The sequence below is a fragment of the Eulemur rufifrons genome, chromosome 9 (genome assembly GCF_041146395.1).
Source record: "Eulemur rufifrons isolate Redbay chromosome 9, OSU_ERuf_1, whole genome shotgun sequence".
NCBI lineage: Eukaryota > Metazoa > Chordata > Mammalia > Primates > Lemuridae > Eulemur > Eulemur rufifrons.
In genome coordinates, this window is record NC_090991.1 from 28,310,554 (window position 1) to 28,382,642 (window position 72,089).

Consider the following 72,089-nt stretch of genomic DNA (forward strand, 5'->3'; position numbering starts at 1 on the left):
CTGATTTTTAAATTTTTTGTAGAGATGGGGTCTTGCTGTGTTGCTCAGGCTGGTCCCCAACTCCTGACCTCTAGTGATTCTCCCACCTTGGCCTCCCAAAGTACGATTACAGGTGTGAGCCACTGCTGCCGGCTGAGAAGTGTTGTTTTTATGTTGGTAAAGAAGGTATTGTTGCCCCACATTTTAAAGACCTTAAAGAACAAATATGAATTTTTCATTGATAGGCACCACCTCCCTTGATTTATACAGTTGGTTAAATCTTGGTTCCTGGGAATCTTAAGCTCAGGGGAGTTTTCCAATTGGCTATCATCTTCGTTATAGTTATTGCGTTTACCCCTCTGGTGCATTGTATTCTCTCGAAGGTTTTAAATGCTTTCCAGCAGTCACTATCATGTCACGTGGTTGCCGTAGGATCAGACAACTCCAGGAAACCAACACTATGTGATCGCTGACAGAGACTCTGATCCCTACTGTACCTATTGATGATAACATCTGGCTCTTCGTCCCAACGTCTATGTCAAGTGGTAACTAAGAATAATGCCACGCCATTTGGTTACTCTCAGCTTGTTGAGAGGATGACCAAAATGGGGTAATTGTTAAAGCAAAATTAAGATGGAGACATGGTCTGAAAAACTCCTGAATGAACAAAGCCAGCTAACCCTTAAGAATAGCCTTAACCTCGCTGAAACTACAAACGAAACTTAACTGGGGTCATTTTTGGTAAATGCTTATGTTAGACAGAAACAAAACCTAACCCCAGCCAATCACAAACAGCCAACGAACATATGATTCTGTGGCTAGGGACTGCCCAACAAGGTAAACCAAAAAAGGCAACTTTGTAACTGCAGCAAAACAATTTAACTTTGCCTCAGTATCCACCCTATAAATATTGCCTCTGACATTTTGTCATCGGAATACCAAACCTCTTTTGGTTTGGTGTTTACCGATTCATGAATTGCTCCTTACTCAAACTCTAAAATTTTATTGTGCTTCAGACTTTTTTCTTCTACAACAGTCAATGTGTAACACTGTTGGCTCATCAAAATCTCCAAATTCCTTCCATGAATAATTTGCCTTGGAATACATTTCTTTGACAATGGGGAGTCCTTTTGAGGGCTCTTATCTTAAACCCTAGCGTTCTGTTCCTAATGCTCAGCACAATGAGACATCTGCCAATATTTAAGTTTTTTTATAGTGTTGGTGGTGGTTGTGTTGATGATGAAAGGGCAGTGGGGAGGATGGCCTGGGATCAACCTGTAGCTTGGAGTTACCACCGTGTAAAATGGAGTTGCTAATGCCTACTTCACAGAACTACAGGTTCTAACACGATAAAAAGTTAAAGCATCTAGCACAATGCCACATGTCCAATGTGTGCTGAAGACGTTTAAGAAGTCCAAAGAGAGCCTTCCTTGTGAACTTCAGCAGCTATCACAGCCAGGTATAATTCACGTCTAAAATTATTGACCAAGAAAAAGTGCATTTATGCTTGGTATTGTCTGTTTTAAAAAAAGTAGGCAAGGGATCAAATGAATTTTTATTACAAAAATTTTTGGTAAAAATGGACTTCTGGGTAAAGATGACAGAATAAAGTGAGACCACAGACTCCTCCTCTAATACCTAATGAAATGAATAAAAAGTTGCATGCCACAAAATGTTATGCGAAACTTAGATCATAGCTGATAAACCACAAAGCTTTATGAAAATTTGAATGGAAGGAAACACATACTTATTATTCTGCAAGTCATATTAAGATGCATTCATCCCCCACTATAATCATCATATAACCAACCCTATGGTAGGCTACAGGTAATCAATTAACTATTGCCAACCATTTAAAAATTATATTTCATACAAGAAGTCTAAAGTTTTTTCTAGAAAAATCAATTTACACTGGGCCTGCTTTCTTGCAGCATCTAGTTTACCAGTCTCCATCATACCTACCTTTATCCCCTGCCTACCTCCTGTAAGCATTTGCGGTTGCAACCCCGGGGTGGGCATTAATTCGGACATTCTTTTATAGAGAAAGAAAATTAAGACTCAGGCAGAAAGAGTAACTTGCCCAATGTTAAAACAGTGGCGGAGGCTGTTCCCAACCTAGATAGGTCAAGTAAATTCTATACTCTTCCACACTCTACTGAATGAAAATAAGGTGAATTCATCTCATTTGATTCATTCCAGTTACTGTTCTACTCTGCCAGGAGCCAGTCTATAAGCAGGGGATGTATGTTTATCCATTGCATGTGCACACTTTATACCCCGAGGCTACAAAAGCCATGCAATATAAATTTCATACTCTTCTTTCTATCTGCAAGTATCTGATTTGGAACTTGCCACACAGTATGTTTCCCCTGCTGTAGACCAAGGACCGTTTTCTTGGAAATTAACTCAAAGCTGCTTATTTTATCTCATTGTTGTGTCAAAAAAAAACAACACAGTATCATACTTAGCAAGTGCTGTGCCTTCAATTTTATTAAAAAACAAGCAAACATCTTCAACATATCAAATGCTTTAATTCTCATTTCTATCTGTAGGCACTGACCACAACAACACAGACCCGTGACAACAAAAGCAATTAACACAGGGTAATTACGCAGGAGGTACACAGTCCTGTGGTCAGACGGGGAAGAGAATGCAAGAGGCCAGCTGGCTGCTCAAGTGGCGTTGTCACATGTGTCCCCAGCACTGTGGGTTCACAGACCCGATGCAGCCAGTTCACCTGTACGAGTGACCGGGGTGAGGACTCCAGCTAAGCTCTAAACTTGATAAACAGAATTACAAATCAGAGCGCTAATTCATCTGTACAGTTCATTAAAGCAGATCAAATTCGAAAGACTGCTGGCAGAGTCCAGAACTGCAGTAATGAGAACAAATGTTCCCACGAGCCATCATCATCCAACTACACCAAGTACCCCGCCTTACTCTAGGATTTTTCTCAGATGCCAAATCTACTCATTCGAGCAGGATGCCCTCTTGCCTGGACAATGCTAGCGGAGCAAGGAAAACAGCCTGACTTTCTCGCTCTTCCCTTTCAAGTCACGTTAGTCACCTGAAAGTATCATGTGATGGAAACTTCCTAGATTATAGTTTTTCTCCTGCTTAGTGCCTTCTGCGTTGCTGTCTTCCTTCAATGGTGAGGTAGCCCAAGGCATCCTTAGGGAGACTGAGGAAGTGTCCTTGGTCTACTGTCAGCCACACACTTACATTTGTAGTTTCCAGGTGGCTTACTTTCTGCAGACATTCTTGCAGATGGCTAAGCGTGATCATTTAAGCTTTGCAAACATCTGTATTAAAGGGTGACATTTTTCTATTCTTATTCTAAACCTTGGAATGTACCTTTTTGGAACCTCCAAGCCTCATGCATTGACTATACAATCAGGGCCATGGGGGTAAATGTATATATACACATGTGTGTATGTGTATTTACATATCTAAAATTAAACAGTTTATTTGTATACTAATATTAGAAACACAAGTTCAGTGCTTTACTATTCAATAAAATGCCCTTAAGAACTGTGAAACAGCCAAGTGGCCACATTCAAAGCAGCAACTAAGACCACTAAAATATTTTTTCCATCAAAAAAATGAGGTTTCTGAATATGTAAAAATCAGTAGAAAATTAACCAGGTGACAGAGTCCGTTATAGTAGTAGCTTCCAAATCCTTTTTTAAAAAAAATAGAATTCTATCTACTGAGGTCTCAGGCAGCACCCAGTACAGAGAAGCGGGGCTGCCCCGACTGTGAGGAGGCAGGAGCCTCCCCTGCTCGCTGCCCCTGGGGGCCCAGTGCACCAGCTCCTGCAGCGGCTCCTTGTTCTCCAGGACTTCCTGGATCACAGTCTAAACACTATGATTCGATGTACAAATCGTATCAATTTTTATGTAATAGTTCAGACAAATACATCAATTTAGTTAGGATACGAACAAGTTTTTCCATCTTTTAGAAGAATGATTTTAGGGGAAGTGGGCAGTTAGTGAAGGAAAAACAATTTTAAGAACATCCAATTAATTTAATTTTTCTGCATGGTATCCATCTGGCAAAAGCCCTGGGTGAACACAAGGTATAGATTAGCAGCTTGCAAATTTCAGTATGCATCAGAATCGTCTGAGGTGCTTGTTAACAAAAACAGAGATTTTTATGTCCTGTCTCCAGAGACACTGATTCATTAAGCCAAGGGCTGGGCTCAGGAATCGATAGTATCAACACCTGCCCAAGTGATTCGGATGCAGCAGATATTTGAGAAACAGGAGCCAGGCCTCAAAGGGAAAATTTGAGGAAAGACATGAATACTTTTTAAAAGTAAAACCAAAACTACCTTTTCTGTCTTGTTGCTGAGAATGTGCCTTCATTCAGATTAGGATAGACTAGTAACAATATTTTTGCTTTTTAAATTTGTAGATATTTTTTATAAATCTACTTACATTCCACTGTCCCTAAACTGGGTAGAATTAAAAAAAACATTTCTGAGTATAAAGTGCTGGTTCTTGCTTCAATATTATCATTTTGAAGGAAAACCACACAAAACTATCACCCATTCTATTGACCCCTTTGGCCAAACAAATTATGTATTCAGGTTCATATTAATCTTTAAATTAATATAACCTTTAAAGTTCTTGAGTTAGTGCAAATTTAAAATTCAATAATGTACATTAAATACAATTTTACTTTATATTACAAATGCAAATTAGTTTTCTTTTGACATGCTGGTAGTATTCATTTTTATAGCGCAAAAAGGACTTCACAATTTCTGAATCACAGTATATTTTATAACTAGGCAAATGTATCCCAAAAAGCAAATACTACACATCTCTGACATACCCTAAAAAAATAAAAATAAATAATTTTGACTATAAAATTTTTATAAACATTACCTACATTAGGGGTTCACCAGCTAATTGTTGCAGAAAACCTAAAACATGTATAAATCATCTAATCTTACTAATTAGACAACCTGTATTTTAAAACACAAGTCAGTTTGATTTCTATTAAGTGTAACAAAGCACTGAAAATTATCATCTGCCTATGGGATCTATAAAAGCTGCCAAGGTATTCAGTATTTAAGCCACTAAGTTTATAAGGAGTTAGGAATGTATTAGGACAGTAAAAGATGAGAAAATCTGAAAACAGATATGGAGATATGATTTACTTCATATATTTCTTCCTGAGAATGTAGAAGTTCATTTTTTAATATCAAGACAATTTTAAATGGTACAGGAAAATCTTATGGCAAATTGTTTCGTAAAGTGTAGAATCCCTGGTAAATTAACAATTACCACCCTAATATATAACTTGCAAACATTAAGTCCTACAAATTATATTTAAGCAAGGCACATGCCTATACATTTATTTGAAATGCTGGGTACATGTGCCTAAAAAAGTGAATTTTGATAAAATAAGATAATAAGTTTTATGATATGGTATTCTGAAATAACTTCCCTAAATAAAAATTAAGTCTGAACGAGTGAATAAAGCAGCAGGAAACATGAAGGGTCAGTAGGGACAAAACCTCACTGGATTATAATTGAAAAATCAATTTGTTTAAATAAATGGGGGCACTGTGTATAAAATCTGCTGTAAATACAATGCAACATTATGGTTAGGCTAGTTTTAGCAATGAAAAAACTAAGTAGTTATTTTGATTATTTTAATTCCTGTATCTCATATTAACTATTTGCTTTGCTTCTACTACAATTCGGATCATGAATTAAAGGATAAACTTAATTATACTGAGAACATGATCAGCCCAAAAAGGAAAACCTACAAAACTCTCCTACCACTGCCACGGTTACTGTGAAAGGTGTATAAATAAACTAAAAACAGATCTCACATTTTTCAATACTAGAATTTAGGATCACCCGTGGAGATCTGGAAGAGGTTAATTTAGCAAAAACCCCCCATATTTTATATAATGTACTGATTACTGTATACATTACTAAGTTGTTCCTTGGAAACATGGCCTGGGCCTGAGGTGATGCAAATTGAAGTTTATGGCAATTTGTGGATGAGAGATTCATAACAGATCCTTAAAGGGAGCTAATGGTGTTTCCGGGGATGCAATTCTAAGCTTTCAGAGATTAATGTCATGAAAGACCACCAGGCCCACTTATGGATCATCTGTCAGAAAAACACCAGGCTGGATGCCCACTGAGTCTGCCTTACTATGGGACGTTGGCGGGTGGCCTGCCAACAGCAGTAGCAGGGTGCCCTCTAATGGGTAACTGTGAAACTAGTCTTTCAATGAGTTTTTGGTAAGTGAAGGACAAATAAAACCATGAAACAAAGCTTTCAGTTATCCAAAAGTAGTTGCCCAGTGCTTTTCATGCCCTCCTCCTTTTTTAAAACACTGGAGACTATCTCTGGAGAAAGAGAATATCTGGATGATATATCTGTCTGGAGAAATTTTTTTTTTTTTTTTGAGACACGCTTTGTTGCCCGGGCTAGAGAGAGAGTGCCGTGGCATCAGCCTAGCTCACAGCAACCTCAAACTCCTGGGCTTAAGCAATCCTCCTGCCTCAGCCTCCCGAGTAGCTGGGACTACAGGCATGCGCCACCATGCCCAGCTAATTTTTTGTATATATATTTTTAGTTGGCCAGATCATTTCTTTCTATTTTTAGTAGAGACAGGGTCTCACTCTTGCTCAGGCTGGTCTCGAACTCCTGACCTTTAGCGATCCACCCGCCTTGGCCTCCCAGAGTGCTAGGATTACAGGCGTGAGCCACTGCACCCGGCTTGTCTGGAGAATTTAATAAGGATTTTAATTACTTAGTCAACAGGCTAAACTTCTATCTGATTGTGACTAGCAGAATTTATGTGATCAATTTAACGTATTAAATAAAGCTATACAATGTAAATACTAAACACAGGCATCACACCACAAGGTAAATAATAAATAAGTTAAAAATATATATCTCTCTTATTTTAAAATAAATATGATATAAACATTTAGCAGAGGTTCCTATCCACTTACCTCCCCAAGGGGAAATTCTGTTAAGTACTTTGGATATAAAACGATACCGTATTTCAAAACACTGTAAGACTAATGAATTTTTTAAAACTTATCAGTCAGACTTGAATTTTTTTTTTGAGCAATTAATCTGACTGGTAAGTTTCCTTTAAGCAACACATAAAAAAAAATTGACATTGTCTTTTAATCAAAAGAGAAGTTGATGAATTGTCCAGCTTGGAACTTACAACTTTTAATCCAAAGTGCTCTTAATTTTATTTTTTACCAATTCACTTATCTGGTTCTCTTTTGGCTACAATAGGGTTATAAAAAAGATCCTAAATTTCAGCTCAACATGGTCATTAATAGGGCCAATCAAACAACATTTAGGGGTCTGAACATGTTCCTAAAACAAAAATTATACTAATAATTTTAAGTACTGTCAATCCACATAGATGCATTCAGTCTGGGCTGTAGGAAACCTTAAGAGGCATGCTGCAGGAGGATGCCCAGAACTAACCATGCTGGTTGGACATTAGTACTTCCTTTCAAAAAAGCAAGTTAATTTGTAAAATGCTATAGTGTCACCATGTCAAAAATTGGGACAGAAATCATCTTTCCACCTACATCTTGTTGTTAGTATAATGTGTGCACTAAATGTGTGGTTCAGTAAGGAATGAGACAGTGCATACTTCAGAGTGAGTTCCACTCTCAAAACATACAGCCACAAAAAACATTTCACTTTTGTGTAACTTTTTAAAACCTAATATATGATCAAGTTATTTTGCTGAAGAAAACACAGGCATTTGTAAATAACTAGAAGTTGGCTGTTTGGGGGATGCTAGTTACGTAAATGTATACCCATTATCCTACTAGTGAAATTAAGACTGAATAGCTGCTAGAGAATTTCTACTTTTGGATGAACCTGTATCTACTTGAGAGGCGTCTATGTTAAATTTTCATTTCCTTATCCATCTACTCAGTCTCCTTTATGTCCTCTTGATCCGAAGTACTAGAGATGTCATCATCTGTTTGTTCTCCAGAGAAATATAACATCGATGCGTGTGTCTTGTGAGTTATGGTGACAATACAGGGCCCTTGAGCCCAAGGCTCCCCATCTACCTGCATTGGCATCATGGAGCACTTCAAAATCAGCTGATATTAGGGAATAAACAATAAGAAAAAAGTCAGTCCCCCAAAAGTTCAGAAAGGTCTGCCTTAATAATATCGTCCATAGTCCCTTAAACCCGTGTGCCATCTCATTTTTAGAAAATTAATTTGAATATATCTTTATTCATTGATTGTTTAAAGGATTCTTTTTCAGTGAGGGATTTATTTCTTTAATTGGATTTCAAGACATGTTTCCCATTTCTTCCTCATCCCACTCAAGCCCTTAGTGTAGGGTGATCAGCTGGATGGGCCACTAAAGAAAGCTATAGTGTATACCCTTTCCTCTACGTATCAATGGCTTAAGAAATGGACTGGGCCAAATTGGCCCGTTACAGTGGAATTTCACCTACCCGCACGGTATGTGCCTGTCCTATTCGAAAAGGATTTGCCAGTTTCACTTGAATCTGAGCGCAGTGGAAAGACCCATATACTCCAACGACTTCCAGTAAACCATCATCGTGCCTAAAATTGGAAAAAGGAAATGTGCATAATATGGTGCAATGAAATAAAATCAGCCACGTTAGGGCAATTACTTCCTTTTTTTTTTTTTTTTTTTGAGACAGAGTCTCACTCTGTTGCCCAGGCTAGAGTGAGTGCCGTGGCATCAGCCTACTCACAGCAACCTCAAACTCCTGAGCTCAAACGATCCTCCTGTCTCAGCCTCCCGAGTAGCTGGGACTACAGGCATGCACCACCATGCCCGGCTAATTTTTTCTATATATATTTTTAGCTGTCCATATAATTTCTTTCTATTTTTAGTAGAGATGGGGTCTCGCTCTTGCTCAGGCTGGTCTCGAACTCCTGAGCTCAAACGATCCGCCCACCTCGGCCTCCCAGAGTGCTAGGATTACAGGCGTGAGCCACCGCGCCCGGCCGGCAATTACTTCTTAATATTAGGTGAACCATCAACTTTTTAACTGTTCATACTCATGAGATACACAAAAAAGAAAATTTCAGGGAAAAATGTTTCAGTCTATGAACAACAGACTGCTTTAAGAAAATAGTGACATAAAAACCAGACTGTAAATGTACATACCTGGCTAGAGGGTAAGTCTCGTCCCCCATCCCTTCCCAAAGTCTGCAGCCACCGCCCCAGTAGCCAATGTTCAGAACTATAATACCTTCCAAATTAGGCAACGCTACTTGCTCACCATCCAGTTCTAGCTTTAAAAAAACACAAACAGTTAGTTACTATGGGGTGCACTGTTTTCACACATAGCCACTTAGAATTCACACCCGTTTTCATAAACGTGCTCACGTAAGATGTGAGAGATGCATGTGTACACAACTGCTTTCTACCTCTCACTCAGGGTAATGAGGCCTTTCCCGTCTTCAGTGGAACTGTTTCTATCAAGGTCATCAATGATGTCCTTTTTGTTAAATCCCCAGATTTTTTCAGGCCTTATCTAACTCGCTGTTTTAGTAGCACCTGACACGGCTGACCCCTCCCTGTTTTCCTGAAACCTTCTCTCCCTTTGCTTCCTGGGAACCACAGACCCTGCATCCCTGGATGTTCCTCCTCAGTCACTCTGACAGCTCTGCTTCCTTCCTTACGCTGATGGCACTCCTCACAGCTATGAACTCGGCCCCTTTCTCTTCTCAAGCTACAGACTCTGGAGGGCAATCTTAGCTACTTCATGCCTTCCACTGCCACGTCTGTGCTGATGGTCCTATCTCACTGGCCCAGGAAAGTGAACTGGGCAAGATCCGTATGTCTGACTGCCTATCACACACTTTAACTGACTGTGGCACCTAGAACTTCTATGTATAAAACTTGAGTTAAGCAATTTCTCTGCATCCTACTCCCCCCGCCCCCAACCTACTTCCTAGGAAAGAGTAGCATTCCACCCCAACACCAGTTGCCTAAGCCAGAAACCTGGCTTATCTTTCAGTTATTTGCCTTTAGCTTCCCCAGCCAATTAACTACTGGGGAAACAGTTGCTGCTACTTCTATCCTCCTCTTGTCACTATTCTTGATAGTACCTTCGTGCAGAACACTTTCTCTTCCCTAAAATGGTCCTAACGGTCTGTCTCTAGCTTTACTCTCCTCTTATGCATCCCTTACAGAGCATGTGGCCTGACACTTACAAATGCAAATGTATGATTCTTTAATTACAACCCTTCAATGGCTTAGCTCTGTGCTAATGATGAAATCTGAGCTCTAGGCCAGGTGCAGTGGCTCAGGCCTATAATCCTAGCACTTTGGGAGGCTAAGGTGGGAGGATCGCTTGAGCCCAGGAGTTCAAGACCAGCCTGGGCAACATAGTAAGACCCTGTCTCTATAACAAATAGAAAAATTAGCTGTGCATGGTGGCACGTGCCTATAGTCCCAGCTATTGAGGAGACTGAGGCAGGATCACTTAAGCCCAGGAGTTTGAGGTTGCAGTGAACTATGATAATGCCACTGCACTTCAGCCTGGGCAACACAGTGAGACCCTGTCCCAACAACAACAACGACGAAAAAGAAATTCAAGTTCCTTACCAGGCAGGTATGACCCTCTGTGATTTAGCCTCTGACCATCTCTCTCCAGCCTTAGCTCTTGCCACTTTCCTTCCTGCAAGCTATGCTCCAGCTAGAACTCAGATACGCCATGTTCTGTCTTGCCTCTAGGCCTTCTTTTGCACATACTGTTCTTAACCTAGAATGATCTTCCTCTCCTTCTTCATTTAACTAATTCTTAATTTTCAGAGCCAGAATGTCACTTCTACAAAGACTTCCTTGTTACTGTTACTTTCCCTAGACCATCTCTGCAGCCCATGTATTGCTCTTATTTATTCCTACAAGACTGCATACTTTTCTCATCACACCACTTCTCGTGCTGTGCTGCAATGTGGTTTAAATATCTTTCTTCTCCCTAGGCTATAAACATAGAACAAGGAATTTATCACTGTACCTCTAGTACATAGACAGTTTCTGGCATTTTTAGGTGGCTTCACAAATAATTTTTATATATGTTAAATATTAGACAATGGAATAAGGTGCTATCTTATACGCCTCACTCTACCAATACTATCAAAGCCCAGGAAGAAGAAAATATGGTAAAGCAACATTTTGTTTTTCAGAGATGAGGTCTTGCTATGTTGCCCAGACTGGAGTGCAGTGGCTACTCACAGGTACGATCATAGTGCTTACTGTAGCCTGGAACTCCTGGGCTCAAGCAATCCTCCTGCCTCCTGCGTAGCTGGGACTACAGGCACATGCCACGGCCCCTGGCCAGTTTTTTAATTTTTATTTTGTAGACACAGGGTCTTGCTGTGTTGCCCAGGCTTGTCTCCTGGCCTCAAGCAATCCTGCCTCAGCCTCCCAAAGTGTTGGGATTACAAGCATGAGCCAATGTGCTCAGCCTGTATTGGATAACTTTAAATTTGTTATCATGTATGAATGGAGACCATTCAGACTAACAGTAAAACAGACTCCAGATTTAGATAAATCTAGATTCAAATCCTGATTACATGGACATCTGGGCACTAACTGTGAATGTGGGCAAACTACTTCATTTCAAAGTCTTCTCTTCTATATAATGGGAATATCATAATACCTGTGTTGTGGGGTTGTGGTGAGAATTTAGAGGGATAACACATATAAAGCACTCAGTAAAGTGCCTGACACACAAATACTCCACATATGTAAGCAAAATATGCTAACAGAAAATTTAACATTTCTGTTAAAAAAAATCTTTATAATCCAGAGTCTGCTGAAAACTTTGGAAAAGGTATTATTAGTAGCTTACCTCAACTTTTTTATTCAAATCTTTACATTCTTGCACTAAACAATCTTTGGTTCCATAGAACAAGTAAACAGCCTACGAAAAATGGACAGAAAATATGATATTACAACAGCCTAAAACCCTATAAACATTAAGAAAACAATATGCTGTAACAAAACTTTATGATATGCATGTTGAATCATGTTTCCTTAGAGAAGACTAGGCACTGATGGAAAGAAGGGAAATCAAAAGTGATACTTTTGGTGTGCAACCTCTGGCCCCACCCAACACCTCCACCTTAATAATTTTAAAGGTTAAAATTGGAACCTGCTGGGGGCAACAATGAAAATATATAGTTACATATTTTATATTTAAACCAGTATAAAAATGCCTCTAACATATTACAGATATTTCTGGCATCATTTTTAACATTACATTTTATTCTATTATGCTATTAATGGTTTAAAAATTCTAGGTGAACTATGGCGTAATAAATGAAATGTTAATCACCCCCTCTCTTAGACAATGACAATAAAGACCATGACTTTTAAGTTCAATAAGCCCGTTTCGCAGAAGAAATATGGATAGGGGTGGTTTGTGTCTAAATGGTGTTTTTTCCCAATTTAGACAAAAAGCTGCATTTTATAAAGAAATACTGTATTAAAATTAGAAAAGTCCACCTTTTCCTAGTACTTAAGATGACTTAAAGAATAATAATGCAGATAAATCTAACAAACTTTTTTTTTTTGGGGACAGAATCTCACTCTGTCACCCAGGCTAGAGTGCAGTGGTGTCGTCCTAGCTCACTGCAGCCTCAAACTCCTGGGCTCAAGTGATCCTCCTACATCAACCTCCCAACTAGCTGGGACTACAGGTGCTTGCCACCACACCTGGCTAATTTTTTCTATGTTTTGTAGAGACGGGGTCTTGCTCTTGCTCAGGCTAGTCTTGAACTCCTGGCCTCAAGTGATCCTCTTGCCTCGGCCTCCCAGAGTACTGGCATTACAGGTGTGAGCCACCATGCCTGGCATTAATAAATATTTTATGATCACTTTTGAATATAGAAAGGTGACAGAAGCTTTGAGATGTTGAGTTAATTACCAAATACACAAATAGCAATACTTATTGCCCTAGTAACTATAGTAATGAAAGGGAACTATTTTTAAATTTGGAATATTTATAAAACAGAATCAGGAATACAATTGTTTTGCATTTACTTTTCACATCCTGTTGCTCAATCACCAAGAGTCATTTAAAAAAATTCCAAAACAAAACTTCCACCAAAAGAATCAATTCTATTAGAGACTGGAAATGACCTTAGCTAAAAGCTGTGGTAAACAAGCTGCTCCTTTCCTTACCTCATTTGCCTTTTGGAATTTTTCCAAACCAATGGAATCTGTTTTTTAGTAATGACTTTACCAAAAATTTATTCTGCCTAAAATTTCTTTCTCATTTTAGTTGCCACTTAAGATAAGCTATCATATATTCTATTTAAATTGCCATCTAAGCAAAATATGCTATAAAACATCCCAACTTTGAACTTAAAAATATTAGTTACAGCTATAAAATACTTTGATAAAAGATATTTAAGGATCTAATTTGATGGTCTTAAAAAACAGAGCAGGTAAATGTTTCCCTAAGTTAGTTCAATCCAAATCTAAAAGTGCTAAATATAATTGAACTATTGATTTTTACTGTACCTTCGGTGATAAGCAGGAAATGTTATTTTATCCAACACACCTTATTAAGAATTCTGCTAGAAAACAGAGACGGTGCCTTCTCACGATGAGCATGAAAATTGAGAGCCATGAGAGCATCAGGTCCAACAGAAAAATAGTTGTTCATTGTGAATTCCTGGGAGACAGGGTAAGAATGAGCAACAGACTATGCTTCCATCTGAGCTTATGTCATAATATGTGAACCTTAATCTTTATGGTTTTTTGAAAATTGAATACTTCCTGCATTTACTTTTCACACGGAGCTATTTTATACTGTTTGGTGAAGTTACCAGAAATAAAGCTGTAGTTCAAGGCTAATAACTGTGGACAGGAATCTCACTTTCCATTTCTGTTTTATATGCTACACCTCAGACCTGACCATTTATTATAGAAGGGCTCTACCTTATGCACCCAGACTTTTCACTCCTGTGTTCTCGTGGCATTTGCTTTGTACCTTCTTTGCAACTCTCAGGCTCTCAGCTTCAATCAGTCTCAACTCGGGCTATTGGCCCTCCCAGTTTATTTTACTTCCAAACCCAGCCTGGGTCCTTGAACCCATACCTTCAGCTCTGTCTTTGTTCCTAAGCAATAAGCCTAAACTTCCAACTTCTTGTTAAGAGCTCCACAGCCAAAATCTAACTCCTTTTCTTCCTACCCAAACCTGAAACTTCCAATTTTTCTTGTCATGGTTAATGTCATTTCCATATATCCAGTCACAAAACCTAGAAATCTAGTAGTAATATATATTTTCTCTCTTCTCTTTATATACTTATCAGTTGTCAAGCCTTGATCAAGTCTACCTCTAAAATGTCTCTGGATTGTCTTCATCCTGATTCTCCTTGTTTCTTTCTGCCCTAGTGCAGGCTTCTAAGCTTATTTTCATACTATCTCCAGAGCATCTTTTAAATATACAGATCTGCTATCTTTCTATTATTTGCTACTTGCTAACCATGCTTTGCGCTCTCTCACCTCGATTCCCTCTGCTTCTAAAGTCCTCTGTTCCTTTAAGCACCAACTCCCAAGTCACCTCTTCTGCAATCTGCCTTGTCTGATCAGCTGGGGCAGATCTAAGCATGCCTGCACCCTGTTCTCTCCTAGAGCACGCTTCACAGTCCAGCTTGTGAGGTGAGATGTAGGTTTCTCTTGTGCTCCACAGCGAGGTCCCTCGAGATAAACACTAGATCTCCATATCCCACAACAGAGTGCCGCATCTTATGTCATGGAGGCACTCCATGCATATTTGATGAAACTACTTGCCATGGAAGCACTAAAAACATACCTTCGGTTTTCTTAAGTTGTAGTATCCTTTATTTGTTACTTGAACTTTCCACCTAAAAAGAGAAGTTAAAAAAAAAAAAACTAGTACTTTTTTTTTTTTTTTTTTTGAGACAGAGTCTCACTCTGTTGCCCGGGCTAGAGAGCCAAAATAGTACTTTTAACCAAAAAAACTATGGCCTGGATGTTTGGATAAATGAGGTTTTTCTATTAAAATGGTACGTGAAAAAGTAACCACATCTAAGTGAGCACGCAAATTTGGGATAACTACTCAGCATAACTTATGACTCTAGCTCTGTATAACAACAAAAGGAGACATCAGTATCTATGTCTAAGCACAACATAGTCTTCTACATTTAAATTATGTTTCACTTTATATCTATGCAAGTCTTCATTTATAAGCGAAAGGATACTGCCAAATCTCAAAAATCTACTTTTTGGGGAAATGTAACTTACCGATCTAGTTTAATTCCATCTGCTTCCATTACATTTCTTAACACCTGTGCGACTGGGATTTCTCCAGCATAACCTGTACCCCAACCCAATGTATTGGATAGATCGTTGCCTGTTCCCAGAGGCAAGACTGCAACTTGTGGAATGTATTTTTCTTGTCCCTAGAATATGGAAGATATATTTCAGATTTTTCTCTTTAAACTATTGGTAGGATAATAATAATCTGCAAAATTTAAAGACCAAAGCAATATAGATACAAATATAACAACTATATGTTGTTTTGCTAAAGGTTGTGTTAACTGCTAATCATAACATCTCCTTCTTTGCTATTTAAAATTTGCAGTATTTTCTAATATTCATTTGCATAATAAATATAAACCAAAAATATTGTATATTTATCTTAGAAGTGCTTCTGTAGTAGTTCTTAAAGACTAATACCTTAATCTTCATTTCATCAACTGCATCCAGGACCCAGCCCACAGTCCCATCCCCTCCACAAACAAGTACTCGAGCTGAATAATAGGGAAGAAGAGTACAAAGTTGTAGGGCTTTGATAGGAGGAGTTTTAGTTACATCAAAAACCTAAAAATGGAAGAAAAAGTAAAAATTATTTTTATCGAACACTGTCCTTCATTTGTGAGAATGACTTCCCTCTAGATGAGCAGAGCTATAGTTAATTAGCAATACTGGCTACTGTGCATTTATCTTTAACAATATGCCAGGCCCCTGGCAGACTCTTTGTATACAAAGCAGGAGTTAGTCTCATTCTATTGATAAGGAAACTGAGGTGCAGGAAAGTTAAATCACTTGCCTGTGATTCTCCAGATAACTAAGTGCTGAAATACAAATTCAAACGTATAGTTTATCCATTACACCACATTGCCTCCTTCCTGTTCACCATGTGCTAAGTTTTCTTTAACTAGTACCTCATATTTTATACTGGTTTAAAAAAATCATTAGTGTAAGTTAGTACAAATTTCTGGAAAACAATTTTGCAATATGTATAAACTGACATAAAAATGCAAGGACCTTGATACCCACAATTCCATAAGTAATCCCAGAAAAAACATTTCAAAAGACAAATACGCCCTGTGTATGAAGATATTCACTGCGGCATTCTTTATAATAGTACAATCTTAGAGACAATGTCAACCTCCAACAGCAGGAGACTGAATAAATAATCACTATCTATTCAATTATTTTAGTCATTAAATATGTATTATGAGGACTATGTGGCAATAGGAAAAAAATATTTATACCATTAAGTTAAAAAAAACCAGAATGTAAATTTGTGTCTAGATTATTGTTAGAGCATTAATATGAAAATGCATAGATAATTAAAGGAAAGAACAAATACCAATGAAAACTGATGTGGGGAAATTGCAGGTGATTTTTAAAATTATTTTTATAATTTTCTTAAGCTGTGTAATATTAAAAGTAAAAAATACAAACTGGAAGGAAAAAAGTAATTGCATTGCTGATTGTTGCACAATGGGTTGTTTAGTTTTTCAGAGTAAAAGTTGCTATTAATAGAATATATGCTCAATCTTAATGGCATTATCCCTTTTCTTATTTTTAAAATTGAGGTATAATTTCCATATCATAAAATTCACCCATTTAAAGTGAACAAGTCGATGATTTTTACCGAGTTTACCGAGTTGTGCCAACCACCACCCTCACAATCTAGTTTAGAACATTTTTATTGCGTCAGTAAGACTCCCTCAGCCTTGGGCAACCACTAATCTATTCTCTGTCTCTATAGATTTGTGCCTTTTCTGGACAGGTCACATAAATGGAATCATACAGTCTGTGGTCTTGTGTCTGGCTTTCACTTGGCATCGTATTTTGGGGGTTCATTTATTGTAATACGTATGTATCAGTAGTTTGTTCCTTTTTATCACTGAATGGTACTCCATTGTATGGGTGCAGCACATTTTGTCTAACCACTCACCAACTGATGGTCAGCTGGGCTGTTTCCACTTTTTGGCTATTAGGAATAATGTTGCTATGAACATTTTCATGCAAGTCTTTGTGGGACATATGCTTTTACTTCCCTCGGGCAGATTTCTAGTAGTGGGATTGCTAGGAGATATGATAAATTTATGTTTAAATTTTTAAGAAACTGACAAACTTTTCTAACGTGGTGGCACCATTTTATATTCCCACCCTGAGGGTTCCTATTTCTCCACATTTATGAATGTCTTGATCCTTCTGTAATTATTATTCTTTCTGATAATCAGATGATTAGTGATCTAAAGCCTTAAAAACCATTGCATTTTGGGAAAATGAAAAGCTAAAAATGAAAGGATTATTAATAAGGAAAGGAAAGGTTTCTCTTTTGTTACCTGGACTGGATTCAACAAGATCCTAAATTCTCCCAACAGTCCTTCTCCCATGTTAGTTCCACTACGAGAGTTGGCCAGGATTATTAATGGGGTCCACTGCTTTCCAAGCTTAGAGGCTAGCTATAAAAATTAACATGAATGAAAAAGGTTTAACATCTCAGGGATGGCGAGCACAGTTTCCATGCTTTAATAACAACAGTGCTGTATTTGCTGAAATAAAAACTGTACCAGTAAAACACAAACAAAAAAACCCAAAAAACAATTACCATTACTCTTAATGCAATATAAAAATCAAAGAACTCTAAGAATGGAAGCGGACCTTAGAGATACCTTCCACTTGATGTATAACTGTCCTTTACATTATTTTAGATAAGTCATCCAGCATATGCTTGGACACTCACTAAGAAGGAACTTACTAATAAGGCAACCCTACTACACTGCTAAGTCAAATTATTAGAAAGTTTTGGCTTAAACTGAGTAGAAAATTTGTCTCTGAATAACTTCGATTCATTATTCTAATTTTGCTTCCAAGAGTAACTAGAAATCATTTCTTTTTCCATAGAATTTCTGTGCTCAAACACCAAAGCACTGTACCTTCTCTTAGTCTCATCTCCTAGCCAATACATCTCGAGTTCTTTCAACCATTCACAGAACGAACACTGATTTTTCTCTGATTTCTCACCTTGATTTTCCTTTTCTGGATGTATTCCAATGTCTTTTAGTTTGCAAGCTTTTTTCCTTCTTTTTTAAATGGGGTACTCAGAAATAGATTCGAAAATCCAGATTTTTAATAGCCCAAAGTCAAATTAAACTAATGCTTTTCATAATCTAACCATTTTTCTCCTCTTTCCGTGTCCTTATAGGTGTAACCATTAATGAAGCTATTCTGTGGTTTTTACTTGGTGATTCTCATCTCTTGTGATTTCAGATTGAATTCAGATAAATAAGAAATTGTACATTTAAAAAATATGTATCAAAACAACATTAATGTTTGAAAAATTTAAAATGCCCCTTTTTCTTGCAGGAATATTGACAAAGGTGACATTTAAGATATAAAATCTTAACTTGAAAAAGGTATAATTTTTTTTTTTTTTTTTAAAGAGAAAAACCTTTATTTAGTGTATGCACTTTCCATCACTCCTGGGCTAGGCACCTTTTCTGAAGATTAGGATCCACACTAACAAGCGTCATGACGTGTTTGCTGTCACATCTCTGGTTTCTCTTTGGCACTTGCTTCACCCCCTTCTTTTTTTTTTTTTTTTTTAATAGTGAAAAAGGTATAATTTTAAAACAAAATAGTTCAATTATTTTGGCGTATTAAAGTAGGAAATAAATCTGTAAATTTTTATAATCTTTCCTGAAGAGCTATATAAAGACTGAGAGACATATTTACATCAATGTTCATACACATATATACACAGCACAAAGTATTGTCAACAGCTTTAATGTTCACCATTATTTGTGGAAGCATCTAATGTGCAACATAAACTTATCTCTTGGGGACCCTACGTAAAGTTCCAAACAGAAAAATTTTAGAACAAGGTGTGAGGAAAATCTATGTTTTCTTTTTATTGACAATAATCATGAATCCCAAACCTGGCTGTTCATCAGAACCAGCTGAGGACATGAGGACATTAAAAAAATGCAGATTCCTGGACCTACCCTAGACCTACTAAATTAAACATGGAAATGGAGGTAGATTCAGAAATCTGTATTTTTAAAGAGCTCCCCAAGTGATTCAGATGCAGGCAGTGATTCAGAGACCACTAATACAACATTTCCAATTTCTGCCTAGATGTGAAAGAATTCAAGAGCCAAATTTTCTAACACATTGCTAAGAACTGGGGAGGATTTTATGGCTTACTATAACAGCATTTTATTTCCCCCCATGGTTTTGTCCTTTTATTTTAAATTTATTTTATTCCTGGCCCTGATTCTTCTTATATACAGTTTCAACTGTCTCATACAATGACTTAACTTTTTAGAAATCAATTATGTAAGAAAAATAAACTTTAATTACCACTTCATAATCTGTTTTTTTATCTTTACGCATCTGATTAATGGAGGTTAAATAACTTGGTGGAATGATGAGGTTTCTGAATTCTCCGAAATCACACTTTTCATTCTTTAAGCTATTTTTCATGCACTCATCATGTACTGTTTTCTGGCACCAAATGCACCTGAGGGAAGGAAAAAGCAAACACATTAATTGATTTTAAACCATAATCTTACTGATCCACAAACCAATCATTTTTGTCAAAAAAATTAAAACAGTAATTTCATTACAATTTAAGCATAAAATCTGGCAAATAAAATGTATATAACCATGTCAGCATAGTGAAAACAGAGCAATAACATTTGAACATATTTGGCAGTTTAATGTAATAGCATTTCTTGAAATCTGAGTGGGGCCCCCAAGATCCATTCAGAGTGTCTGTGAGGTTAAAATAATTTTAAATAATAATACTAAAAAGTTATTTCTCTCTCATTCTCTCAAAAGTGTACAGTGGAGTTTTCCAGAAGTTATATGACACGTGTTATCACAATAGGAGCAGATATGAGAATCTAGCTTAATTCTAAGACAAAGAAATGCGCAAAACTATAAAACAATACTCTTCTCACTAAATTTTCATAAAAATCCATTATTTATGTTACCATTATTAAATATGTTAACAATTTCTCAGTTTTAATTTATAGCATGGTAAGTATCGATATAATCCACATAAACCTAAGCTGATCTAGAACAACAGTTTTATGTGTATTTGCGCTTTGGTTGAAATAGACAGGTTTGTGAGGACTAAAGTCCTTGCTGCTTAAATGTCCCATTGACCTGGGCCCTTGAAGAGTTTCTCAAGGTCCAGCTTGAAAATCTCTTAACTCATAAATATAATAGTCCATTTCTTTTCGGCAGTTAATACAAAAATAATTTACATGTTTGCCTTTCAAATACAGACAGAAGAACATTTGCATTCAGATTTGCCTTTGTTTGGATCCAGTTCATGAAACAAGCAGGGAACAGTGCTGGTAAAGGTCCCAGGTTTCTATTATTAATCTGCTAAGTATTTAATCCACTCATGGATAAGGCAGATCTGACTGGGCAAACAAAAGCAGGCCATCAGAAAAGAATAGTTATAATTAAATGAATTAGAAAAAGAAGGAAAACACTCTTTCACCCAGAGGGTCCCCTTTTGGCCTTCTAGTTTAAGGCTATTTTTTCCCTTTGGATGTTCAGATTTGTCAAGTAATGACTACTGTTTATTCAAGAGTCCTACTTATTGCTGAAAGAAGAGTTATCTGCATAATCTGTCAAAGAGAAAACCAGAAAATAATAACTTGCACGGTAATGTTTTTGATACTTGCTTTCAAACTAAGCTCGAGAAACTATAATAGATTGGTTATGTGCTGAAGTATAGTACCTCCCTTACTAGTCTACCATTAACTTTACAATAGCATATTTATTATTGAAGGTAATCTGAAAGGATACCCACTGAATTATTTCATAATGGTTTCCTCTGGGAAGAAAAGTAGGACTGAAGGATGGGAAGAACATTAACTTTTGACCCTACATTCTATTGTATTGCTTGAGATCCTAAAAACCAGAATATATCCACGAACTATATAAATTTTTAAAATTATATTTTAAATAATACTAGCTTATGCTTGAGAATTTAGAAATACAGAAAGGCATAAAATAAAAATCATCCAGAGATAGTCACTCTTAACTTCCTGATGTACTCATTCTCAGTTTTATAGTGCATATATGTTTGTTTTTCAGGGTAGGAATATGATGAATACATATGCGAATACTGCTTTTCTTCCCACACTGTATCATGAATATTTTTGTATGCTATTAAATATTCTTTAACACACTGACAGCCACACTAGAAAAAACAATTTTTTTCCCTGGGGCCACAGTGTTTTATTGTGAAAATAGAACAAAAACTTCAAAACCAAAACGATCCTTTCTAATTTAATGAAAAACTTTTTATTTTTTATTGTTTTCTGTGCATGAGTTATATATAATTGTCAATATTAATTGCAATAATAAGAACATTAACAAGTAAGAGTCTCATGAACCAGCTGCACTTACGTATGCTTCAGGAGGCCCTGGGCTCAAAACTAGCATGAGTTAAATATAACTTATGTGACAGTTAATGTGTTAAAAATGTGGTTTGTAAAGAATGTGTAATACTATATCATATAGATATGCTATAATTTATTTAACCCCTTTTCTCTTTTTTTAAAAAAGACATTTAGATAGGTTCTGGATGTTTGTGCCGTATGCTTGTTACCAGTACATGAAGGTGTCTATCATATCTAACACGTGCTAATACTGCTCATCAGTATTTAAAATTTTTTCCTTGATAATCTGATAGACAGAAAAGGTATTCTGTTGTTTTAATTTGGAGGTCTTTGATCACTAGATAAAATTGAATTTTTTTTGGCTCTATTTTATGAATTTATGTCCTATATTCATCTTTCACTAGGTTTTGATAATTGCATGCACTTTTATTTACCTAGGAGATCAACCTCTTTTCTGTCATACTTACTGTAAACATGCTTCAGTTTTCTTTTAAATTTACTTTTTTTTTTTGGAGACAGGGTCTCACTCTGTTGCCCGGGCTAGAGTGCAGTGGCATCATCATAGCTCACTGCAACCTCAAACTCCTGGGCTCAAGTGATCTTCCTGCCTCAGCCTCCTGAGTAGCTGGGACTACAGGCACACACCATAGCACCTGGCTAAGTTTTCTATTTTTTTGTAGAGACAGGGCCTCACTATTGCCCAGGCTGGTCTTGAACTTTTGGCCTCAGGTGATCTTCCCACCTCAGCTTCCTAAAGTGTTAGGATTACAGGTGTGAGCCACTGTACTGGGCTTACATTTACTTTTTAATGTACTTAAGTTTATTTTTTGATATATAGATCTACATTTCCCTTTGTAGTTTATTTAAATGCTGTTATGCTTTAAAGTTATTTACCATTTCCAAATTAGATATTCACCTATAGTTACCTGCCCCAATTTGGTTTTCATATTTACATCTTTAAATCTGTGTTTCTTAACCTTCTGGGGCTGTAGATTCCATTAAGAATCTCATGAAAGTATCAGGCTTTCCTGATACTTAATTTCCTGGAACCAGCAAATTAAGAAACCCCCATTAATCTTTCCGGAATTTATTTTGGAGTATGACAAAGAGGTAACCTTTTTTTCTCCAAAGAGCATTTGTCCTAGCATGATTCATAAAATAATCTTTTCTATTCCAACTAATTTGTGACATATCATTTATTATTTACTAAATTCTCACAAATTTCAGAAAGATTTTTTTAACCAAGGTAATGGCTATAATGAGCCTTTGCTTTGTAAAGGTAAAGCTAAAATGCTTACTAGTTATTCAGTATAGTATTTTTCTTTAGAAATACCATATTCAATCTTGAGACCTATGATTATCTTTACATATCTTATAATTAGTATTTAACAACCTGGATTTCAAACCTGATGACAAAATAAAATATTACTAATGTCTTAATATTTCAGTTTTAACATCATATCATTGTGTAATTTGCTTATGATCTTTATTTTTTCTGCTTTTTATTTTGAAAAATTTCAAACTTGCAGAAAAGTCGAAAGGACAGCAAAATGAAGACCTTTAAACCTACCCTTCACTCTGATTCTTTTGAGACAGGGTCTCCCCTCTGTTGCCCTAAGTAGAGTGCCATGGCATCAGCCTAACTCACAGCAACCTCAAATTCCTAGGCTCAAGTGATCCTTCTGCCTCAGCCTCCTGAGTAGCTGAGACTACAGGTTTGCACCACAATGCCTGGCTAATTTTTCTATTTTTAGTAGAGACAGGGTCTTGCTCTTGCTCAGGCTGGTCTTGAACTCCTGAGCTCAAGCAATTCTCCCACCTTGGCCTCCCAGCCAGGCATGAGCCACCACTCCTGGCCCTGATTCTTAATTAACATTTTCTCTCACTATTTTCTTTCTCTCTTTCAATATAAACTCATATTTTGCTGAATCATTTGAAAGTAAATTGCAGACATTATGAGAATTCACCTTTCAATACTTCAGCAAGTATTTCCAAAAACAAAGAGTCTCCTTGTTTTTAAAAATATTTTGCTTAAAATTTTTTTCAGTGAACACTGGTATGCCTACCACTTATTCTAGAATTAACATCTTACTGTAATTGTTTCATAACATTTCTATCTATCCATTAATCCATCTTATTTTTAGTACATCGCCAAGTGCATATACTAGAATACTTCCTAAATATGCCAGCAAGTGGGCACATCATTACCTAGAGGTCATGATTTGTTTATAGGTTTTTACCTTTTGATGTCAAATTTATATACAATGAAATGTACAAATATGCACACTTGCTGAGTTCTGATAAATGAACATATTAATGTAACTAAAACCCTTAGCAAGACATAGAACATTATCCTAGTAAGTTCCTTCATATGAAAATATGAATTGCTTTATGAATTTATGTGCTATTCTTGTGCAGGAGTATGACTGCTTTAATTTTTTAAAAAAAGTTTGACAAGGAAAATAAACCTGGTGGCAACACTGCTTATTTTCTCTAAAAAGTTACTTGTTCACAATAGTTCTCTTCTTTAGTATGCTGGACAAGGCAGCTGAATTATATGTGACATTGAGATGGTCATTTATGAGATTCACACTAGAATGAGGATCAGCAAACTACAAATACGTCTGCCACCTGATTATGTGAATAAAGTTTTACTGGACCACAGCTATGCCCATTCATGTATACATTGTGTATAGCTGGTTTTGTACTGTGACTAAAGCAGCATTAAGTAATTACAATAGATTAAATGGTTGGCAAAGTCTGAAATACTTACTTTTTGCACTTTACAGTAAGCTTGTCCACCTCTGCTTAGATGATGATTTGGTATCTTTCATTGTTTCAGATAATTAATAAAATGAATAAACACACACCAACAGAAAACAGAAAAATAAAATTTACGATCACAGCTGAGACTACCGATGCCAATATAATTACCTTCTGAGTCAGAAGTTACAGAGAGAGAGAGAGAGAGAGAGAGAGTTGGGAGGGCGTATGTAATAAATAAAAGGCCCTATAAAGAAAAAAGCACCTTAAGTTCTTTCTTAATCAGAGACAGAACATTACAAGGAACAAAGACTTAATAAATATAATGAATTCTTAAAAATATAACATAATTCCCTATTCTAGTCATAAGAAAAGTAACAAGAAAAAAAGGAAGGATAGAGAAAAAGTGGTAAGATACTAGGTACAGAAATACATTGTAGTGGTTGGGGTACAGGTAGGAGCACACAAAAAGAAAAAATGTACAAGGAAGGTAGACTCCAGCACGGTATCTGGCACAAAATAGATGCCTAATAAATATATAATGACTGAATGAGTATAAATTAAAGGGCCTTTCTCACTTATTCTGCCTAGTTTAAGAGGGCTACAGGCTTTAAAATCAATTATCATCTGTTTTCACTGCCCTCTGAAATGCTAATTTGTTGACCAGTCTTCAGAGTTGATCGACTTCCCTAAGAATGTGACGCAGACATGGAAGGAACCCTCCTCAGGGCTGGATAAAATCCAGGAAGGGACAGTCTGGTCTGTGTTTAAAGGTTCTAAATCATTATTTGTTTCTCTTTCTAAAACATCTCATTCCTACAGAAAGTCACAGCAGATTGTAATCCTGCATAAAATTATCAGCTAAAATAAACCAGTTCCAAACATTGTAGAATACACACAACTTTAGGACACTGTGCTCTTTTCTCCTGGGAATGATAAACACCTCTTAAATTATACAGAGACGATTTCTACCATGGGTAAGGGGTACAGCATGCTGGGAATAGACTGTTCAATAAATAACCTGTAAGAAAACATGCTAATGAGAAAAGAAATCTATCACACTCATTGTGCTCAATGGGAGAATACAAAATTAAGGACAGAGGTTCATGTTTTAAAAGATATATAAATGTAGCAGTGGTTCTCCAACTTCAGAAGGAACTGCAGGGCCTGTTAAAGCAAAGAAGACTGCTGATCCCCAACCCGAGTTTCTGATTCAGCAGGTCTGGAGTGGTGCTAGGGTTGCCAGACTAAAAAGAGGATGCCCAGTTAAATCTGAATTTCAAATAAGCAACAAATACTTTTTTGGTATAAGCATGTTCCAAATATTATACATATTTTATTTTTGCTAAATCTGGCAACCCTAGTAGTTCGATTTCTAACAGATTTTGAAGTGATACTGACGTTGCTGGTATAGGGGCCTTACTTTGAGAACCACTGAGATACAGAATATAATGTCATCAAAAATGGAAAAATCCGTGTGTGTGGTCGGGGGAGAGGAGTAGATCAGGCAAGTGCTCCTGAAAGAAAGGACATGAAATGAGTCTTTAAAGGATGCCTAGAAGCTAGCCAGAAGAAGGCTACTAAGACAGGAAAGCTTTGAGAAAAAGAAAAGCAGTAAGAAAAAGCCCGATGTTTTAAGGAAACTACAAGCGGCTTGGTGCTGTGGTAATGCAGGTGGTGGCAGATAAAACTAGAAGGGCAGAGAGGCCAGAGAGCACTAGGATCTTATGGGCCTATTAATAAGCACTTGGGAGTTTACACTGTAAGACAATCAGCATAAGTGATAAGGCGCAATTTAAGGGGTTTTAAGTAGACTTGATCAGATGTGCATTTTTAGAAAGATCATTTGGGTAAAGGATCAGAAGCACTACGATTGTCTGTTAAGGAGTGTTTGAAATATGGTTATTTATGGAAGCCATTTTTATCTAATTCTGCACAGACATAGAGAAGGGAAGGAAATACAACAATACTTATTATGGAATTTATTTAGAGTAACTCGTGACTTGGTTCTCACTGATGCCAGAAGAACAGCATCTAAATTTTAAAAACACCAAATAAAAAATGGTTATAAAATTTTGTAGTTGTCTAAAATATATTTTGAAAATGTATTACGTTTAACTCTGATAATATTGTAAAATTATTTAAAATGAAATTTACAGATATTGATTTAACAGTACTCACACTAATTAAAAACGATTCTCCTGCAAAAAAGAAAAAAAGTAGCTTCCTGTGTAGCGACAGATTTCTATTTCCGTTCTTAAACATGTTTATAGACCTTTCTACTTGTCAGAAATAAAACTCATCACAATGAAGATGTCCAGACTTAAGGCTCAGACGAGGCTAGAGGCTATGTGTTAGTATTCCTAATCCTATCCCCGGGGTTAGAAATCCTAGAAGCCAGTCCTATTTACCAACTGAGTAGACCTAAGGGGCTATAATTTTCTCAATCAGGAAATGAGTGATGCCAAGCAGCATCCCCTGTTACCAATCTCAAACATCAACAAAGAATATCATCTATTTTCAGACAATATTTAAGGGCAAATGTCTTGTCCAGTGTGTATGTAAAAACCATTAAAATAGTCTTGGCTTAATCAAGGCCACCAATCTAAGATTCTACACGTACGGAAAGACCATCTGTCAAAAGGAATATTCCTTTCAGGGTTCTTTTTGAGTAAATTTCATATGGCACTAATACCTATCCTAGCAAAAGATATTTAGGTGCTGCCTTAGAATGGCATTTATTTTCACTGTACATTCATAGTACAAAACCCATTATGGATCAGTTTTGTGGAAAAATTTATCCATACTTCATTCTTCCTTATTTAAAATAAGGAGATAATTAATAGCAACAACAGCGGCCATGAAGCACGCAGCATTCAGAAATCTCTGGATGGAAGTTAAAAGCCAAGTTTTATTACCCAAAAGGGCATGTTGGCTGAGGAGTGGAGGCTAGGCGCATCATCGCAGCAAATGATTATTGCAAAGCTACCACGCTTGCACAATACGAGGGATGTTTATTAGCTTGCTTCCTACAAATGAGCAGCATAGGCCATTTGGAGAGATGAAAGCAGGCCTTTACATCCACTCTATGAAATCATGACTCCCACTGCGCATTCTGGGCCAGTGGGTATCCGCAAAGGCCATACCTGTAATCGCAGAGCTTAGGCTGACTGCCGCACTGCTGCTTGCACACCACACAGTAACTGCACAGGGGCACGTTGCCGCGGATCCAGTGATGGGGCATGGCGTCCAGGGCCTTGCTGTCATTCTTGAGCATGATCTCCTTGCACTGGAAGCGCTTATCAGCCTTCTTAAGGCAGCCCTCGTCCACGCGGAGCCCGCAGCAGTCGCAGAAGGCGCCCTGTAGAATGTGCTGCGCGCAAACGCAGCAGTAGGTGGGCTGGCTGAACAGGTCCGTGTCGTGCCACCCGTGCTTGCTCTTGCGGAAGATGTCCCTGCGGTGCAGCTGCCGGCGCGACCGCTGGAGGCTACACCAGAAGGTGATGAACACCGGCAGCAGCACAGAGCACAGCGTCCACAGGATCAGGTGCCCGTCCGCAAACAGGCCCTCGGAGGGTGGGCCCAACGCTGGCTGCCTCTCCTCTTCCATCTTCTCCGAGGACGGCGTCTAACTAGGAAAGAAACAGGCAGGGTCCACTCCAGGCTCGCTCTCTCTCCCCCGGCCCTACTTCCTGCCCTTCAGGGGCTAAGGCGGGCGCCATCCGTGCAGGTGGCTGCGCTCTCTCCCCGGGCGGGCACGCACCTGCGAGCTGAAGGGGCGGCGTCCGGCCATCCCACTCGCGTACCCTCCCTCCTTCCCCAGCCCCGTTTTGGGAGAACGTGCGGGAGCCCAAGGCTGCCGCCGCCTCCGCACCTCACCGCCGGGCTGACCCAGGGAAGCGCGCAACACGCATCCACAGGCTGCCCTCCGCGGAAAGGCCGGACGTTCCGGCCCCGCTGCGCAGGCCGGAGTCCGTAACCGTCAGCCCGGCCTCGGCCCCGCACTCCCCTCCGGGGGCTCCCCGTCGCTCCGGACTCCGGGCGCGGCCTCCTCCAGGGCCCCGCCCGCACCCACGCGCGGCCGGGCGCCCCGGCCCCTCTTGCGAGGCCTCCGGAGACCCCCGCCTCAGCTCCGCCCGCCCTTGGGCCCTACCTCGCGCGGGGCGGAGGGGCGGCACCCGGCCAGGCCTCCGGCCGCCCTCGCGCCGCTGAAGCCGGACGCCGGGGCCTGCGGCGGCGACCAGGCCGCGCGTGCAGAGCGCAGAGCCGCGAGCGGCACGCACGCCGAGCCGGGCGGCCGGGGGGCGGGGCCTACGGGGGCGAGCCCCGCGGATGGGCGGGGCGGAGGGGGAAAAGCCGCCAGGCTGAGGGGGCGGGGCCGTGGAAGATAGAGTCGATGGAAGGGATGGGACACTGGAGTGGGGGCGTGGCCTAGGGAAAACGGGGGCAGAGTAACAATGGGGGCGTTTAGAAAGGTTGGGTGCGAGAATGCTGTGGATTCATAATCATAGAAAGTTCTAGAATGAATGATTTACAGTATGAGTTAAGCTTAATCAATGACCTTCAACTTCCCCTCTTCCTCACCGTCTGGTGGAGGTGGGCGCTGGCAGGATTTTTGAATGTTGGAATGGAGAAAACTGGCAGTTTGGAGAGCGTTACACACTAAGGAATGGGACAGTCCAAACCAAACATTGATAAACGTTACCTGCGTTCTTGCCAGTTATTCATTTAAACACATACCGGCCATGCGTTTAGTATGTGCCAGGCACTGTATAGGGAACCCCAGCTCTTACAGAGCGCCAGGCCTGGTGAAACGTGCCTAAGAAGAAGCATTGTTTTCTAGCACTATTTGTGATATTTTAGTGCAGTGGTCCCCAACTTTTTTGGCACCAGCGACCAGTTTCATGGGAGACAATTTTTCCTCAGACTGGGGGTGGGAGATGGTTTTGGGATGATTCAAGCGCATTATATTTATTGTGCACTTTATTTCCATTATTACATTGTAATATATGATGAAATAATTATACAGCTCATCATAATGCAGAATCTAATGTTGCTGCTGATCTGACAGGAGGTGGAGCTCAGACGGTGATGCAAGATATGGGGAGCAGCTGTAAATACAGATGAAGCTTCACTCGCTCTGGTACCTAACAGGCCACAGATGGGTACTGGTCTGTGGCTAGGGGGTTGGGGACTGCAGGCTTAGTGCAGCCGAGCTTCTATCTCTGCACTTGCTAGGCACCATGCTAAGTTTATCATCCCTATTTTACAGATGAGGCAAACCGAGGCACAGAGAGGTTGAGAAACAGACTTCATATCACACAGCCAATGTTGGGACTGAGATCACTTTGTTTTAACTTGGTCATCCAAGTCAGCTTCATGCTAAATTAAGCCATTGAAGAGAGAGTTTCTCTTATTTTGTTTCATCTCTGAGAACCTTGCTCTGGGGATGTTGTTAAAATGCAGATTCTGATTTCCTTTCCCAGGGAAGAGGCCCGAGAATCTGCATTTCTAATAAGCTCCCAGGTGATGTTGCTGCTGGTTCCAGGACCACACATTGAATACTGAGGCTGAAGTGTTTAACAGTATGGATTATGAAGACTGAGAGGATAGCGTTGTGTAATTTAAAGAGCATTATATGGGATTGTGAGTCCTGGGAACAGATCCTGGACTTCACACATTTGTGCCCCTTTGTGCTCATCAGTTCTCCTTGGGCCTCAGGTTTCTCATCTGTAACAGGGGAGGGTTACAGATATGTCTGAAGCGTCCCCTCTGCTCTGATAGCCTGCACTGTGTGTGGAAACGTCATTGTCTTTTATGAATCCTAGCTGATGCAGAACATTGAAACTAGTTTAAATTTGAAGAGGTAACAAAAATATACTTTTAAAAAGTGATGATTTTTTTCATTCCCATTATAGAGTCTTTGGAAAATACAGAAAATTAAAAACAAAGAAAAAAAGAATTATTCATATCTCACCCTGAAAACAACCTGTGTTTGAACATTTTGGTCTATTTTCTTCCATTATTTTCTATGGAAACAGTGTTGTTGTTGTTGTTGTTGTTTTTTATACGTATTTTTGATGACATGGTAGATACATATTCTCTATCTGGCTCATTTTCATTTTAGCATTACAAAGTAACTTTTACATGTTTTTAAAAAGTCATATTTAATGGCTACATTATATTCCAGTCTATAAATATAGCTCACAGTTTGTGTAACCTTCCTTTTGTTGTTGGCTATTTAAGTTGTTTCTAATATTTTGCTGTTATACATAATTCTCTGTTTAGAGTTATTTCCTTAGATTCTCACATTTGGCTAAAGAATATGAAAAGTTTAAGGCTTATGGGAAAATTTTTAACCATAATAGTCTCTCTTTGCTGAGTCAAAATCACCTGGAAAATTTACCTGTATAGGGTCAGAGTAATAGAAATCACCACATCTGAGGAAATACACTCTTATTTCACTAGGAGCAATAATAATGATTATTATTATAGCCAACCTGTGTTGACTGGGTAGTAGGTCCTATGCACTGTGCTAAGTTTATCATCCCTGTTTTACAGATGAAGAGAACTTGCTTTGTAGTACACAGCCAGGAGTCAACTGAGTTAGAGCTTTGAACTCAGGTTTATTGGTGCCAAAGACTGTGATGCTCTTAACACAGGTTAAGATGTCTCAGGGTGTGGTTTTTGGACCGCCTGCATCAGCATCACTTAAAAATGTGGATTCTCTGGTCCTGACCAGCTCTCCTGAGTCAGAATTGTAGTGGAGTAGGAATTTGCCTTCTTTTTTTTTTTTTTTTTTTGAGACAGAGTCTCACTCTGTTGCCCAGGCTAGAGTGAGTGCCGTGGCGTCAGCCTAGCTCACAGCAACCTCAAACTCCTGGGCTCAAGCGATCCTCCTGCCTCAGCCTCCCGAGTAGCTGGGACTACAGGCATGCACCACCATGCCCGGCTAATTTTTTCTATATATATTTTTAGCTGTCCATATAATTTCTTTCTATTTTTAGTAGAGATGGGGTCTCGCTCTTGCTCAGGCTGGTCTCGAACTCCTGAGCTCAAACGATCCGCCCACCTCGGCCTCCCAGAGTGCTAGGATTACAGGCGTGAGCCACCGCGCCCGGCCGGAATTTGCCTTCTTAATTAACAAGTTCCCCAGGTAATTCTTTATTTACACAACTTTTTTGGCTTAAATTTTGAAATGTATCACACATAAAGAGGAGTTTATAAAACATATGCAAAGTTTAAAAAATAATAAAACAAAACCTTGTGTACTCACTACCGAGGTTTACATGTTGAACATTGGGGGGCTTTCATGTGCCCACCTGATTGCCACCCTTCTTCCCCCCACAGAGGGAACTACTATCCTAAGGTTGTGGTCTTCATTTCTTTGCTTTTCTTTATAGTTTTACCATCCCTGAGGGTATCCCTAGATGATATAGGTTTGTTTTGGAAGACTGAAAAACCCAAACCTGGACCTGCTGGGAAATAGCGGTAAAGCCACTGATAAATGAAGCTTCCCAGGAGGAAGTAAGCTGAACAGTGTCCCTGGGACAGAGTCTGGATTTAGCTTCCCTGAGAAGATCCCACCTCGGGAAATCACCAGGAGGATATTGGAACAGGGCTGTGGTTTGAACATCTGGCAAAAATATGGCTGGAGAGGAAGGGGGCTGCTTTCTGTATTTGCCTCTCAGCTCATCAGGGCCTCCTTCAAGGTTAACACAGAAATGTTTCTCAGGGAGACATGAGTGTCTTCAGCTCATCCAGGAAATCGGGCATGGGAACAGAGGAATGGGGGAGCAGGGATCTCATCAGGTCATTGTCTTAGTCCATTTTCTGTTGTTACAACAGAATACTTGAGACTGGGTGTTTGGCTCACAGTTCTGGAGGCTTGGAAGTCCAAGGATGTGGCAGCAGCTTCTGGCGAGGGCATTTGTACTGCATCATAACCTGGAGGAGAGGAGGGAGGGTAAGCTGGCCAACACCTGCACAAGAGACCACAAGAGCGAGCCAAACTTGCTTTTATAAACAACCTGCACTCTCCAGAACTAACTCCTGTGACAACTCACTCCCAAGATAACTGCCTCAATCCATTCAGGAGGGCGGTATCCCCTTCATCTAATCACCTCTCCAAGGCCCCACTGCCCAATGCCATCAGTGGCTGTTACATTTCAACATGAGTTTTGGCAGGGTCACTCAAACCATGGCGATCATCAAGATAAACAAAGTACAAATAAGCTTCTGCAGCAGGCTCAACAGGCAGCCTGTCCTCAGATTGGCTTCTTTCACTGTGTCATATGCATTTAAGTTTCTTCCATGTCTTTGCATGGCCTGATAGCTCTTTTTTGTGTGTGTGTGTGCTGAATAATATTCTGTTGTCTGGGTATGCCACAGTTTATTTATCCATTCACCTCTTGAAGGACATCTTGGTTGCTTCCAAGTTTTGACAACTATGTATAATGCTGTTGCTATAAACCTCTAAACACAGGTTTCTTTTCTTCTCTCTCTTTTTTTTTTTTTGAGTCAGAGTCTCGCTCTGTTTCCAAGGCTAGAGTGCTGTGGCATCAGCCTAGCTCACAGCAACCTCAAACTCCTGGGCTCAAGTGATCCTCCTGCCTCAGCCTCCTGAGTAGCTGGGACTACAGGCATGCACCACCATGCCCGGCTAATTTTTCTATATATATATTTTAGCTGTCCATATCATTTCTATTTTTAGTATAAATGCAGGTTTCTGTGTTGATAAAAGTTTTCAAGTTTTTGGGTAAATGTTCTCTCATAAAAAATATATTTTTCTCTCTTTTTAAAAAATCTCATTCTCATCTTTGCTTTATTTTTCTGAAAGATTTCCTTAGTGTTATCCTTAAATTTTTTAACTGAGCTTTTAATTTCTGCTGTTATGTTTTTAAATATTTTTGTTAATTTGTTTTCTAAATATTTGTTTTTTTTATAGCATCTTGTTCACATTTCATGGAAGCAAAAATTTTCTCTTATCTCAGAGGATATTAGTGTTATTTACTTATTTTCTCTAATTGCATGGTCTCTGATTGGCCAAGTTGCTTTTTCTTTTCTTTCTTTTTTTGTAAACTTGTCTATATCTTCCACATCAGAGGCTTTCTAAATGTCTGGTGAGCCTCAGGTGATTGGGTTTTTGTGGTTTTTTTTGTTTGTTTGTTTTTTTGTTGTTGTTGTTTTTGAGACAGGGTGGCTGTTGCCCGAGTTAGAGTGTAGTTTCATCATCATAGCTCACTGCAACCTCAAACTCCTGGGCTCAAGCAATCCTCCTGCCTCAGCCTCTTGAGTAGCTGGGTATGCACACCATGCCTGACTAATTTTTTTTTTTTTTTGAGACAGAGTCTCGATCTGCTGCCTGGGCTAGAGTGCCGTGGCGTCAGCCTGGCTCACAGCAACCTCAAACTCCTGGGCTCAAGCGATCCTTCTGCCTCAGCCTCCTGAGTAGCTGGGACTACAGGCATGTGCCACCATGCCCGACTAATTTTTTCTATATATTTTTAGTTGTCCAGCTAATTGCTTTCTATTTTTTTTAGTAGAGATGGGGTCTTGCTCTTGCTCAGGCTTGTCTCGAACTCCTGAGCTCAAACGATCCGCCTGCCTCGGCCTCCCAAAGTGCTAGGATTACAGGAATGAGCCTCCCAAAGTGCTAGGATTACAGGCATGAGCCACCACTCCCAGCCTCTAATTAAAAAAATTTTTTTTTGTGGAGACAGGGGCTCTCACTATGTAGCCCGTGCTGGTCTCAAACTCCTGGTTTTGAGCAATCCTACTGCTTCGGCTTCTCCAAAATGCTGAGATTACAGGAGTGAGCCACTCTACCGGGCCCCTCAGGTGATTTTTATGCACCTTAAGGTTTGAGAACTACTGCTAGAGAGTCTCCTAATCTCTCTGAAGCTTTATCATCCCACAGAGAAAAACAAAACATTTCCCAGAAGAACTAGAGCTTTTTCTCTTCCAGTTAAAGGCCCAGAATTTTTCTTGAATGAAATGTCATGTGACAGTAGCCTTAGAAGTGGTTTCACAAATTATTCCGTGCACAGTCCACTCCCTCGTATGTTTATTTGTACCCATCTGTGCTCCTAAGCCTCTGCCAATGGTCCTTTCATTCCTGTTTAGGTTGGAGAGAAGCTTGGCACTGGCCATCGGGAACCTGACACTAACCTGGGTGTCCTCACAGGCTGGGCAGCCGTAAGTTGAGGCCAGTGTCCTGAACCCAGAGCACAAATTATATATAGTCCACTCGTGGAAGCAGGCAGCAGTCCGGGAAGGCCTCTGCCTAAGGCCAAAACATCTCACCATTGTATTGCTGCTTCAGACAGGGAGTGGTGTGTGTATGTGTGTGTGTGTGTGTGTGTGTGTGTGTGTAAGTGCTCAGGATATGTAAGAGCAAGCCAGGAGCATGGGTGTGGACACAGGAGGCAAATCATTTTAAAAAGGAACCATATTTTCTAATACAATTTTTTATTTCAGCTGTATATAAAGTTGTATATTTTAATACATATGTGATTAATTGCTATATCTTTGGTCATCCCAAAAAATTTTTAGACTTTCTATTGTGTGTCCAAAAATAGGGTGCATATGCAAATATAAATGAGGGTGATTTGCATAGAGAAGGGGGAATAATAATAAAAATAGTTTCCAAGTATTAGGCTTTTACTGTCTATCAAGTATATTACATGTACTATCTCTTTTCAGTTTCAAAGCAACCTATGAGTTGAGTTTCATTATAATTATTTTTTATTAGGTCATTAAATATGAAATGTCTGACTTCAAATCAAAAGTTTAGTTTATTATATCTCAAACAAGAAGCATGACAATTAATCAAAGTATGTGCCTAAACAATTGACACAGTTTTGCCATCTTAATGGTAGCTTATTTATGCCAGCAGTGAAGAAGCCTGGAGAGTGAGTGGCAATGAAATCTCAAAAGGTGATTTCCACAACTTGTTAAGAATTGAATATTTTTCCTTGCAAGAAGTGGTCCAAAGCCTGAGAGAAGCGGTAGACAGTTGGTGCAAGGTCTGGTGAATACAATGGATGACAGAGAGTTTCCAAGTCCAGCTGCTGTGAGCAGCATTGTTTTTTACAACATGCAGTCTTGCAAGAGGATTGGCCTGTCTCTATTGACCAATCTTGGCTGCTTAATTGCAAGCATCCTCATCATTTTGTCCAATTAGTTGCAGTAGACATCTGCTGTAATCGATCGACCAGGTTTCATGAAGCCGTAGTGGATAATACCAGCGCTGGACCAGCAAATAGACACCATTAGCTTCTTTTGATGACTATTTGGTTTTGGACTGTGTATCGGTACTTCCTCTTTATCCAACCATTGTGAACAATGCTTACAATTGTCAAAAAGAATCCATTTTTTCATCACTTGTAACAATATGGCATAGAAATGGTTCACCTTTATGTCGTGACATCAAAGAAAGGCAAGCTTCCAGATGATTTCTCTTCTGACACTTGTTTAACTCATGTGGTACCCATCTATCCAGCTTCTTTACCTTGCCCATTTGTTTCAAGTAGTCCAATATTGTTGGAATAGTAATATCAAACCTTGCTGCTAATTCACATGTAGGTTGAGATGGATTCGCTTCCACTACAGGTTTCAGCTCATCATTATCCACCTTGGTCTCAGGCCACCCACGTGGCTCATTTTCAAGATTACCATCACCAGTACGGAACTTCTCAAACCATTGACATACTCTGTGTTCATTAGCCACATCCTTCCGAATATTGTTGATATTTTGAACTGTCTACGCTGCGTTGGTTCCATGATGGAATTCATATTAAGACAAAACACGAATTTTTTTTTTTTCCAGGCAGAGTCCCGCTCTGTCACCCTGGCTAGAGTGCTGTGGTGTCAGCCTAGTTCACAGCAACCTCAAACTCCTGGGCTCAAGCAATCCTTCTGCATCACCAAGTAGCTGGGACTACAGGCATGGGCCACCATGCCCAGCTAATTTTAAGAAATAACACGAATGTTTGATTTATCCATGGTTTCACAAAAATTGCTCTAAAAAAATTTGAAAGATAATCACAAGCCAAAATGTGCATTTGAAAGAATGACGATGTACCTTCACAATAAACAACAAAAACAAAAAGTGTCAAAGTGAAATGTCAGAGATATCGACTGTCAAACTTAGTACTTAAGGAAATTGCGCATTCCATACTTCATAACCTAATAATAAGTGGGAAAACAGTAATTTAGAAAGTTAAGAAATTTTCCCAATGCCACTCAGCTTCAGTGCAACACAGGTAATGAGTTTCAGAATCAGCATTCAGCCCAGGTCTCTTGACCTTGCAGTCCACAGTCATCAGTGCTGTGCACACTGCCTGTGCAGCAGATGTTCAGTCATTTTTGAATGAATATTCTGGCAGGATACGATTATTAACTTAGACTCAATAGCATCCAGATTTGAACACACCAACATCCCAGTAGAATCCCCTAAGAAGTAGAGCTTTTCTCTTCCAGTTAAAGGCCCAGCACTTTTCTTGAATGAAACGTCATGTGACAGTAGCCTTAGAAGTGGTTTCACAAATTATTCCGTGCACAGTCCACTCCCTCGTATGTTTATTTGTTAGCTATTGTCAGAGTAATGCTGTGTAACAAACCACCCCTAGACTCAGTGGCTTAAAATAGCCATCATGTATTCTCAAGGGTCTCCAGGTTGAGGTGGCTCCGCTTCAGGCTGTGGTAGCCAGAGGGCAGCTGAGCTAGGCTGTGCTGGGTTGAATGGGCTTCCTCTAAGCTGCAGATCTGCACTGGCTTGGCTCCCTGCTTCAGTACTTTGCATGTGAGTTCATTCTGAGACCTAGCTTGAAGGAGCAGCAGCTAGCTGGGGGAAGCTGCTTTTGCAGTAAGGGCAGAAATGCAAGAGGGCACACTTAACTGCACAAACACATTTCACACCCCTTTTAGTGTCATGCCTGCTACCATCCCACTGCACAAAGCAAGTCACCGGGGGAAGCCCAAAGTCAAGGGGCAGGGCTTCAAAGTCATGTAGCAGAGAACATAAATAAGGAGTGATGGTGAAGAACTGATGCTAATAATTCAGTCTCCTACATCTGCCTGAACTTAACATCTGCCTGCACAGTGTGCTTGTAAACTAATGTGTGCACATGCACTTATAGAGTTACTATCATTGCTTTGAAAAATGATAAAATATTTATATGTACATTGTAAAAATAGAGTTTATAGTCACTTGGAAAGGTAAACAATAAAAGAGATGAAAACAACTATGGAAAGGACTATCAGAGTTTATGTAATTGGTCCTGGGACTAAAGAATGTGGAAACATTATAATCCTCTTATTTGTAGCTGATTCACCATTGTTCTGTAGTTTGAAAAAAATGTTTCCTTGTCTCTAAAGTTTCTTTAGCTCATAGAATTTGAAATCACTCTTTTCCTGTTACAACAGTATCCAGTGCAATTATGTTGAGAACTCTAGGGTTGCCTTTATCAGTGATCCTTAAATATCTGTGTAATTTGACAATGCCTTCTAAAAAGAGATGAAAAACTCACACAAATGAAAATATTAATTGTGTTCAGTTGGCGTGAATAAGGGTAGTAGCATTCTTCCTATATATATTAAATGTTGTCAAATTGGTAATATAGCAGGTCCTCAAATAAAGTTGTTTTGTTGAATATTGTTTGGTTATAACGTTGATAAGAAAAAAAACTCAATTCCCAGCCAGGGCCCCTGTCTGTGTGGAGTTTGCACGTTCTCCCCGTGTCTGCCTGGGTTTGCTCTGGGTACTCTGGTTTCCCTCAAATCCCAAAGAAGTGCAAGTTAGGTGAATCAGCATGTTTAAAAGGTCGTCCCAGTCTGAGTGAGTGGGGTGTCTGTGAGTGTACCCTGTGACGGACTGTGTCCTGTCCAGGGCTGCTTCCCACCTGGTTCCCCGAGCTGCTAGGACAGGTTCTGGCCACTGAGAGCCTGAACTGGAATATTTGGGTAAATACTTATCTTACTTATTTTTGTTAATCTTTCTCGAACGTATGTATAGTTCACATTTATTTCAATGTTTAATATTAGAAGTGTTTTGGGTCCTTATTTAGAAGTTTGGTGATGTTTTCACCCTGAACTGGAATATTTGGGTAAATACGTATCTTACTTATTTTTATTAATCTTTCTCGAACGTATGTATAGTTCACATTTATTTCAATGTTTAATATTAGAAGTGTTTTGGGTCTTCCTTAGAAGTTTGGTGCTGTTTTTGTGACCAGAAATATAACGTAGTAACTTAACTCTTGTGTGTATCAATTAACTTTGGTAAGATTGGTTTCGTTGTACATTGTTTTGCTGAAAGTTTTAGTTTCCAAGAACCTATGGAGGAGAGCATTAAGCGAGGACTTACCGTACAGGTTTCCGAGGCCACGGCATTCGATGAAGGCCTTCAAACAGTACATCAATTAAAATAGTAGGGAAATCGTTTTAGGTGCTGTAGTAGCATCTCTCTCCACCTCTCTACTTCCATGGATTCACTGGGACCCTTGGCAACTTCTTGAGCAGTTAACCTTGGTTTGGCGCCTTCGTCGTGGTGGTGCCTGGTTCTGCTCTCTGCGCGCCACCTTGTGGATTTATTGGGAATTGCGTCTTACACGGAGAGCCCGCCAACTCACCTAGTGACCTGTCACTGGGAATGGGGGGAGCGGGTAGAAAAGAATTCTTGGCCTAGCACGGTGGCTCACACCTATAAACCTAGCACTTCGGGAGGCTGAGGTGGGAAATCGCTTGAGGTCAGGAGTTTGAGAGCAGCCTGAGAGAGAGCGAGAGCGAGACCCCCGTCTCTACCAAAAATACAAAACATTAGCCAGGTGTGGTGGTGCATGCCTGTAGTCCAGCTGCTCGGAGGCTGACGCGAGAGGATCGCTTGAGCCCAGGAATTTGAGGTTGCTGTGAGCTATGATGATGCCGCTGCGATCTACCCTACCTACCTGGGGCGACAGAGCGAGACTCTGTCTTTTAAAAAAAAAGAAAAAAGAATTCTCCCACCAGAGTGACACTCACAACAAGGGACCTTGCTCTTTCAGTGTTCCTATAGCACGCCCCTCCCCCTTTGGGACAATATTTCCAGAGGCCAAGCTGAAGGGCATTTGAATGGCCCTGTCATTATCACGCCTGAAGGGCCCTCTCCACCTGCGACCTTGCCCCAGAGTCCCAGGGTGTGATACAGGCACCAGCGCTCCCCAGTGTCACTTCTCCAGTCCACCAGAGGTTCCCTTGTGCTTTTTAAAAAAATTATAAAAGAATACAAGCTTAGTTAGAGCTTACAGTCCAGTGGAGGAGACAGATTTTAAACAGTAAACAAATAGATACAATATTTATAAATGTGAGTAAGATGGAGAGTAACGGTGGGGGTGCAGGAGACTTTTGTTAAGTAGGCTGGTAAGGGCAGGCTTGTCTGAGTAGGAGAAATTTCAAATTGAAGCCTGAAGGTTGAGAAGGATCCAATCGTGAAGAGAGGGAGGATGAGCATGTGCAAAGGTGCTGAGGTGGCAAAGGGCTTGTCTAGCTGGAAGTAACTGAGTGTGGCTAGATTGCTGGGGGCTGGAGGGGAGTGGCTGGAGTAGGGTGGGGAAGGGCGGTGGGCGCAGGTAACACAGGGTGGGTCCTGTAGTGTTTGGTAAGGATTCTGACTTTGTTCTGAGCCTAGTGGGAAGATAATGAAAAATTTTAAGCAGGGAAGTGACAAGGTCTGACTTCTATGTTCTGTGTCTATTTGGCAAGGTTCATCATTGCTGCTGGGTGGAGAATGGGTTGAAGTGAACAGGGAGGGAGGGAAGACGGGACACCACTTGGGAGCCTGGCGCAGGAAGCTGGGTGAGAGGGACAGTGGCCTAGACTTGAGTGATGGCAAAAGAGATGGAAGAATCTAGACCCAGGCTGTTTAACATGGCAGCCACAGGCCACTTGTGGCTTCTGAGCACTTGAAGACTTGGTACAAAAAAAGATGTCAAATAGCTCATTAGTAATTTGTTTATATTGATGACATGTTCAAATAATAATATTTTGGCTACTTCATCATGTTAAATAAAATATAATATTACAAATTTTAACCTTTTTTACTTTAAAAATGTGGCCACTAGAAAAAATTTAAATTACATATGTGACTTACATCTGTGGCTCATGTTACTGAGCAGAGCTGATACAGACAAAAGTTACTAAATTAAAAAATATGTATATATATTTTGAGACAGGGTCTCACTCTGTTGCCCAGATTGGAGTGCAGTGGCATGATCATAGCTCACTGTAACTTTGAATTCCTGGGTTCAAGTGATCCTCCTGCCTCAGCCTCCCAAGTAGCTAGGACTATAAACATGCATCGCCATGACCAGCTAATTAAAAAAAATTTTTTTGTAGAGATGGAGTCTCAATATGGTGCCCAGACTGGTCTCAAACTCCTGGCCTCAAGTGATCCTCCTGCTTTGGCCTCCCAAAGTGCTAGGATTATAGGTATGAACCACTGTGCCTGGTCTAAAAAATATTTTCATAGTAAATTTACATTGGATACATTAGAAATTTCTAGCTAGGCATAGTTTTTTTTTTTTTTTGGTACACAGAAGATGTTTATTTGACATAATAAAACAATATAGTCAGTGTCCTATCTAACCAAAAAGAGCAAAAAGAATGAAAAATTTGAACTTGCACATAAAAAATTTGAGATGTTTAGTGTGACAAATATATATTTAAAAAATAATGCTCTTAAAATTCCTCAGTTATTGAAAACTACATGAAAACAGAAAGTTATCAATAGCAACAGAGTGCATGAAACCAAACATCAAGTTTTGAACAAGTGAGCATGTGTGGCGACTTTGCTAGTGATGCATGTTTTTTTTTTTCTTATTTACAATCTTCTCAGAATATCTTTATACCAACTGAGTGGACAGCACATTTAGGTTTAGTATCAGTTACACTGCATTAGCATAAACTGAAACAACTACAGATAGGTTATTGTTTTCTGTTGAGCTGGTAAAGTAACCACAGAAACATCAGGTCATTTCTCTGAATGGAGAATTCAATCCAAATAAATGCCACATACCTTCCAGACATATTTTATAATATGTTTAATAATTTCTTCATGCAACCTTTATAGATGATTTGAATTTAAAAGGACTTCAGCTTCTTGAGATTTTACTGTATTTATAAAAATAACCTTAAGTCTGGAGCAAGGCTGTTTACAGTCTTACTGACAGCGTGTTGTGTGAGGTCCTGTCAATGATGAAGGATGAAGGTCATGGGGCTTAATGGGAAGAGCACACATTCTAGGTCTGAAGACGGAAGACTCAGGCTCTACGTTGGCATCCGTAACGGGTGAACTTGAACTTGACTTCACATCTCCGAATCTTACTTTCCTTATTTGCAAAATGGAAGTGGATAATGATGAATAGTACTAGATGTCACAAGGTTCATAGCTTTCCTCTCGTCCTTTGTCACACTCCATAAGGTAGGTACTGTTATTTCCTTTTTATAGAGGAGGAAACTGAAGTTCAGAAAGGGTAAGTGACTTACCTAAGGTTACATTGGCAGAAAGAACTGAAGCCAGGATTTGAACCCTGTTTTTTCTGGCTCCAAAATCAGCTGGAAACAAAAAAATTTTTTTTTTATTCTTATCATGCCCCTTGTTAATTTTCCCGCTTCCCTCTGAAATTTCTGGGGAAGGTCAACTTAGATTGGTGAATGGGTTTTGGAAAAAATGTCATAAAATATGCAAATGTAAGAGATTCTTAATCCTCAATGGAAAAGGAACATAAAGTGAAGCTACAGGTAAAAACTCACAAACAACTGTATAATATATATATATATCTGTATACATGAAATGAATATCATGTGCTACTTTTTTCGGATTCAAGCTCTGAAAGTCATTTTACAAACGGGATCATTTCCTTCCTCAGGATGAAAATTTACAGGAATTCAGGGAAAAATATTTCAGCGGTCATTACTAAAACACTCAGAGTCAGATACACTCAACATCATACGGTAAGTCCTGTTAGTCAAAGCACTGACAGACACTGGGCCTGACCTGGCATCCGTCAAGCATTAATAGGCTGGCTCGGTCTGGGAGGATTCATTCAGCGGCAGGCGGAGAGAGGAACCAAGGCAGGATGAAGAAACTGCTGGTGCTTGTGCTGTCTCTCACCTTGCTGACTTTCTTCCCAGGTGGGCATTTGCTCCAAAACACAGCCTGTTTCTATGCTGACATGAGAAACTGCAATAATAGTTTATTTGCTATTTTAAAGGATTTTTTTCATTTAGAACAATAGGTGGTATATAATGTAAAGATATTTCAATGCTTTTTCTTTTCTTTTTTTCTGTACGAGCAGGCTTCCAGAATTGCTATCATGAGGGATAAATTGTTTTTGAAAAAAATCTTTAAAGGTATTTGTGCACTAATTCTCAAAAACGCTGACAAATCTTCAGCTTTACTTTCATCGTTCATATGAGATCACCAAAATTTGATATACTTTTACGATGATAATATCTTTTAGAATTTGCCTGCGATTATCAAAACAATATAATTTTATTATTGTAGTATCTTCTTTGAGAGGTTGTAATTTATCAAATTTAACATCAGCTTATTGTCACTGGGCATCTTCCAGTAACAACTTAAACTTGATTCAGTCTATTGAGGATTTAAAAAAATTCCACTAAAGCAAACTTAAAAAACACAGCCCAGAGAACTGAAGAAAGTATGTTTTTTTTTAAACTTGATATGGTTGTTTTGGAAGAAAATATGTTTTAAAAAACATATTCATTAAATTAATACTCACCTTTAAAGGAATAGGCCATTGCAATCAGTAAATATATTTAGGTTGTGCAGCTTTTGCTCTAAGTTAACCATAGTAGAAACAATTTAAAATTCCTCCCTGAGCCCTCTGGAATGCCAAGTCCTTTGGGACAGGTCCCTGGGAAAGAACGTTAGTGTTCTAACCAAAATTGAACTTGCAAATCCTTTGCCTTGGACTGTGGAGATGGAGTATGAGAGTCCTCAAGGCACCTTCCTGACTTTTCCAGAGGGCTCCCCCACTCTGAAGGAAAAGGAGGCTAAACAACTCCTGAGATCCCGGCGACAGGACCCGCCCAGCAAACCCGGATTCCCCGACGAGCCCATGCGGGTGAGTGCTTGGCTCTGGCAATTTTAAAGAAAATGTGATATTGGAAGGCTCCTTCATTGTAAAACTAAACTAGGTGTCGGTCTTAGCGTGGGCTGCTAGTTGGGCATCCTGTTAGAGTTTCAGGTATAAGGTACGTGCAATCTCAACCTTTTACCTCCACGTTTTCTCTTCTGGAGGTGCCAGCCCGACTTACCTGTTGTGAACACAGTGAGTATATGGTAGAAACAGTGGGGCTGATGGCGGGAGCCCCGGAATCCTGATGGCTGCTGAGTGTCACCCCTACCCTGGCTGCTGGGGAGCTGTTCCCTTTAGCTGAAGCCAAGCCCATCTTCTCCCTCTTCCCTTGGGCCCCAGGCAGCCTGGGCCCGGGATGGTCTGTCTAGGCAGGGAGAATCTCTGTCCCAGCTGCCTGTGAGGTCCTGCCCCGATCTCATCCCTCTGATTTTGGTCTCTGGTCTCTGCTCTGCCCTGTGGTTTCATGGTGTCCACCTGTCCGTCTTTCTGAACTGGGCACCTTCTCCTGACTTCATTTTGTGAGTTTAGTGGATGCTGCTAGACCTGGACCCAGTTCAGGCCGTGCTTGGCTTCTCCTGTGGCTAAAGTAGTACTGACTTTCGTGGTATTTGTGCCCTACCCAGGTGAAGGTAAGTAGCAGAGACCCCGTAAAGTTAGAGTGTCTGTGGCTGAGGCTGGTCTCCCATCCTGGCCCCTTCGGCTGGGCACCACGCTCTTTCTCTCTTCTCTGCCTCTCCATGTCAAGGCCCTGAAGGATCTGCAACGGCATTTACCTTCAGCCACCGCAGAATCATGCGCATCATTGGATTCTTTCACTTCAAAGGCTCTTGTTAAGCTGCAGTATTGCACAGTGATGAAGAGTGCTGGCTGTCGGCTCAGACTGGTTTGAATCGCCCATTTTCTAACTGTGCAACCTTGGGAAAGTTCCTCCCATTTCTGTACTTCAATAGTCTCATCTACAAAATGGGGATAATAAGTATTATTACTTATGTTACTATCACATTATTATTGGAAATAATAATACAGAGTCACAATTTTACGGGGCTAAAATAAAATAATTCATAGTAAAGCACTGGGAATGGTACTCAGCACATGGTAACGACTTTTTTGAGTATTAAGTACCAGGGACACAGTTAGGGGTGGAGGCACTACAGTGGGTTGCCTGGGTTTCTGCTCAGAGGCTGCGGTGGAGACGGAAGTAAGCAGATGGCTGCTATGCAGTGTGACAAAAATGAATCCACTTCAGGCTGTTAAGGGTGGATGTGGTTTTTTTTTGAAGAAGAAGAAAAATAAGAGGTGGCTCAGAATATGTAGGTGTAGGGTAGGAGGGGCCTGCGAGGTGGGCGGGGGCAGGATCGAGAAGGGTTTGAGTACCTTGGACTTCATCTTGTGTTCTGTTGAGAGCAACTGAAGGATTTTTCAAATGAGGGAGTACAGATCTGGGCTTTAGATAGATGGTTCTAGAAGCAATTAGAGGAGAAGAGGCCCAGGATTAAAGTCTGGGGACATCGACACTCAGAGGTGAACAGAGGAGGAGGAGGAGCCCCAAAGGGACTGAGGAGGAATTCAGAGAGATATAGAGAGAAGCTGGGGCGGGGGGAGAGCAAAGGGGCAGAGGTGAGGAAGGAGGGTGGGTGGAGGTGATGGGGGTGGCGTGGGCACGACAGACACAGGAGGAGGGGGTCCCATGGGGGGGCTTTAACTGGCCCCATGTGCTTTTGGCATGATGTCTGGAGTGGCTATTCCAAAGGCTCTCACTTGGGGACCCAGGGGGTGGGGGGGCTTGTCACAGGCCCCCGTAGCAGGTGGCAGCTCTAATGGATTCCCAAGCCTGCCACCTGACGCTTTCCCTGCCAGCGTCTGCACCTGGCTCTTTTGAACTGTGATTGTGGAGGAACGGCTTTTGCTGGAACTGAAGGTGCTGTGGGCATCAGTCAGCAGGTGGTTTGGACCTTGAAGTCTGGCTTCCTGCCTCCAGCTCTTCCCCCACCAACCCCGTGCCAGCCTACATGCCGTGCTAGACTTTGGCCCTAAAACCCTGCTTTGTGTGGTCCTTCCCTTGCTCAAAACTTCCAAAAACTCTGTCTCTGTTTGCCTTGTTCCGGCTTGTGGTCATCACCTTCCTTAATCTTTGACAACTGCCTGCTTGCCTCCAACTTTGCAATTTACCATTTGGAAAAGAGGCCATGTGACTTACCACTGACATGTGAAATAAATATGCACTCAATTATTTGGTGGCTGGTCTATACCAGCAGTTCTCATCCAGTGGGGATTTTGCTTCCTCCTCCCTAAGGACATTGGACAGTGTTTGGAGACATTTTTAGTTGTTACAACTGTTGGGGGTGCTGCTATTGGCATCTAGCAGATAGAGGCCATGGACGCTGCTACACATCCTGTTAGGCACAGGCCAGCCCCCCACAACACAGAATTATCTGGCCCAAAATGTCAGTAGTGCCGGGAGTGAGGAACCCAGTTTACATAATGCCAAGTAGCCTCTTCTTGGTCACTGTGTGTCACACTGTGTCTCTCTCATTCTTGTTTACAATTACATGCAGCCACACACACACAGCACTGGTTGAATCAGCAAGTTGTTTTTGGTGTCATATTTTTCTAGGTATGTGTTTCTTAACTTTGGTTGCATACTGGAGCCACTTGGGGAATTTAACATCCTGATGCCTGGGTCCCACTCCTGGAGTTGGGGCCCGGGGTGAGGCCTAGATGTGGGGGGTGGGGTTAAAGCCCCCCGTGGGGCCAGTGTGCAGCTGAGGCTGAGAGCCACGGTGTGGGGCCTTCTGGGAGAAACCAGCCACATGTGAAACCAGCTTCCTGTGGTCAAGTTGGGAACACAAAGGCATTTAGAAAGCAGCTAAATGTTGAACTAAGTGGTACGGAGAGTAAGTATCTTAGTTGTTTAGATGCAGTTTAGACAGAGAGAGTGAGGGAGTCAAGTGGTGGGTGCTGATCAAGGTGAGCCCTTAATTAAACTTTACATTGACCATGCCTTACCAGGTACCAGGCCCTGAGGATGAAAGATGAGCGAGACATTCTTCATCCAAAGTGCCCGTTGTGTGAGATGGAGCCAGGGCATTCCGGCCTGATTCGGGCCCTCTAACACGGCTATCTGGTCCGACAGACTGTGGATCTGAGAAGAGAAAGCCTTGAGCTCTAACTGGAAGGAGGAAGGAGGCTGGGAAGGTTTCCCAGAGGAGGTGCCCACCCAGCTGAGTCTTGAAGGGTGAGAAGGAGTTTTCAGGCAGCATAGGGGGTGGGGGAGAGGTGGGAAGAATATTTCACCCATCTCAATTCCAGTCCGTATTCTGCCAAAGCTAGTTGTGGACTTTGGGCTTTGGATGCTGGGTAAGTCATTTCCTCTTTTGGGAGCCTAGTCTTCCCATCTGGAATATGCAGAGTTCGGCTGGAGTCTGGCTTAGAAGGTTCATTCCAGGTCTCATATTGTAGGGTTCTGGGTAGAGCTTTGGTGCTGACACAGGTTTCCTGGTGCCAGTGTGCAACCTGGAGGACACACACACCCCCTCACACCCCCTCACACACAACCTCACACCCCCTCACATACACCCTCACACCCCCCCTCACACATTCTCACAGACACCCTCCTCACATGCCTCACACATCTCCCCCACACCCCTCATCACACACCCCCTCACACACCCTCACACACAACCTCACACACCCCTCACACCCCCTCACACCCCCTCACGCCCCCTCCTCACACCCCGTCACACCCCCTCACGCCCCCTCCTCACACCCCCTCACACCCCCTCACGCCCCCTCATGCCTCCTCACACCCCCCCACACCCCCTCACGCCCCCTCACATATACCCCCACACCTCCCTCACACCCCTCACACCCCTCACGCCCCCTCACACCCCCTCACGCCCCCTCACACCCCCTCCTCACACATACTTCTGGGTCAGCAGGACATCAACTCGGGCGAGCAGCCAGCATGGCTTATTTTGGGGTCCCTGGAGGGGACTTCCTAAAAACCATGGGCCTACTCTCCTCATGCTGGCCCCACTGCAGCCATACTCAATATTCTGCTGTTTGACCCATTCCCTCCCCTTGGGCTCATTGTTGACTTTTTGCTTTCATAAATTTACTAAAAACAAAATTAATAATACCAATCACTGGCATGTAAAAAGAGGAGATTTACTGCTTTTTACTGAGAGGCTGGTTGTCAAAATGATCCTGGCCCTACTCCCAGGTGGGTCCGAGTGTAGCATGTGGTGGCCTCATATTTGTCCTCAGGTAGTGAGGGGCCAGCGAGGCGGGGCCTCTGGCTGGGGGGTCAGGAGTGGCCGTCAGAACTGCCAGACGGCTCCGTCCTCCCGGGAGGGGAATGGAGGAGTTACGAGTCAAAGGACACCTGACCCCTGAGAACCCCACCCTCCTGCCCTTGACCTTCAGCCAAGACCACCTCCCGCCCTCCTTCTGGGTGTGAGCTGAGAACATCTGCGCACAGACGTGCTTCTGCCAGGGAAGAGGGCAGGAGGGCCGCACCATCCTGTGGATTTGGGATCGCCAACGCTGTGTGTGTCGGGCATGCGTGACGGTCTGTGTACAAGTGTGCGAGGGATTGTATAAGGGTGTGTGTAAGGGCATTTGTGAGGGGTGTGTGTAAGGGCATTTGTGAGGGGTGTGTGTAAGGATGTGTGGGAGGGTGTGTGCGTTTTGAAAAGGCCTCGCAGAGTATTTTTTTTCAGACGGTGGGTTGCAGTCCTCTCCTACTTTGGCCTTGACTTGTGCATCGGGGCTGTGTGGCGTGCTGGGAGCTGGCAGTGGAAGCTTGTCCTGGGGCTGGGGGGACCTTGGATGCCACAGCGGCAGGGTTGGGTTTCTGTACACAGTGGGAGCCATCAAGGGATTTTAAGCAGGGGAACGATGTGACTTGATCTGTTCCCAGGAGCCCTTTGGAGTCCAGGACACAGAGCCTCTGAAATGCTGGCCTTCAGACACTGCTGTCCACGGGAAATGGGCAGTGACATTTTTGGAGGTACTATTGTACCTCCTTGCCATGGTGCCGAGGAGACAAACAGGTGGACTTGGACAAACGGGTGGAGTCAGTGGTCTCTGGGGAACGCGGGTGCCCTTGGGAACGGTGCTCACCACTCACACTAAATCACCGAGCGACGACTGCTCGGGTTATTTTATTTTGCCTCCCCCCTAACGGACCGTACAAAAGAAAAGCCTTCAGAGAGGGGAGAGGCTACGGATGAGCGTAAACAAGCGGTGCTTCGGGGAGGTATTAAAGGATTCAACATGAAAACAAGTACGAAGATTTGCAGAAGTCTCCCCGTGCAGATCTATTAAGCCATGTTTATCATCAACACCTGGCTTAAATATTGGCAGAGGCTGGCTTCTGTGGAATTGCCGGCTTTTTGGAAACAGGTTCAGACAAGTCGTGCCTGTGCACACAGGGGCTTGGCTGTCTGGCAGAGATCCTGTGGGTCCAGTGCGGCATCCGTTCCGTTCTGACTTTGCGGTGGGAAGGAGAGGAGGCTACTGAAGGGATCCTGGGTGCCCCTGTGCCTGATGGAGGGCCAGCACAGACACCTGGAGCGGGGACACCTGCCAGGACCCTAGATAGAGGGCGGCAGATGGCTCTGCGTAAGAAAGTAGGAGGCATTTCGAATGTATGGAGGCGGCCAGGGAGGAGGAGGATGAAAGCCCCAGTATGTGAAGGAGGGTCAGACAGAGAGGGGGGGTGGGGTAGGAGGGAAGTGCTAGGATTACAGGCGTGAGCCACCGCGCCCGGCCAATATTTTTAAAACTTTTAGTGTATATTATTGAATTACTTTCCAAAAGCATTTTAACAATATCTGTTCTTGTCTTCCAAGACAGTATTCCAGTAGAGGTTTTAAGGTAAAGATACGGTGGGAGCTTGATTATGGTGGCTTAAATTGGAGACCAGTGGCTATTGCTGGGGCAGGAGGAGCAGGTGCAGCGAGGGAGGATTAGGAATAAGAATGACTTGTAGGGTTTTGTGTGGACAACTTTCATTGGCATTGGAAATCCGTGAAGAGATGCAACGTATGTGGGATGATGGTGTGTTTCAAGTTCTTCTCCCACGGCACCTGCCTTTGTACTTGTTTCTTCTGCTCATCTTCCTGGTTGAGAGGCTCACCTTAAATGATGGCCTTTTGGAGAGGCCTTCCTGATGCTTCTGCCCTGCCCGGCGAATCAGTGCACCCCTCTAGCATAGCACTCGCAGCACAAGATTGCTATTTTTGACTTTTTAATGTCTCCCCTTGTAGACCGTTCTAAATTGAGGAGATGGACGATTAGTTTCGATTCTGGGTCCCCAGCACCAAGCACAGTACAGTACTGGCATTTAGTAAATGTTCATTACTTATTTCCATTCCTTTCTTTGCCTCTCCCCAGGGGAGATATTTTGTGGGACATAACAGTGCTGTAGAATCTGGAGGTTATTTCAAAGAAATCACCTCTATTGCTTCACTTAAACTCATTACGTTTCTCTTAATCTTCTCAGATTTTAGGGAAGAAATTGTTTGCCAATCACTGGGGGGCAGGGAACCATGGAAATTCTTTAAAAAGATGACATTCAAGCTTAAATTATGTCTTTTGTGATTGTATTTGTAAGCGCTTGCGTACCTTGGGAATACGCCTTTCTAGGAAGTGTTCCATTTTGGCCTGTGATCCTTTAAGGAATGTTCTTGTTGGGCAAGTATAAATCATTTTAGCTTTATTGTAAGTAGGCTTTGTGAAATATGCCTTCTTGTTCAGCCCCTTGACAAATGTATGTAGTGACTCCATTACCTTTTTGTTCCTTATGGTCTCAAAGACTAGTTCAGACTGAGGGATGTAAATGGCTCCCAGTGCTGATCAGTCTTCCTTTAGGGCTGAGACCTCAGTGTCCCCATACAGTTAAGTTCTGAATCACCCTGCAGTCTATGTGATCACCTTGCTTTTCCTAATGAGCAAAATAATTTTTTCAAATGTTGATGGATTTTATTTCTGCAAAAATGTCACGAGAAGGATTTTTGCCTTCTTGGCAAAAGTTCCTACCTTGATGTATTAACTGTCCACTTTATGATTCCCAGCTTAGATCAAGTTCCAGTGGGTATTTAATTTCATTATCACACCACTCCAGTGCCATAATAAAGGGCTACTTCCAATTTCTGCTCTGATTACTAAGACGTGTTTTACTTAAATCATTACAGCTGGCATCTGACATGGGACGCAGATAATGGTTTTTGTTTTGCTTTAATTTTTTCCCCTCTTAAAGAAAGGAATCTAAAGAAATTAAAACTTATTTTCCATCTACCCCTTCTTTCTTGGTCCAGGAACATTTGAGATTATCATTAATGCTGGGTTGTTTCTAACTCAGCCAATGCAGTTGTTGAATTTGTGGTTTTCGGCTGATTTGCAGTTTGCTTTTTCATCTTTGACTAATGATTGCTTTTCGGCCTTTGTGGCATATTCATTTTCCTAACATTTTCAATAAATAGTGAAATGTCATGGAAACCAGTGCTGGTTTCTTTCTTGTTCTCTGTGTGTGTCTGTTTTGGTTGTTTTTCTTCAGTGATGATTTCAGCTGCTGTTTAGGAGTGTGAAATATATATTACTTTTTGATGCTTTTTATGCACATTTGGCCTGGGCCATTATAATGAGCAGACTGGCACAGATGTCAAGGAAACTTCCAAGGAGGATTTAGTAAGATTACGGGAGAGAACAGTCATTTCATTTATTTATTTGCTCATTTATACATTTCTCTGGTGGGCTTATTGATATCCTACTGTGTGCCAAGCACTAAGACATTCACTAGGTATACCTTGGTCACTGCCTTCAAAAAACTGGCTGGGTATTTGGCTGAGAGGGACAGGGCTTAAATGAGGAAGGATGCAAATGAGCATGTAGTTATCAAAGGTGCTACATATCAGTGGTGACATTTGTTAATATCATCAGTGATCTCATCAGAAAAGTCTTTTTATATATTTTTTGCATTAAAAAATTTTGTTTTGGATACAGGGTCTCACTCAGTGATCCAGGCTGGAGTGCAGTGGTGTGATCATAGCTCACCGCTGCCTTGAACTCCTGGGATCAAGCGATCCTCCTGTGTGCACCACCACACCTGGCTCATTTTTAAAAGATTTTTGTAGAGACAGGGACTTCCTATGTTGCCCAGGCTGGTCTCAAACTCCTATCCTCAAGTGATCCTCCTGCCTCGGCCTCCCAAAGTGCTGGGATTACAGGTGTGGGCCCCCGCATCCAGCCAGAAAAGTCTTTTAAGTACTAGGAAGCTGTCAGCTTCACAGTAGCAGACACAAGTTTTCCAAAGTTCTAATTCGCCCCTGAAAGCTCGAATTTTATCATTTAGCAACAAATACTGTCGACTGTTTGCCTTGAGGTGACAGGCTCACTTCGTTCACTCTCAAGGTGTTTCCCAAACGCTCACACGAGACACAGCTAGTTCAATCCTTGACACCAGCAGTCGTCCAGTGCTTGGCCGTTGACAACCCTCGCACTTTGTCATGCGGCAGGTAGATGTGCAGCCTGCAGATTCCCCGTTGGGTCACTCTCTACAGCTTCGCCAGGGTGTTCTTCGGTGAAACTGGCCTTTTAAGAATGTTTTATTTTTAATTTTTTAACGGCGAGTGAGCGGTGGGGAAGCCCATGGGGACCACAAGTACAGCTGGGTACCACGGCTTAGATTCCTGCAGAGGTGCCAGTCGTTTCACCCACCACTGCTTTGGCACATCAGTGCAAACACCAATACGGTGAGAGGGCAAAGAATTCGGCGTATTATTCCCAAAAGAATACTATTCTAAAAATAGTTTTGACCTCATGGGCCCCAGAAGGGTGCACAGACCATACTTTGAGGAGCACTGTCCTAGTCTTTTCTTTTTTTTTTTTTAATTTTTTTTGAGACAGAGTCTCACTCGGTTGCCCAGGCTAGAGTGCTGTGGCGTTAGCCTAGCTCACAGCAACCTCCAACTCCTGGGCTCAAGCGATCCTCCTGCCTCAGCCTCCTGAGTAGCTGGGACTACAGGCATGTGCCACCATGCCTGGCTAATTTTTTTCTATATATTTTTAGCTGTCCATATAATTTCTTTCTATTTTTAGTAGAGGCGGGGTCTCGCTCTTGCTCAGGCTGGTCTCGAACTCCTGAGCTCAAAGGATCCACCCGCCTCGGCCTCCCAGAGTGCTAGGATTACAGGTGTGAGCCACCATGCCTGGCCCTAGTCTTTTCTTTAGTAAACGTTTCCTGAAAGCTTCCTGTATCCCAGTTCCTGGGAAGGACGCTCCCCTCCACAACCTCCAAGTGTACTCAGAGCTTTCTTATCTAATAGCAACTGAAACTAGCAGCTTGCATTTATTGGATTCCTATTACACGCCAGGAGTTTCAAGCCCCCATAGCATCAGGAGACTGGATAATGGAGGAGAGTTCATTAAAGAGATTTTTTACAAAGCTGTGGGCAGGATTAAGGTAAACGAACAGGAAATGATGAAGTACCGAGGCTTACGACCCCCTAGGCATGAAGGGCTAAGAGAAGCAATGCTTCCTGGAATTGGAGAGGGCACCCCACCTTGGAGCTGTGGCCAATGGGACAGGGATGCAGCCAATTGCTGGGGTGAACCATGGAAATTCTTTAGAAAGATGACCTTCAAGCTTAAATTATGTCTTTTGTGATTGTGTTCGTACTCAGCGTGACCGTGACTCCTCAGGGATGAACCAGCAGGGTGAATACCCTGGCTTCTCTCTCCTCCTACCCTCTGATTCCCTGCTGGTGTGTCCTCGAGGAGAGGAAAGCCGCAGGACAGGGGAGTCAGTGGTCACAGTTCATCTGGGTCACAGGGCCAGGTGAAAAACGGGAGAGAATGGTTCTGGAAGGACAAATGTAGGCTACTCATTTGGCATAGAACTTGATTTGTATCATCGCATTTGATCTTACTAACCCAATGAAGCAAGTGCTGGTGCAATGTTCATCTTGCAGATGGACAGATTAAGGCTGGAGAGGTGGGGTCTGGATTTGAACGAGACCCAGACCTGTTAGCCGCTACGCCACACCGCCTGGCAAACGGGCAGGCAAGAAGAAGGCAACGTGGGTTGGCTTCAGTGTGCGGCTCCCATGGCGTAGCTGAACAAGTCAAGCTATGTGCTGGAGGAGTTGTTCCTTATTTATACGACTCCACACTGCCTTCCTGTTCCTCTCAATTGCTATTCTTCTGGCCAAAGGCTCCCTGGACAGGGCAGGAACTCAGCTCAAAATTCACAGACATGTCCAGCAAGCAGCTGGGGAATCATTGTTGGGTTCCACAAGGAGCCCTCTCACCGTCCACCCTCCACCCCAGCTGACCTGGAGGCTCCCTGCCAGGACACTGAGTGTATTTTGATCAGTTAAATGAAAACAACCACCATAACCAAAACAAATCCAAACTGCATGGGTCCTGGGGGAAAGAAAAAAAATTCAGGAAAATTGGCCATTTCATAATTCCTTCCTTTGCACATTCTCTCCCCACCCTTTTAAATGACTATGTTTAATGCAAGATGCAGAATTCCTAGAGGATGTTCTATTAATAGAAATTTAAAAACAGAAAGGTCTAAGCTGGACCCTTTGTTGAAGCTTTATCAATGCCATAGGAGAGTTTCCATGATTTAGGGGTTTTAGGATATCAATACAAGCCAAAACAATTTAATCATGTCACAAATATTATTGATTGTGTCTACTCTCCTCCAAGGTGAAATGTTGCTTCTCTGATTAATGGCCTGCTGTCCTGGGTTACCTAAGTATGTTTATGGACATATTTCATGCATACTTTGCAATTGTTCACGTCCCACAATTACAGCACCCAGCCTTCCTTCAGGGCAATATCATCAACACACGTTCCCCCAAGTTAGAAAACATTCCCATCTTTTGGAGGGAACATCAAGTCTTCGTACCAATACATGAACCAACCATGTGGCACCTGCACTAAACAATATGAAGCAGGCCAATAAAGTCTCTATGCTCAGGGACAGGTCACTGCCAACCAGAGTTGCAGTGGATATGCTGGTCCAAAGAGCTCTGGGGGCCAAGAAGAAGTGGGGTCACAGGGAATCTGAGAAGGCTTCCTGGAGGAGGCAACATTGAAGCAGAGGCCTGAAAAGCCAGATAAGCATGAGACAGGAAAAAGAGAAAGCACAAAGGTGTTCTAGGCAGAGGGAACGGCAGGTGCTAAGGAAAGCTTCGAGAGAGGATGGAGCATGGCCCATTCCAGGAACGTTGGAGAACAAAGCTTAAGTGGGTTAATGATGAGAGAAGAGGCTCAGGAGATGGGTGTGGCTGGATCTTGGAGAGCCCGTAGCTACATTATGGAATTGGAACTTTCTCCTGAGCCCAATGGGAGCCATGCATGTATTTTAAGCAAAGAAACAACATGGGCAAATATTTAACAAACATCGCTTCGCAAAAGGGTACAGAAAAATCAAGAGGGACTTTTTTTGGTCTTTATAATTTTCTATTTCCACAGGACTTAAAAAAGTAATATGTATCACTACTGTAATAAAAATAAAGCCAATAAAGACATTTTAATTTTCATACTTTAAAAACCCACCCTGACAAAAGACCTGGACAGACATCTACCCAAGAAGATATACAGATGGCAAGTAAGCGTATGAAAAGATGCCCAACATCACATGTTTTTAGGGAAATGCAAATTTAAGCAACAGTGAGATACCATTGTGCACTTATTAGAATGACCAAAATCCAGAACACCGATGATAGCAAATGCTGGTGAGGATGTGGAGCAACAGGAGCTCTCATTCATTGCTGTGTGGAATACAAAATGGTACAGCCACTTTGGGAGACAGTTTTGCAGTTTCTTATAAAATAAAACTTGCAATTCAGTAATTGCATCCCCTGTTATTTACCCAAAGGAGTTGAAAACTTATGTCCACACAAATACCTGCACATAGATATTTGTAACAGCTTTACTCAAAATAGCCAAAACTTGGAAGCAGTCAAGATGTCCTTCAGGAGGTGAATGAATAAATAAATTGTGGTACATCTAGACAATGGAATATTATTCAGTGCAAAAAAGAAATGATCTATCAAGCCAAGGAATGACATGGAGTAACCTTAAATGCATACTACTAAGTGAAAGAAACCAGTCTGAAAAGGCTACATATTGTAGGATTCCAACTACATGATGTTCTGCAAAAGGCAAAACTCTGGGAGACAGTAAAAAGAAAACCGGTTGCCAGGAGTTAGGAAGATGATTAGGCAGAGCAAGGAGGATTTTTAGAGCAGTGAAATGTTCTGTGTGGTATTGCAATGGTAGTAGACACATGTCAATGTATATTTGTCCAAACCCATAGAACGTACAACCCCAAGAGTGAGCCCTAATGTCAACTATGGACTGGGTGACAACAATGTGTCAATGCAGGTTCATCAATAGTAACAAATGTACCGAGCTGGTGGGGGGTGTTGATATTGGGGGAGGTTGTGCACGTGCGGGGACAGGGCACAGGGGGTATATGGGGATTCTCTGTATCTCTGCTCAATTTTACTGTGAACCTAAAACTGTTCTAAAAGAATAAAGTCTATTAAGAAAACAAAAACAAAAACAAAAAACCACCACAAGAGGAAGGAGGTAAGACAACGGGAGGAGGCTGTGGCAGGGATCCATCCCCAGGGCTGGGGCGGGAGCTGGGGCAGAGGAAGGAGTGTGGAGGAGGGTGGGGAGGAGTCGGCAGTGTCCATGGGCGTCAGGCTGCCCGATGGTGGGCGTGGAGGGTAAGGAAGAGGAGCGATGTGATGCCGCGAACAGAGATTTGATGAACCACCTGTGGTAGCCTGGGCCAGAGATTGCACCAGAAGATGGAGAGACAAGGTGAAGAGGGAAGGAAGAGACTTTTGTAACTGATTAAGATGAGAAGTAACGCTTTGTGCTTCTATTTAAGAGACGCCTCTTTTGGGTGTTGGTTCATCACTTTTCTGTTTCGTGCATTATGTACATGAGATAATGCAATGGATAGCCATACCCAGAAAACCCACAGACTGATCCGGCTTTGCTGCAGACCAGAACTCAAAGGCTGGAAGTGACATTGATGCTGATGACGGGTAGAGCACGAGCAGACTGAGAGGAGGAGACAAGACCCGCACTGGCAGAGGCTGGGTGTATTCAGAGGCTGATGGACCGCAGGAGGCAGAGTGGCCCTGTCACGGCCACCTGCGGTTTGTGCTCTCTGCCCCCTTCCCTGGCAGCAGCATACCCCTTGCTGCTCATTGTCCTGTCCCTGCTAGCTGGGAGTACAAATGGTAACTCTACATTTAACATTTTGAGAACTGCCAGATTGTTTTTACAAAATGCTCCTCTGTCTCTAGTAACATTTTGTATTTTAAAGTCATTTTTGTTGATATTGGCATAGCAACTCTAGCTTTCTTTTGGTTGTCCCTTGCCTTTTAAAAAAGATGATGTAGCCATAAGTAATATATTATGTAGTTATGCATATTTTGAGCTTTATAGAAATGGTGTCACACTATCAATGTAGCCTCCTTGGACTTGCTATTTTCACTCAATGTGCTACTTCTAAGACCTATGTATGTTGTCACATGTAGCTACAGTATAATTTATGTTCACTGCTGTATAATATTCCCTCATGTGATCCTACCATCATTTATTGATCCATTGTCTTGTTAGTGGATATTTGGCACATTTCCAGTGTTTGGCTACTACAAATTTATTGCTGCTATAAACATTCTTATACACCTCTCCTGATACGAGAGCTTCTCTTGTTCTCAAAGGAACCAGCGATGCCACCATTGACTGGGAACTTGTTAGAAATGCAAATTCTGGAGCCCCACCCAGGATCGACTGAGTCAGGAGCTCTGGGGCTGGGCTTGGAAGTCTGTGTTTTAATCAGCCGTCCAGGTGACTCTGACATCTGGTAGTTTGAGATGCACTGCTCCAGGGTGTACACTGGGAGTGAAATTTCTGGATTGCAGGCAGCCGGTTGTTTTCCAAAGCGGTTGTTCCGTGTTACACTCCGACAGCGTGTGCGTGAGTTCTCACGGAGACGCACCCTCTCAGCACTTGTATCGCCAGACTTCTTTATCTTGCCCACCGGGTGGGTCGCTCTGACTGGTCTCCCCTGAGAGAGGCAGGGGCGTGGCGGGTGACTTCTCCTCCCCGTCTGCCTCCCACCCTTCCTGGGTCTCAGGAGCCAGACAGGGTGCTGCCACCACAGCCCAGCTGTCGCCGTGGATACAGCCTTCTTCAGTGTGGGTTTGTTTCCACAGGAGTACATGCACTACCTGCTCGCCCTGGAGCACCGCGCCGAGGAGCAGTTCCTGGAGCACTGGCTGAACCCTCACTGCAAACCCCACTGCGACAGGAACAGAGTCCATCCCGTGTGAGGGGCTTGGGACCAGCCATGGTACGTCCCCTTCTTCCAGGCCTTCTGTCTGGGGGGTTGGCGGGGGGATAGCATGGCACGGACTGGAGAGTCTCCGGACCGTGGTGCTGGGGGACCAGCCAGCTAGCTGGTCATGGGCCAGGGGTGGCAAGAGCGAGGCAGGGGAGATGGGGGAGCCAGGTTGAGGGGAGCCCGCGGCACACACAGGGGAGCCTGACCTCTATTGAGTCACCGGGAGATCACTGATGGGGAGGGATGAGGCCCTATTTGCCATTCGGAGAAGATCAGTCTGGAATCCAAATCTGGAGAAACATGGCTTGTTGAGACTTGGGGCTCTTCAGGTGGGTCAGCATGGTGGGATTGACCCGTGCCGTCCACCACATCATCGCCATCGTCACTTCGTCATCGTTGCTGCCTCAGCAGCCTCTTTCCCGGGTCTCGCTCCTGTTCCCTCACTGCCCTCCCACAGCCACCCTCTGCCTTCCCTCCTCCCTGGGCTTCCTCCTTCAGTCCACCCGCAGGGGACTGCTCAGCGGCCCCACACACCCCACACGCCCACGTCTGCACCTCTGTTCCCAGAGGAGACCGTTTGCGTCTCCCTGTCTGTCTGTCTGGCCCCATCGCCTTTCCTGCCTTTCCAAACCCTGTCAGATAACGTAGCAAAATTCCTTCAGCGGTTAAGCCCAGAGAATGTCATTTCTCCTCTGTAAGTTGTATGGACCAAGCAAGACAGGGTATGATCAGATAGTTTATCATCTGTGGCTGGGAGAAATCTTATGTCTTTGTTGTGGTTTATTTTGTGCTAGTGTGAGAGGTGGGCACAGGGACACTCCTGTTAGAGTATCACTCTATAGTTTTCAGGTTGCTGTCACATAAAATCTCTCATTTGATCCTCTTGTCACCCTGCTGTCATTGCAGGGCGTGCACTTTAACCCCATTTTATGGAGGAGCTAACTGAGCACGAGTAGGCTACTAACTCATGCTACGTGGTGGTTGGGATGTCAGTCTTCTGACAACTGCAAATCCTGCATGATTTATGCAAACTATACTGCTCCATCCTGTATGTGTGTCGGGGGCGTGGGAGCACTTGTTACTGTTGTGCAGTCCAGGCAAGAGGAGAGGTTTCTGGGTTGTGTGAGGCCCACCGTAGCACCCTCCAACGGGCGACTGAGGCCTGTTCCCCCTGGTAGGACGGGCCCTGCTGGTGAGCAAACACAGGGTTCCGCAGAAGCCTCACTCCAGCAGCTCCTGCGAAGACAAGGAAGCAGCGGCGGGAGGGATGTGTCAGCTTGGAATTCGGAGTCCGCTTTCAGGTGCTGAGTTCACCACTCACTGGCTGAATAACCTTGGGGAAAAAAATTCCTGATTATACAATTTCCTCATCTGTAAAATGAGGATAGTAACAGGTCTTCCCTCATTGGTGTTCTAAGGATTGAGAAAGTCAATGCCTGGAAAATCGGGTTGCCCTGGCACACACATAGGCAGTGCTCAGGAAATGACAGCTGAGTGGCTGTTTGTTCCTCCTTAGTCTCCTCTTCCTCTTTCTTAGTGTACTCCTTCTTTCCTCTCCTCCTCCTCCCACTTATTCTTTATCACCATCATTGTCACCACGACCACCACCGTCGTCATCAACCACCATCATGACCTTCATCACTGCCATCACCATCACCACCATCATCACCACCACCACCATCACCATCATCATCATCATCACCACCACCATCATCATCATCCTAATATTATTTTCTTATTCTTTTTCAGCAAGTATTTTATATGTAACGACCTGAATAATGTTGAAACAAGACAAGTCTCCTTCTTTCGTTTGCCGTTAAACTGTGGAAATGGATGTCTTCAGACCTCGTGGGGATGGCAAATATATACCCTGCTTCATTTTACTAACCTGCATAAATCATTCAAACTAATAGCTTAAGGTACAGACTCCCCTAAAGGTCTGTCTACCAGTTTGTAAGGGTGGGCAGAACAAGAATCTTACATGGGCTGATGGAGCTGGAGCCTCCAGACCCGGAGTTTGGGGCAGGCTGCCTGTCCTAAGGAATCTGGGGAAGTCTTGTTCGGAGTAGTGAAGCACACCATTTGGGGCTGCTGAGATTTTTATCATCTATTTCTTTTTCTTCTTCTTTTCTGCACTAATAAACATTGGTGTTAAATCTACTTTCTGTGGTGTCTCCTTTCCTTTCCCTAGAAAAAGTGAAGCAGAGATTCCCCTCCCTTGTTTATCTGTGTAAATGTAGCATCAGAAAACACGCTGTTGTTGGAATAAATGAATCGATGAAACTATGAACATCCAGGAATTTTGTACAAGGGCCATATTTTTTTGGTAAAGAGATTATTTGCTCAAGGCCAGCTCTGGAAATAGGACCATTACTTGATACCAGGTGCACACTCTAGTCTTTTAGCAAAGGAGACATTTCTTGTAGAAGGTGGGTTGCAGCTCCTGCATCCCAGTGGCCCTCACCGGCCCCACAGCTCCAGCATCAAAGATTGGACAATTAAGGACCAATAAAAGCAGAAATTCAGAGGGCAAGGGAAGGTGGGAGAAATGGTTCTAGGGAACGGAGAATCTGGCATCCTCAACAAAAGGTAAGAAGGGAGGGGTGCCCACACACCCCAGGCTATGGGGAGGGCTTGTCTCAAGGAAGGTTGGGTGGATTTGTCTAGGGAGGAAGTCACCACAGGTAGTTTGTTCAAGTCCACACAGCTGGTGGGTGGAGGAGCTGGGATTTGAACCTAGGAAGCCCCTCACTACTCTGGCCTTCCCTCCCAAAACACCATACACCTTTGCCCTAAGCCGGATATACTTTTTCCTTGAATTAAGTGATTTTCTAATCTCAGCTCCCTGAGGGCCGAGGATGTGTCTTATTGGGGTTCAGCTGCACCCCTCACCTGGCGGGGGTGTCAGCTGCGTGCCAGATGCCTTCCATGGGCCCTGACATTCCATGCAGGGATTTGCCCAGGGTACACGGAGCCGTGGTGCGTAGACCGTTCCCTCATCCACCTCCCACCTGCCTCTCAGGGTGTTTTACAAGAACTAGGAGCTGAATATGTGCGTGAGGGACAGAGTGCAAGGGAATGAGCCTGATAGGTCCCAAAAGAGAGAAGGAGGGAAGCAGAATTAAAAATAAGGGGGACCCACAGGGAGCCCACGTCCAGGCAGGGAAGGAAGGGCTTCACTGTGCTAAGGACCTTAGGTATGGCTCGTGTGTCGGGGCAGAAACTCCCTGTAGGAGCAGAGGGAATTCTTCATCCATCACGTACAGCTTGGTTCTCAGCCTCCTTCCCTCCCCTTGACAAACCGATTAAAGGCTGATTAAAAGAAAAGTTGTGATAAAATTCACACATCATAAAATTAACCATTTTAAAGTATACAGTTCAGTGGTGTTTTGTATGTTCACGAGGTTGTGCAACCATCACCAATATCTAATTCCAGAACATTTCGTTATCCCCAAATGAGACTCTGTACCCATTAAGAAGTCACTCCCCGTTTCTCCCTCCCTGCAGCCCCTGACACCCACAGATCTGCTCTGTCTCTCCAGAGTTGCCTATTCTACGTATTTCATATAAATTGAACCATATATAGTGTGTGGCCTTTGGTATCTGGCTTCTTTCACTTAGTGTATGTTTTTAAGGGCACTGACGCTGTTGTAGCATGTATCAGTACTTCACGCCTTTTTATGGCTGAATAATGTCCCTTGTATGGGCATATCACATTTTGTTTATACATTCATCAGTTGATGGAGATCTGGGTTGCTTCGACCTTTTAGCTATTGTGGGAAGTGCTGTTATGAACATTCATGTACAAGTTTTTGTTTGAGTACCTGTTTGCAATTCTTTTGGCTATATATTAATATCTAGGAGCAGAATTACCGGATCCAATGGCAATTCTCTGTTTAACTTTTTGAGGAACCACCAAATTGTTTTCCACACTGGCTGCCCCATTTTATATTCCCAGCAATGTATGAGGGTTCCAATTTCCCTACATCCTTGCCACCAACTTATTATTTTCTGGTGTTTTTTTTTTTTTTTTTTTTTTTTTTTTTGAGACAGAGTCTCACTCTGTTGCCCAGGCTAGAATGCTATGGCATCAGCCTAGCTCACAGCAACCTCAAACTCCTGGGCTCAAGCGATCCTCCTGCCTCAGCCTCCTGAGTAGCTGGCACTACAGGCATGTACCACCATGCCTGATTTTTTCTACATATTTTTTCTACATATTTTTAGTTGTCCAGCTAATTTCTTTCTATTTTTAGTAGAGATGGGGTCTCACTCTTGCTCAGGCTGGTCTCAAACTCCTGAGATCAAAGGATCAAATGCACCTCGGCCTCCCAGAGTGCTAGGATTACAGGCATGAGCCACCGCGCCGGGCCCAATTTTCTGTTTTTTTAAAAAATTAAGCCATACTAGTGAGTTGGAAGGGGTAGCTCATTGTGGTTTTGATTTGTATTTCGCTAATGACTAATGATGTTGAGCATCTTTTCATGTGCTTTTTGGCCATAAGCACATCTTCTCTGGAGAAATGTTAATTTCAGTCCTTGCTCATTTACAAATTCAGTTGTCTTTTCATTGCCGAAGGGCTGATGTTTTTGTAGTGATTAGATCACAATTTATAAAGGGTGAGATCTTGGACAAGTTGCTGAACCTCTGCTGCCTCAGTTTCCTCTTCTGGAGGATAAATGAGGGCCAATGACAGAACCCACAGGAAAGGGTGGTTGTGAAGATTAAATGACTTACTGTGGGTAGAGCTATCTATGTCTGTCCATGTAACTGATAGCCCCTCTAAGACCTGAGATGGGACTAACAATAGTAACAAAACGAGAAATTACCAGAGATTAATACCTGCTGGGAAGTAAATAAAACCGTGATGCAATAGAGAGTGACTGGAAGGCTATTTTAGGTTGGGTGGACAAGGAAGGCTTTTTGGAGGAGGTGACATTTGAGCTGACACCGGAATGGCAGGAAGGAGCCAAGCGTGTGAAGATTCGCGTACAGGAAGGGCATACCAGGCTGAGGGAATAGCCAGGACAGAGGTCTTAAGGCAGGAACAAGCCCGGCCAGTTCAAGGAACTGCTTGGGAGAAGGTCAGAGCTGCTCGGGCAGGGGATGGAGGAGGCTGGGCGCGCCCCGGGTGGGGTGTTCCTGGCTGACAGTGACAGCGTGAGAGGGCAGCTTTGGAGTCAGGAAGCCAGGCTGTGCGGGTCTCTGCTTGTTACTTAGGCACACTTGAGACAAGTTACTCAGCCCCTTTGGAAAAATGTTGAAATGGAGGCTGGTTGTACCTACTTCATGGGTCTACAAATGAGATAAACAAAAGGGGGGGGGGGGCTACATTTTAGACAGTATTAATCGCATCAGTGTGGAGTGGGGGATGGTCGACTGCAGTTTAGCTAATCCCTTTGTACTGGCCAGGAAGGAGGACATGCAGTGTGGGTGTGTTTGAAAATACATTTTCATGGCGGGGAAGTGGAGAACGCAGCCTGTTTTTCTACCGCAATGGTTCTTGCAGGGGTCTTGGCCTCCCTCCCACCTTCCCACCTTTCTTGGAGCTTCCCTCGGGGTCTGGTCCAGTTGAGCATTTATTGAGCACCCACTAAGTGCAGGTGCGAGGCTCTGAAGGTGATGACACAGTCTGAGTCTTGAGGGAGCTTACCACACACCTCCTCCCACAAAGCATCTCTACGGTCTCTCTCTCTCTCTCTCTCTTTCTCTCTCTCTCTCCCCTCAGCGCCGTGCAGTGGTTGAGAGTACTCTGAAGCCAGCCTGCCTGGGTTCAACCTGGACCCACGCTCCCTAGTTACTTAAACTGTGCCTCAGTTTCCTCATCTGTGAAATGGAGGCAACAGTAGTATTTACCTCATAGGGTCATGATGAGGGCTCCACATAGGTCATTTTAATATAGGGAAAGTGCTAGAAGAATGCCTGGTAGACAAGTGCTAGGTAAATATTTGTTTACTAAAGTCAATAAAATCGATGAAAACATCAGCTTTGTGACGCTGGCAAGCTGTTTGACAGCCAGAGCCTCAGTTTCCAAATCTGGGGCTATCGCGAGGCTCCAGTGGGATAACGGGGTGCACAGTGCCTGGCACTGAGAGTCTCTCCACAGATGCCAGCTCCCTCCCTCCCTCTCGGCCTGGGTCAGGCTGGGACCCCGCCTGCCTTTCCCCGGAACTCCTCAAGAGCAGAGAAACCAGAGAAACGTGCCTTACTGAGGTTCTTAGGAATCTGTGTTCTCTCGAATTGGAAAAGGAGAAGAGAAATTGCTTCTCTGGTTTGGAAGAGAAGATGGACATGGTGTGTGTGCGTGCGCGCGCGTGTGCGTGCCAGGCAGGCGGTGCAGACGCAGCGCCGGCCACACCCGCGGGGCCCACACAGAGCTGCTCTGTGCAAGGAGCGATTTTATTGAGCCTGGGGCCGCCGGGAGCGAGGGCGGGCGCAGGGCCTGCGAGGCCCCGGCAGGCCACTAGGGGTCAGTGTGTCCCCGCCGCAGGCGCCCGCCGGCCGCTTACCTGACCCGGGCGGGCGCCCACTGACAGTTCTTGACAGTTTGCAACATCTCCTGCCCCACGTTAAAAAAAAAAAAAAATTAATTAATGTATCTCTCTCCGTAGTAGAGAACGGAGCCCAGACAACCGAAATAACAAGCCGGCTCTCTTTGCAGGAAAATGCAGAAGGTGGTTAAACCGTCCCGTCCTTTGCATTCCTGGGCTGGAGGAATAAGGATCCAATTGTGGTTTCTGCTCCGGTTATCTTGGTGCCGCCGAGGGTGCCACGGGGGGGCGGGGGGGGAGGGGAAATCTGCTGAATTCTTCCTTTTCTATTTTCTGCCTGGGCGCGGAGGAGGGCGTTAATGCCGGCTGGCAGTTACATGAAACTGAGATAGATGGTAATAGGGTGTGTTAACAAACAAGGGCAGGAAACACAGTGTCATATTTTCTGGAGGGTGAACCGCTCCCGGGAGACAGATCTGCAGGCTTCCACCGAGGAGACACTTTGAAGAAAAAAAGAAAAGAAAAAGAAAAAGAAAAAAGCCCTGTGCGATCTCTCTCTCTCCCTTCACTTTCTTGTGCCTCTTTGGTGAGACATAAATTTAGTTTTATCCCTGTCTGACTAACAGACAAATAACAGGGCACAAAAAAGAAAAGAAAAAAATAACCCACTTAGATTCCCTCTTCCATGTTTAGTTATTCTTTTGTCTCAGGCTAAGTCTGGAGGTAAATAAGGCTTCTGGACTTGGAGGTAGACTTCAAACACCACAGCTACCTGCCTGGAACCTGGAGCCAACTGTGTGCAGGCACTGCCCGCTCTCCGTCCCCACCCTCTGGCAGATAGGATGCCCTGAAGCTGCCTCCTCGCTGGTGCTTTGCACATTGGGGGAACACCATCACCCCATTCCTGCGTCCTTGTCACCCTCCTCCAAGGCACCTTCGCTGATTCCTGCTGCAAGGACCCACGACTCCCACCTGCCTGGCCGCCCATTTCCCCCACTATCCCTTTCTCTGGACAATGAGCTCTTCGAAAGCCTGGCTGCTGTCTCATTTTTGTTTGCATCCATAGCACCTGGTGCAGTTCCTGGTACATTGTCAGTAGGTACTTGATATATATTTGTGAATGAATAAGTAATGATATCCTGAACTCCTCTGATAGAAATAATCATGGCCAATGTATACTGAACACATCCCCTGTCCTCAATGCTTTGCATGCTTGCTCAATCCTACACTATCCCGTGAGATGGGAACCAGCATGTCGTTGTCATCAGCCCCAATTTATAGAGTCGGAAGTTGAACCTCAGGGGTAACTGGCTTGCCCACGGTCACAGAGGCTGGCAACCGCAGAGCAGGAATGCAGACCCGGCGATCGATGCTTCAGGACCTCTCCGTCCTTGGACAGCCTGCTGCACAACACCTGGGCCCCTCGAATGGCATTTCACACTTACTAACTTACATTACTATAAATCACGCGTGCTCTGGTTTGATCTCCTTGCAAAACTGTAACCTCCTTGAGGCCAGGGTTTTAGTTGCAGCTTCTCTGTGGCCCTCAGAGAGAAAAGACCAAATAAAGGCAAGGGTCTGGGTCCTCTGGAAGTGGGCCTTTGGATTTGGCTTTGGTTCGCACTGAGTGCATCCCCACGGAGCCTGGCTACTTCTGAACTCTGGAGCCAGGCTGCCCGCATTAAAATTCCAGCTCTGCCACTTACTAACTGAGCCAGTTGCTTAACCTCTCTGGGCCTCGGTTTTCTCCTTTGCAAAATAGGGATAATAACCCACCTCATGGAGCTGTCATGAGGATGAAATAAATGAATGTATTTGCTTTGAAAGTTGCTTGGCACAGATCTCAATTAAGTGTTAGTGGTTCTTATTTTGAGACACTAGACACAGAATCTGCATTCTTTGGTGCCACTTTGAACTGTATGTTTGTCCCTGTACAGTTCATCGAACAACCGTGGGCCTCATAACTCCTTCTTTTTCATTTAAAAAGTAGTTATTCCATTAAAAACCAAGAATACACCAAACCAACAAACTTGCTCCTTTGAGGCAATGAGGGAAGACAAGCATTTGGCATTCCACCTTAGACATTCACTTCCTGTTGCTTATTAACAACATATAAATCAACAAGGATGCCCATATAAGGCCTGGTATTCCATACATTTGGTGTAGGGCTGCTTTGGGTGGACACACGCTCACAGTTAATGAAGTCAGCCGGCTTCTCCGGATGGAAATAAATACCTGAGGAAGAGAAACCCAAGACCAAAGGCTTGGGACACCCCGCGCCGTCAGCACCAGCTCACGCTCTTCCTGTGAGTGACACAGCATGACTCGATACTTACTCCTTCCTGAGAGCTGGGTGAACCCACTACGGCCGCATTTTTGTCAACGTTCCCAGTCGTGTCACCAGATACGGCGTTCTCTAAGGCCAGAATGCATGCTGTTGAGTTCTCTGCAGAAGGTGGGCGGAGAGGAGGACACAGATCTTTGTGTGGGTGGGACTCAGACTGCTTGGGACGGATTCTCGTAGTTGTCACTCGGTCTCCAAATGTGTGCGGAGCACTTGCCATATCCCTGGGCCCAGTGCTAGGTGTGGGGGTCTTGGTGGGTCCTTCTCCATACCGGGTAAAGCCTAATGGGGAACAAGCACCACTGTTCTGCTGAGTGATGTGAGGAAGAGGCCAGTGTGCTTAGGGTGCTGCGGAGTCTACAGAGGGGGTAGGGTACCCCGTTTTGGCCCGGGGATCAGGGAAGTCTTCCCAGAGGATTGCTCTCTAAGCTGGGTGATGAGGGGTGAGCAGGAGGTGGCTAGGCAAGGAGAGGCGGTAGCCTGTTCCAAGCTTGCGCAAGACCCTGAAGTGGAGGACATGGAAGGTTTGAAAAACCAGAGGAGGCCTTGTAGGGCTGGAGTAGAGAGAAGCACAGGGCAGGGAGAGTGAGTTGGGACGAGCTTGCAGAGGCAGGGAGGGGAGGCCATCCACAGGCTTGATGGCTGTGGATAGGATTAGGGCAAGGATTTGAGGGTTCATGACAAGGGTTATAGGATACAGGGGAAGGATTTTAAGCAAGAAAAAGAAGGTAATGAGATTTACATTTAAAAAAACATCATTTGCATTACATGGGTATCTGCTGTGTGTATTGGAGAGGGTTAGAGAGAAGCAAAGGTGGCATGGGAGACCTATTAGCGACCTCTGTAGAAGGCTGGAATAGGGGCAGGGGAGAAGGTAGGTAGATTCTGTAGACATTTAGGGGATAAGAGTGATAGAATTGGATGTGGGGACAAGGGAGAAAGAGGATTCACAGAAGACTCCCAGGTTTGGAGTTCAAACAAAGGAGTAGAGGGTGCAAGGAGAACTGGTTTGGGGCAGACCAGGTCACATGTTCAATTGACTGTTGAGTTTGAGGTCCTGGTAAGATGTCCAGGGGGGACTGCTGGGTAGGGCCTGGGGTGCAGCAGATAGTCTGGGCTGGTGTTTGAGATTGGGAGTTACTGGTTCATAGATGGCATTTGAAGCCAGGGAGTGGATGAGGCATGGAATTGGAAGGGTTGGAGAAGGGAAGATGATACAGGGTGGGCTTGGGCTCTCCAGTGGGACAATTTGGCATTTGTCTGGGTAACCAATCTTAGGTGGCAAAATAGTTTTTGCACTTTTATGTTTTTGGAAGAAATAGTAGTGACACGGGCCCTTGAAATTTCAACCACATGGTGAGTCTTCACTGTCGTTCTTAGCCTGCTTTGGGGAGGTGGCTGAGCCTTATTGAGGTCAAAAAGTCACCAGTCCTTTGCTACTGCTTTACTTTGCTTTGCCAAAGATCTTCCCAGCTGATTTTGTTGGAAGAAGGACCTCTCTTGTGTGCTCCTCTGTCTCTTGACCCATTGTAATACTACGTAGGCGGCCTTTGGGGCAGGTGGGGATTCCTGAAGAAAGCAAGGTTGCGTGGCCTCTCAGCTGGTGGCCCGTCTGATCTGGTATTAAGAGCTGCTCTGGAAGGATGGGTGCCTCTCTAGGATCTGAAAATTTAAATGCATGCCCCGGCCTTTACCCTCTCACCTTTACACTGTCTCTGATTCCGTCTTCCTGAATGTGTTCAATGTGCTCTGCTGGTGGCGGGGAGATGATTTTAGGTGGTAGACAGACATGACATTAAATTACAGTAACTCACAGAGTGATAAACTTACTTTATGTTCAATCCTACTACGAAAAGGAGAAAATTCCAGGATGTTTTTAATGCTTACTAATCTCTCTTTTTAACAAAGAGTGAGCAGACCCCTGGGGCCAGACAAAACCTCAGCCAGCACCACTATCTAGTGACAATTAATTGTTTTATTTTCATTGATTTTTAAAATTTTTCCTTCTCTTTACGGCAAGTGATGCTGGTTTGCTTTTACAGCTGTAGCGCTGTTCACTGCATATTCCAGCTCTCAGTTTTGTGGAGTTAATTTGTCACCTTGGCCTATCCTGACTGCTGCAGTAATGATGTAAAATATTCTTCTGAGATAAATGCATTTGTGTAATTTTACAGCTCCACACAGCTGGGGCAAAATATATGAAGATGGTAACATTGGCCGCAAAGTCTGGAAAATGATTGATTGGATTAAATACTTTTTTTTTTTATAGGGGCTGACGTAATTAGGATGATCAGGCATCCTGGTTTTCCTGGAATTGTGTTCCTGGGATGTGAAAGTTTTAGAACTAGGAAAGTCCCAGGAAAACCAGGATGAGTTGGTCAGCCTGGTCTTAAGTTAAACTAACTGGTTATCTTCCCCAGTTGGTCTTAACCAAAGTGGAGTGGCTGGGCGCATTCATCAGAGTCTCCAGGGGCCACTGGGTCATATGAGGGAGTCCCTGGATCTTTGCTAAGTCTCCCCTGCCCAGCCTGGCTGAACTGTGTCTCCTGACAGATGAGGAAATCAAAGAGGAGTAAAGTGACTGATTGGCTCTAGGATGCACAGACAGCACGTGGTAGAATGAGGAGTAGAACCACATCTCCTGACGGTTAGTTCCGGTTAATTTTCTTCCCAGGGTCCCCATCTAGAGCTCTTTGCTCTACTCTGTCCTTCCCTGCACAGTCTGTTTGCTTTCAGTTGTCTCTGTGATGGTGCTAAACCAATGAACAATTAGACGGCCTGTGCTAAATCGGGACACTGTCCTAAGAGCTTTATACATACCAACCATTGATCTTCACAATAATCCTATAAGGTAGGTGCTATTATTATCTCCTTTTTACTCATAAGGAAACTGAGGCATCACAAGGTTAAGTCACTTGCCCAAGGTCATCCAGCTAGTCAGTGGCAGAAGCAAGGTTTAGAACTGGGCTGTCCGGCTTGAGTCCACATGTGTGATCACCAAGCCGACCAGCCAGCCTCACTGCGCCTGTGCGGTGCTTCTGCGAGCTCTGCTGTTAGATGGCAGCTCCCGGTGGGTGATGTCCACATTTACCTTGTTTGTGGTACTGGGAAGGACTCAGGTTTAGGTGTCACAGGGTCTGGGTTTGAATTCTGGCTCGAGCATTTACTTAAAATGACTGGGCCTCACTTTACTTGTGTATAAAATGGGAAAAGAATAATAATAGATAATATTATATCTGCTTTGCTTTGCTGGGTTTTCATAAGGATCACATAAATAAGTCTATATAAAAGGTCTTTGTGAATAGCAAAGTACAAAACAGCTGGGCGTGATAGCTCATGCCTATGATCCCAGCACTTTGGGAGGCTGCGGTGGGAGGATCACTTGAGGCCAGGAGTTTGAGACCAGCCTGAGCAACATAGAGAGACCCCATCTCTATGGGGGAAAAAAAAGCCAGGTGTAAAAAAACAAGCACAAAACAGACATCGGTTAGTTTTTATAAAACAAACGGTAGCATAAAGCTGTTAAAGGCATGATAACGATCTGAAAAGCCCACTGTGAAAAGGCAATGGATGGGCTAATTAAAAAGGCCCTGATTAAAAGTGTGGATGGCAGTGACATAAATAGTAAGTGCTCGATCACATTTGCTGAAGGGACAAATGAATGATGGGCGTTGGAGATGAGAACCATGACTGAAATGCTGATGTATTATAAAGCACACAGACCTCGTCAGAAAAGACAAAAGAAAAAAGAAAGCCTTTGTATCATACTACTGCTATTAGGTCTGTCTGCCTTACGGATGAGCAAGCCCAGATAGAGAGAGCCCGGGAGACCCGCACAGCGCATACCTCTGCTCCCAGCGCTGTCCTCCACAGCTGCTCACTCTTGGAGTCTCATTTCCCTCCTCCTGCATCGGGAGAGTGAGCATTAGATGATGTATTAATATTTCACTCAATACATTAAGCGCTCAGCACGGTGCCAGGCACCGGGGGATCCCTCGGTCGATATCGGCTGTCGTTATTAGTGCTGGAGGGACCTGGTTGAAAGGGAACCAATAGTTATGACATCGAAGATGTTGATTTGTATTTCTCCATCTCCGCGGACATGCTGGAGTTGCCATGGGAGGCTGTGAGACCTTCCTCTGGTTTCAAAACCTCTCTGATCCTTCTTGGAGGCAGAAGGATGCCTTTTAAGACCCCTTACGGCCTCTCTTTGATTCCAGCCCATCCTCTGGGTTTGAACCTCTCATTTAGTCAATCTTTTCATATCTTCATGCTTTAGCAAAGTGGCCACCCAATAGAGAAGTTAGTGCTGCTTCCCTTCAGCAATGACATGCTCGTGCGAACAAAGTGTCTTTCAGACGACCAGAGGCCCAGGGGGCCCAGAGGCTGAGTTTCTGGGAGCAATGGCAGGCTGTTGTGCTGTTCCCCTCTGTCCACCCTCAGCGTGTTATCTGTGGGGGTTGGAAAACACTATCAAAACAGGCCCCATCTGTTCCCGAAGTCGTGGAAGAATATGCGTGTGACAAATTTACAGGGTCACTGGAAGACCCTCTAATTTTCTGGGAAATGACAAGGCGTCTGTGGCCACGTTGTGTAAAATTTCCTCTTTTATACCCAGGTTACAGGCCATGGACTATTTACTTGGAGTCTGAGGGTATGTTTACCATTCAGGCAACATCACAAGCTGTCAAAGAAATCTACTCAGAGTAGGATGTGTTGGGTGTCTCGCCTTTCTAAAAATGACACTTGGTTCTTTTTTTTTTTTTTTTTTAATAAATCTTTTTAGGCGTTATGTTCACAGTGCAAATAGCTCAGAAAGGACACTGGTAGGAAGTCAAAGTTTAAGTCAGGGCAGATGTGTTGTGTGGAAACAGGACTCAACCCAGCAGCTTTGCCAAGAAAGGAAGTGGGCTATATGTTGGATTCCCTCTACGCCGTTCAACCAAAGCAGAGTATTGGGGGATAATGCTATATTGATCTGCTGAGCAAGCAACTTCCATGTTTGAAGGCTCCGTGTGTCATTCTGAGCAAACACCGGATGGTATAGAGAAGTTGCCTCCAAAGTCAATAGCTGAAGGAATGCTTTGGGGAGAGATTGGAGAACATGTTTTTCCAAATTTAGAACCTGCTCACATTTCGTGGCTTCTGACATGAATATTGAACTTGAACATAAAGTTCTAGCAAAATACAATTTCCTGATTCAAAATAAGATGCCGTCTAAGGGAGCCTGTGAGAATGTCTTGGAAGTCCACCGTCTCTTACAAAACAGCC

General features: G+C 42.8%; 2 protein-coding genes across 2 annotated transcripts; one reads left to right on the plus strand and one right to left on the minus strand.

Annotated features, from left to right (window-relative positions):
• Nucleotides 1-7,645: 7,645 nt before the first annotated feature.
• On the minus strand, nt 7,646-28,681 carry DGKE (diacylglycerol kinase epsilon). The gene is made up of 12 exons (XM_069481158.1): nt 28,609-28,681; nt 27,602-28,087; nt 19,630-19,789; nt 17,610-17,729; nt 15,703-15,846; nt 15,268-15,425; nt 14,816-14,867; nt 13,559-13,672; nt 11,843-11,914; nt 9,148-9,275; nt 8,462-8,573; nt 7,646-8,096 (listed from the first exon to the last, which is right to left on the minus strand). The coding sequence occupies exons 2-12, from the start codon at nt 28,063-28,065 to the stop codon at nt 7,917-7,919; spliced, it is 1,704 nt and encodes a 567-aa protein (XP_069337259.1). The 5' UTR covers nt 28,066-28,087; nt 28,609-28,681; the 3' UTR covers nt 7,646-7,916.
• Nucleotides 28,682-42,571: 13,890 nt separating this feature from the next.
• Nucleotides 42,572-57,975, plus strand: C9H17orf67 (chromosome 9 C17orf67 homolog). Its single transcript, XM_069481832.1, has 3 exons — nt 42,572-42,626; nt 43,482-43,582; nt 57,859-57,975. Exons 1-3 carry the CDS (start codon nt 42,572-42,574, stop codon nt 57,973-57,975), a joined length of 273 nt encoding a protein of 90 aa, XP_069337933.1.
• Nucleotides 57,976-72,089: the final 14,114 nt, after the last annotated feature.

Bases quoted from the DNA above. Each gene is read 5' to 3' on its own strand.
- DGKE (XM_069481158.1), bottom strand. From the start codon at position 28,065: ATGGAAGAGGAGAGGCAGCCAGCGTTGGGCCCACCCTCCGAGGGCCTG. The intron at 14,868-15,267 runs GTAAGTTACATT...TTCTCTTTTTAG, and splicing joins GATGGAATTAAACTAGATCG to GTGGAAAGTTCAAGTAACAA. The intron at 13,673-14,815 runs GTATGTTTTTAG...CCTGTCTCCCAG, and splicing joins ACAACTTAAGAAAACCGAAG to GAATTCACAATGAACAACTA.
- C9H17orf67 (XM_069481832.1), top strand. From the start codon at position 42,572: ATGAAGAAACTGCTGGTGCTTGTGCTGTCTCTCACCTTGCTGACTTTC. The intron at 42,627-43,481 runs GTGGGCATTTGC...TGACTTTTCCAG, and splicing joins CTTGCTGACTTTCTTCCCAG to AGGGCTCCCCCACTCTGAAG. The intron at 43,583-57,858 runs GTGAGTGCTTGG...TTGTTTCCACAG, and splicing joins TCCCCGACGAGCCCATGCGG to GAGTACATGCACTACCTGCT.